The 64109-nt window shown below is 48.3% G+C and overlaps 1 protein-coding gene across 1 annotated transcript; it reads left to right on the forward strand.

The window, feature by feature from the left end:
• The first annotated feature begins 33372 nt into the window (after positions 1 to 33372).
• RNF180 (ring finger protein 180) lies at positions 33373 to 57991 on the forward strand. The gene is made up of 8 exons (XM_078599824.1): positions 33373 to 33929; positions 42779 to 42898; positions 43334 to 43438; positions 44182 to 45114; positions 46632 to 46718; positions 49498 to 49723; positions 50578 to 50715; positions 53451 to 57991. The coding sequence occupies exons 2-8, from the start codon at positions 42794 to 42796 to the stop codon at positions 53642 to 53644; spliced, it is 1788 nt and encodes a 595-aa protein (XP_078455950.1). The 5' UTR covers positions 33373 to 33929; positions 42779 to 42793; the 3' UTR covers positions 53645 to 57991.
• Positions 57992 to 64109: the final 6118 nt, after the last annotated feature.

Here is a 64109-nt window from a genome sequence, read left to right on the forward strand (position 1 = left end):
CGCAGCCTAATTCATACCCGTTGCAAGATGCATCTCAATAGGCAAGCTCAATCATATCAGCATGTTGGACATGAATTATCACTTCATCAGCATATGGACAGTCATTGTGAAATAACATGCACATTCTGACTCGTGCGCCAGGCTCATTGTTAAAGAAACAATGTCGCCTAATCATTCAAATTAAGCTGTCATTCAACTCCATTTAATATCAAGTCAAAGTCATATTTACATTTCACCCGGTGCCGAATTATCCTTGTAGCAAAAGTAGCTACATATGCTACGGGCCCCGCACTTTAAAGGGCCCCGCGCTAAATGCTTTCAAGCTATCAATTCCGGTTCAGTGATTCTGCACTTGCTCTATTACTACAGTACTATACCGCCGTCAACTTTTATGAACGACTGGGTGTTTAAGGTTAGCGATTTGTCGTATCATCTGGCTGTATAGCAAATGCAAAAAATACAATTACATTACTATGCAAGTTAAAAATATGTGTGTTTAATATTAACGTGTTGTTTTATATTTAGGGCCCCTTTATAACATATGCTCCAGGCCCGCACGAGCTTAATCCGGCACTGATTTCACCCGGGCGCTCGGATGGCGCGCAACCGCTGAGTGGAGGTTTTGCTCAACTCCCAAAGCGATCTAATTTTCCATGTGACCAGGAGGTGGTTCGTGAACTCGTATGTACGGATCTCTGACGCGTTTCTGGACATCTGTGAAGACTGGACGTCGGTGAAAGAGAGCTTTATAGCTCATCGGATTCCTCCAGTATAGATATTCGGATTCTGATTCCGTTATCCCCTCGAATGCGTGGTGGGTTTATCCAGGTACTGTACTCCGGTTTCCTCCCAAAAAACCCGAAATAACTCCTTATTTAATTTGGCCAACCATAGAAATATATGGAGCCATCCATGAAAAAAAATGCGGCTCATTAAGAATGCCCTAGATAAATATACAACCAGTTAAAAGCCTCGCGAGATTTGTAATGACTGCTGTTTGTAAAACCTGTGCAACCGTGCACAATTAGGATTTGAAAATGAGTTACAATAAAGTCCGATCATTCTCAACCTACCAGGCGATGCCCATCGTGGGGAGCGGTAGTGTAGTAGAGGGGGGGGGGGGTTGGGGGGGTTATATCGCGTAAATATATAAATGTTGTGTCGTTAAAACCCGCCACCACCCGACACAGCCAACTAGTAAGGGTTGTCACGTCAACAGAACGTGGCCAATTCGTCAGCACACCGATGTGTTGGAGAGCCAAGCCACGACATTTACAATCTGAGTACGACGTTTCGCCAGTAATTACAACTAGCTTCATCAGGCGACAGACATATTTTGCGGGTTTTAACGACACATTTAAGCGATCTAACCCCCAAAAACCTCCATTGTGGATGATATTGATCACGAAAGCCTACGTGTTAAACCGGTAGTGTAGTGTTAACGCACTGCGCAACAAACCTGGCGACCCGAGTTCGATTACCTTTCGAAACCAATATCCGTGACGAATATCTGTACCGGTTTTGAACCTCCGCAAGGTCAACTCATTCTTAATTGAGTACCTGGAGCGATGTTTAAAACATCAGCACTTGTTTGCCGGGCATGGTGTGGGCCACCCACCCCCTCGTGTACCGTTCCGGTCTTAATAGGTGCTCGCTAACTGCCCTTGTCTCAGCAGGGATCTTTGCATTTCACCATACGTCACCACGCAGATCAGTGTGAGTTGCTGAAACGTGGGGAATGAAATTCATTGACGTCAATTAAATTCTGATATCGCTTACCACCGATGCTAGCCATGGCTAAGAATCAAATTTGGGTGACGGGATTCGACAGCGCAGCGCGCTCGCATCTGTCCCGCGGCTCCTCCTCCTCCGCAAACGAGTTCCTGGTAAATAATTAACATTGTGGATTTAGGTGCTGAAAAACAGCGCCACACAATGGGCCCGCGCTTGTGAACGATGCCACGGGCGCCTCGAACGACCACATTCCAGGCATCCGGCGCGCTCATGGTGCTCGATGCCCAGGCTCCCGTAGCCGGAGTCGAACCTCAACATTCGCTCGCTTAGTTGGTGAGTCGCGAACAGCGCCTGTCGTCGGGTCGACTCGACCGCCGCTGATCAGAGCAATCAGCGACTCGGCTGTGCAAAGGCGCTTGATGGTAAGGGCCGGGGACACTTTGAGAATTAATCATAAGAAATGCATTGGGGAGGCCGAGTCAACCCCACTATTGCCTTTGCTCGCGACGACACGACGCGGTGATTGTTTTGCGCGTGTAAGCGAGCACGTGTGTGTGTGCGCGTGTGTGTGTGTCGATGTGTGCGGAGCGGTGGCGCAGCGGTTAGCGCACTGGACAACGAACCCGGCGACCCGAGTTCGATTCCCGCTTCACGAGCAACAACGGTGGCGAACGCCTTAACCGGTCTTGGGCCTCCCCTAGGTCGACTCAACCTTAAATGAGTACTTGGTGCGGTGTGTAAACATCGCCACCAGAGAGACAAAGGCGGCCGGACGTGGTGATGCTCACACCACCCTTCTCGTTCGCTGTACTGGCCTTAATAGCTGCTCGCTAACACCACTCCGCAAGAGTCCGTGGAGGCTACGCAAGAGAGTCGTGTAATGAATTAAAATGCAATGTCGAGACTACGTCATCGTAATCATCGCTATCGATTCTCCAGGGTTGGAATAAGTCAACATTGACTTGGCCCAAGAATGGAGATGAGTAATGGGAAACTTGGACGTCATGTATGTAATGTACTGTACAGCCATTCGTCACTCTGCTGCTGGATGAAGGCCTCGCCGTCCCGCCCCCCCACCCCCCCGTATCCCACCTTTCAGTCATGGGGGTTGCTCGGGCCATACTTCACCACGAGGGTGAATGCGAGTTGGTGATGGGAGTTCCCAACAAGAGTTCACGTATCGCTCGCCATTGATGTGACCGGCGGTGGGGAATGCAGCTCATTCTCGCTCGGTTTAATAGCTACACGTATGCCGGGCTTAATGTGAGCTTGGTCTGTCCGGGTCAGGCCCGGCACACCACATCCAGTATACACAGGGCCGGATTAAGATTTTGTAGCTCCCTGGGCTACAGGCAGTGTGAGGCCACCAGTAATCTTTTCAAAAGAAAAACAAAGTTATAGAGAATTAAAATTGCACTTTTTACGAGGCTAACAACAAATACAATTCAGCATTCACAAGTGAAATCACTTTTCACTTAATCTCTGGAGGCCCTCCAGCTGGCTGGGGCCCCTTGGCTGCAAGCCCCTAAAGCCCCCGTGCCTTAATCGGGCCCTGAGTATATCTCTCGCTACGGCTGCGGCTAATTTTTCCCACAAGCCTAGTGCAGTCTGCCAGCGGCCCGAGAAGAAGAAAAAAATGTTCAGTTAGAAATGTAGCCAAGTACACTAAAGCGTGTGCATTCATACTTTAATTAGACGGATGTACGTGTACATATACCGCCTGCTGTAAGGGATGACGTACGCCTCCTTAAAGATGAAAATGAGTGGATAAGTCTCATCCATGTTGTGCTGAACGCACTTTGGGAACGCCGTGGATCGCGAAATGAGCGGCGCGCGCATTCCTCGTGAACCCATAAACCTGTCTCTCGTGCCTCGGAGTATTTCGGGATCTTACGGATGCGACCATTGAGGTGAAAGCGTGTACGCACGGGAGAGGCGGGGGAGGGGGTGTTAAGCCTGTGCTTGTGAGAACGCCACCGTATTGTACGGACTATAAGACGCTTCGGAAGTCAGAAACCCCCCCACCCCTACACCCCCTCCCCGGATGACACGGTGGCGTTTTTTTCAGTGGACACCGAGGGGAGTGTCATGGCACACTCGCACGGGTTTGGTGGTGTGGCCATCACCACGCCAGGCTGTCTTCGTCACTCCCAGTGCTAAATAATGTTCCACGCCACGAGTTACGCGGTTTTTCTTTTTTACTCATTTAAGACGAAGTCAACCGAGAGCAGGACATGGATACGTTCAGACACCGCTTTTCGTATCATGTGGATGATGAGGTGGCCGGGATGCGAGTGCCCTGCGCTAAACACTGGGATTTGCTCACCAAAATCGAACTAACGAATCAGCCAGCAGCTTGCATTGTCCCTTCGACTGCCCATGACCGCAGATCACTGGCCAACGAGCATGACAAGCCACTCGCACTACCCATCCTTCAACCCTACCTACAGGGTGCTCCGTCTTTTATTTTTGCCCCTTCCACATTTACAATCAACATCACGCATTTAGAGTATTTGGCTGCTATGCATTTGCACGTGATAAGCCACTTCGTTGAGCTATCATTTGTGGCCAAGTCGCTTCTGAAAAAGAGCGACATAGCTCAGTGGGGCTTACCTAGTAAAATAAAATTAGTAGTAGTAGCCAATCAGCCACTAGCACGCTCTATCCCCTAACCCTCACCAACCAGCCACTCACACGGCCCATCCTCTAACCCTATAACCATCCAGTCAGCGCCATGACCAACAACGCAGGTTGGCAGATTTGTTGTACCATTCAAGAACCATAGCGACAACAATCGCCGTTTGCCACTTAAGTGCCGAAGTTACCACGCGGCCTGTACCAAGCTAGGTGCACCTTGAGGCCACGTGACAGACCAGGAGCTCTATGGCTTCAACGACTGAGATGACTGGCAAATGCACCACCTGTGATTCGCACTGTGCCAGCTTGCTGCGTATTAGCCGCCCGGCGCTCTGCAAAGACAAAGATCCCCCGTGTATAGCCTCAACAGATTGTTGGCGCAAGTGCTGCTAGCGAGCACCTATGAAGGCCAGAACGACCTTCATTGATGCTCGCTAACAGCACCACGCCCGGCCGCCTGTGTCTCCCTCGTGGCGATGTTTACACACTGCACCAGGTACTCATTTTAGACTGCGTCGACCTACGGGACACCCAGGACCGGTTCAGATAATCGCCACTGGTGTTGCAATGAGCGGGGAATCGAACTCGGGTCGCCGGGTTCGTAGCGCAGCGCGCTAACCACTACACAACCAAAGATCCCACGTATAGCCTTAACAGACTGTAGGGGCAAGTGCTGTTAGCGAGCACCTATGAAGACCGAAACGGTACACGAGGGGGTGGGTGACCAGCACCACGCCCGACCGCCTTTGTCTCCCCAGTGGCGATGTTTACACACGGCATCAGGTCTTCATTTTAGGCTGAGTCGACCTAGGGGAGGCCCAGGACCGGTTCAGATAATCGTCACTGGGTGTTGGTCGTGAGCGGGAATCTAACCCGGGTCGCCAGGTTCGTAGCGCAGCGTAGCGCTAACCGCTGCACCACCGCTCCCCACACTACACAACCGCACACGCATCCACAGGCATGACGTAACAGCCGATGTTTTTGAAACAGCTGGCTCACATATAATTACGTCTGAGCTTTTGGTGATTAAAGTTTGATTATCACTTCAAACCAGCACACATGCCTAGCTGGGGTTTTTTTTTTGCCAAAACCAAAACTCTGTCATCCAACGTGAAAATGTATTCTGTCTGTATGTATATGTAATGCGGGCGTAAACGACCTTCCGGATGTGACGTCATGAGGGGAGGAGTTACGTCACGTGGGGGAGAGGGTTCAGGTCTATAAGGGGAGAAACCGGAAGAGGAGGGGAAGTGATTGGAGACTGGGAAAGAGTGAGGCCACGCAGGGCGGAGAGTGAGTGATGTGGCGAGATCGCCACATACACGGAGAACGAGGTTCGGCACCGTCGGCTAACGGTGACCGACCCCGGAGCAGCAGGAGCAGCGAGGAGGCTGCAGGGAGCAGCGGGTCTGCAAGGGGAGTTCGGCAGCGGGAGTCTGCACACAGAGTTCAGCAGCGGGTCTGCAAGGAGAGGAAGGAGGCTACAATAGTGACAGCAGCCTGGGGCTGCAAGCAGAGGGTCTCTAGGGGAGTGCCGTGAGTGAGTGGCCGTGAGGGAAGAAAACATTGCGAGGTGTGTTCGACGAAATGGCAGACGCTTACGAGCCACCGGATGATGCCCATCGCCGGTTTGTTCAACGACAACGAGCACCCGAGGAGTCACCGGTGGCATATAGGGGCGCGGTGCTGGAGCTGGCTATGGCCGCTTACCCGGAGACGGAGCCTGACCTGCTGGAACCTCTCATCCTGGGGAAGATGCTGGAGTTGTCCCGGGATCTCGGCATTCCTATGCCGGTGTGTGGTCATGAGAAGCTCACATCCCGGGCTGCGGCTAAATGTCTGGACGCTCAGTTTAACCTTCGCCGCTGGAAACAAGTTACGGCGTGGACGGGTGGGCCCATCGTCGAGGGGGGAGCCTTGGGTTGGGACCCCAAGAAGGCAGTGTACGTGCCTGACGAGAGCAGCCCGCAGGAGCTGTCAGCCGCCTCTCCTCCGTGGCCGGCCCGTGGTGGGCCGGGGCCGCGGGCTGCGCCGCCGATACGGCCGCGTCGGGACGGGGTGCCCGCCGCGCGCCGCAACGACATCGATTGTTTCCGCTGTGGGCGTAAGGGCCATTACGCCAGGGACTGCTGGGCCCGCGTTCCTGGTCCGCCCCAGCAGGAGGCCTTGACAGCGGACGCTCCAAGGAAGGATTCTCCAGCACAAGCAAGTCGGTGCGCACCAGACACCCGGCAAGGCTTGACACCTCACTCATCGCCGTTGTCATGCGATCCGGGTGTTGTTAATAACGGGAGGCCATTGACTGCGCCTTGTCGCTCGGTAACGCAGTGGCGCAAGTTGGCTCGGCTGGTTGTCGCGGCCGCTACCGGTTCGTCCACTGTACCTGGGTCGATCCAAGGGGTAGACGTACGTATTTTGGTGGATTCCGGTGCGTCTGCGACCATTTTTTCGGATGTAATATTCCATCTTTTGAACATTCCACCAGGGGCCGTGAGTCCGGCTTACGCTTCCTGCGTCGCTGTGAACGGGGGTAGCATGGGCATTGTGGGCCAGGTGCACGCTAACATATCTATTGGGGGAGTGTCGGCCTCGGGAATTGTGTTAATTTCGAGGTCCCTTGTGGTTCCTTGTTTGTTGGGAACTGATTTTCTGGCCAAAATGCCCATTCTAATTCGAATTAATGAAAACTGCATTGAATTACCGGAGGGCCGTAAAATTGCATTTCTACCGTCGGCCTGGGGGTGACCTGCTCCTGTCGCCCAGGTGCAGGCGTTGTCCGAAGTATCTGTTGATATTCCACCTGGCTCACAGATGCTCATTCCCTTACGATATCGGAAGCCGGTGCCTGGTCGTCAAGGAGCTATTGGGGTTTTGTTGTCGCCGTCCGCCACTATTACGGGCGGATCGGCGCTGGTTGGGGCGCAAACTATTGTCCGGCCAGATCAGCAGCCGTTTTTGCAGGTGCTTAACGCGAGTACCGAAAGCGTGTGTGTGCTGGCCGGTACCGTTGTGGCACATGCCACTACGGCGTTTACGGCTCATGATGATCCGTCCAGCCAGGGTGTTGTTGGAGGTGTTTCACACGCTGGAGCTGCAGATGATCGCTGGATCGCTGAATTGTGTGGGGAGAATTCTGCCCTTTCCGGCAAACAACGTTGTGCGATTCGTAAATTATTATCGAGTTATTCTGATGTGTTTAGCTCCGACGATTTGGACTTGGGACGCACCTCGTTGCTGTATCATCATATCGACACAGGGGACGCTGCCCCTATTCGGTTAAACTCGCATCGGATGAGTCCGGCTGAGCGAGAGCATGTTCGAGGGGCAGTGGATGACATGTTGGCTGCGGACATAATATCTCCGTCTAACAGCCCATGGGGCGCGCCTGTTGTTTTGGTTAAAAAGAAGGATGGCAAATTGCGATTTTGTGTAGATTTTCGTAAATTAAATAAAGTATCGGTAGCAGATGCGTACCCCCTGCCGCGTATGGACGATTCTCTCGATGCCTTGTCGGGGGCGAAGTTCTTTTCAACGCTAGATCTCTCTTCGGGCTTTTGGCAGCTTCCCCTTGACGAGTCTTCACGGGAGAAGACTGCTTTCCGTACGCCGCAGGGGTTATTCCAATTTAACTGTCTCCCGATGGGGTTGAATGCGGCCCCTGCCACTTTTCAGAGGTTGATGGAGTTGGTATTAACGGGGTTGCAGTAGGAGACATGTCTGATATATTTTGACGATATTATCGTCTTCAGCCGCACATTTGACGAGCATTTACTGCGGTTGGAGGCTGTATTCACCAGGATGCGTTCTGCTAACTTGAAATTCAAGCCAAAAAAATGTCACCTACTACAACACTCCGTACGATACTTGGGGCACATTGTTAGTGCGGACGGGGTGGCCACGGATCCGGAAAAAACAGCGTGCGTCCGTGACTGGCCAACCCCGGCCACGGTGGGGGATGTGCGTCGGTTTTTGGGGTTCACCTCATATTATCGGAGGTTTGTTCCAAATTTTGCTACGATCGCGAGGCCTTTGCATCTCCTTACGGGAAAAGAACACAAATTTGCTTGGGGACCGCCAGAGGAGGCGGCGTTTCGAAGCCTGCGCGATCTATTGGCTGCGGCACCGACGTTGGATTATCCGGATTTTGAACATCCCTTCATTCTGGATATGGATGCGAGTGACACTGGCATTGGGGCGGTGTTGTCTCAGTCAAAAGGTGGTGTGGAACGCGTGGTGGCGTATGGTAGTCGGGTTTTGTCTCCCGCTGAAACCCGCTACTGCGTCACTCGCAGGGAACTTTTGGCTATTGTTTTTTTTCTCCGCCAATTTCGACCGTATCTGTACGGTCGGTCGTTTATTGTTCACACGGATCATGCGGCCTTGCAGTATGCTCTTAAGATGGACCAACCATCCGGCCAGTTGGCGCAGTGGTTGGACACGCTGCAAGAATTTTCCTTCCAAATTCACAATCGGAAGGGTGTGCGTCACGCTAATGCGGACGCGCTTTCCAGGTTGCCGCAGCGATCCCCTTGCGCGTGTGCGATGGCTACGGCCAAAGCCCAGGCCCGGAACGAGCGGTGTGCTTGACGTTCAAAGGGGGAGTGCCCCTGGAAAACGGGGGACCTGGCCTGGCTCCATTGCCCACAGGTGCGGCCAGGTACCTCTCCTAAATTACATAAACCATGGCAAGGGCCGGTTCGCCTCATCGAGGTTCCCAACCCACAGTCGGCGCGTGTTCGGGTTGGATCTCGGCGTTGGTTCGTACACACATCTCGGTTGAAACCATACGTGGCCCCTCGACCTGATGCGTCATCTCCTGAGGTTGCCTTGCCGGGGTCTGTTGCTGCCGACTCGCCCTTGCCTGTGCCTGCTGACCTTGCAAGAGCGCCTGTCGTACCCTTTACAGACAAGCCGGCCGTGACGCCGCAGGAGGGAGGAGGCTTCGCTTGGGGGGTGCCTACCACGGCTGCGGAATCTCCGAGACCTGCAGCCCTTCCTACCCCGCCGCGGACGCGATTGCGGGACACCTCTGACGCTGGGCCGTCAGGAATACGGGACCAGGACGGTGGCAGGCCTCCAATAGCGACAGATGAACTTTATCCTGTCGCTCTCAAAACCCTGCCACGTTCCCGCTCGGCGGGAGGGCCGCCGACCGTCCGGGACGGCCCGGCGACCCGCACTCGCTCGAAATCCCTCACATTTCGTTAACTTTTGTGTTGTGTTCTTGTTTCTGTATTGTTGTTGTATGCTTCGTGTCCTTTAACGTATTCGGTCTTTTTCACTCGCATTACTTGTTGGAGTTGTTGTTCAGCCGAGGTCGGCTGGATTTTCTCTACGGGGGAGGGTGGTGTAATGCGGGCGTAAACGACCTTCCGGATGTGACGTCATGAGGGGAGGAGTTACGTCACGTGGGGGAGAGGGTTCAGGTCTATAAGGGGAGAAACCGGAAGAGGAGGGGAAGTGATTGGAGACTGGGAAAGAGTGAGGCCACGCAGGACGGAGAGTGAGTGAGTGGCGAGATCGCCACATACATGGAGAACGAGGTTCGGCACCGTCGGCCAACGGTGACCGACCCCGGAGCAGCAGGAGCAGCGAGGAGGCTGCAGGGAGCAGCGGGTCTGCAAGGGGAGTTCGGCAGCGGGAGTCTGCACACAGAGTTCAGCAGCGGGTCTGCAAGGAGAGGAAGGAGGCTACAATAGTGACAGCAGCCTGGGGCTGCAAGCAGAGGGTCTCTAGGGGAGTGCCATGAGGGAGTGCCATGAGGGAAAAGCTGAGAACCCAAATAAAGGACACGGAGTCAGAGAGAAGCGTCCGAGTCTTTTATTACATATATATCAGAAATCAATTATGGGTGTACTTCTATTGAGGGAGCTAATGGACTAATTATTGCTAAAACCCAGGAAGTGTTGTGCACATCCGTCGGTCTGATGACACTTGTGTTTTCATGAAAATTCAGATCCCATAAAGCAATTGCTAACGAATTTCTTGCACACAACTCACGAATACCACGGCCCAGATGTCTGTCGCCTTTTATGGCCAATATTGTCAAACTAAATACATTTTTCAAAGCTGTTTTAGTCTTTTAAAATGTAACGATGTAGTGCGTGGTAATGCGATGAACTTAAGAGATTGGTGTGCCGGCTTGTACCGTGGTGCCATTGGCGTGGCTTAGTATGTTAATGAATAATAACTGATGTGGACGTATCCCCCCATGCGTGCAAGTGCATATCTCGTCTGTGTGGCTGGTCGTCTAACTGCATGAGCTGGAAATAATATTTAAAAGTATTTGCGATGAAACATTAAAAAATGTACGCTACAAAAGTAAAAAGTCAACCCGAAAACAGTTTTAAAGCCATTCTATTTTATTCCTTGCGTATGGCAAAATGTCCAGGGGCTAAATGCCATTGTGGAGGTCTGCTGGTCACGACGAGAGGGCTTCAGGAGAGAACGTAGTTTTTTCTCTTCCTCCTTGAAGGAGCGCAGACTTCAGTGATTTACGGTACGGTCCAATGTTTGGGTTGAATGGCCGCAACCGAACCATGGGTCTCGATGCATCTCTACGTGTCTCTCTGTGTGTATGTCTCTCTATGGGTTTACTGCATGGTTCGTAGTTTGGGTTGTATGGCCATGATCGCACACAGCTGTGGGTTCTGCCTTTAATTTTCCATTCACGAAGGAGATGTGCGCATCAGCCTGTTCTAGTTTTTATCGGGTTGCAACCATTAAAAACCCAGCGACAGGCCAAATTTAACAACAAAGCTGTGATGTAGGAGCCGTACACCGAGGCTGTACACCTAACTTTGTCTGACACTAGTTTGAAGTTTCCAACAGACATACAATTCTACAAGGGGCATTCGCGATGTGATTGGAGTGACGTATATCATAAAACATTTGACAATGACGCTACTGGAACGTCATATTATATGCTGAACTTTAAAACGTGTTTTTTATTCTCATTAGCCAAGCGTCACACCCTGGGCCGTTTGTTTTTTTGGACCCGTGTTTTTTTTTTTCTTTTGATGTTCATAACCAATGTTCGTTTCGTGTGAGAAAGTTTATAAGGAACAGTTTGTACGGCTCCGTGGGTTCATGCCTATGCTTGACATTCAGACATATGAACGCATTCATATTTCCTGATTCGTATGTATAATTAGGTTTTGTTTTTTATCAAAAAAGATGACTAGATAGGTCACTTTCTTATAAGTGAGTCTGTGAATGTGTCCTGGCTTGTGTGAGAAGTTGGGAGTGTGGTCTGGGATGTTGAGACTTAATTAACTCATTTCTCTCTTGTGAACTTTTTTTGGTTTTGTGCCTTGTTTTTGGTGATATTTATTTTGTTAATTAAAAAAAAAATCTGAGAAGTTTTCTTGCTTTCGTAGTAGCTCCATATAGGATTTGCCCCCCTTCTAAAATAAATACAGCAATGAGGTCCTAGATGCTCGACTTGAGGGAATGTACAGCATTGTGGGATGCAATTAGCAGGAATGACGCTATATACAATGAAATTATGGGGACCATCATGAAAGAAATTGGCATGTATGGCCAATTGTATTGCTCAGAGTTTGCCTGCATGTGGGAGGAAACTGGACCACGGAGAACACCCCACGAGGCATATGAGAGGTGACATTCAAAGCACCACGCGCATATTTTCAAGAGTCCACTGCCGTACTTGCTATCTCCGAACAACACCGCTCATCCCAAGCCTACAATCGCCTGTCGTTATTCCCAGGCAGTCTCCTATCCAAGTCCCGACTAAGGCTCCAGCCCGCTTAGCTTCCGAGACGTGACGAGAAACGGGGGCATTCCGCACCTCCGATGGGCACGGTTGGCTCCGTGCGGTATGTACATAGATACGTTCAGGGTGACATTGTTCCAGGCACTGAGTTTGCTAGGATCCATGGTGGTCCAGGATGCTGGACTTGAGGTTGGGAAGGTGCCCCTGCCCCCTTGTAAAGTTATTTAGTCCGGGCACTGCGACCCTACCAACATTGAGGAATTAAATACTTTAATTTACAGTGCAGTTATTGATAAACAAATCTATCTCCGTCTCTCTCCATATCTCTCCCTGACTCCCTGTCTCTCCATTTTTATCTGTCTCTCTGCATGCCTCTCCGTGTCTGTGCGTGTCTCGAACTCCTCGTTTCTCTCCACGCCTCTCTGTATTGATCTCCTTGTCTCTGTCTGCCGGTCAGCTTGTTTCTTGGCACATCCCTCCACGTCTGTTCTTTGTCTCTTTGTCCCTCTGTGTTTGTCCCTCTCTCTCCCTGTTGGTGTTGTGGCATTTCCGTCCCCCACGTTTAATCCGCACCGATCTTTATGAACTCTCTCTCTGCGTATGTATCTCTCCTTGTCTCTCTGCATGGCTGACTCTCTCCATATTTATGTCTCTAGAGCCTTCGCCCATCTCTCTGCACAGACGAAGGTTCTGCAGGGACCCCTCTCTCTCTCTCGACATCCTAACCTCCCCCCACCTCCAAAATAAAAAAAATCCCAATATCTCTCCCAACATCTCTAAGCAATGACTCTCGTCTATCAAACGTGCATACCCGTCTGCTGAAGAGGGCCTCCATGGAGTTGTTTTGCGAAAGGCACTTCAATGACAAGACACAGCTCACGCGGCACTCGCCTTGCGTGAAATACCGCTGGGGGGACGAGCGCACGTAGGCACATTGGAACGCCGTGCCGAGTTAAGATGTTTTTGGAGAACGTTCTTAACGCGTGTAAAGAATTCCCCTTAGACCAGGAAAGCCTCTCTCGAGTCTCGCAACTCCTTTTGCAAGAGAGTTACTCTGCCGCATTGGAGCTGATTGACCAATTCCGCGTTAATGTTTCGTTTCGTACGAGAGGGGCTCACGGTCAAAAAAGCTCTGCACGGTAAGATTCGAGAATCCATTGCTGCAGTGCTGCCATGTCCTAGCCCTCTTGCAGGATTATATATATATAGGCCTCAGTGCATAGTTCTACAATGGTATGTGCCAAAATGTCATAACATTTACATGTACAGTAATGTAAACCTTAATGAAATAAAAAACAATAATCTGGTCATTTTTATTGAAACAGTTTTGTTACGTTTTTCATGCATGGCCGATGGTGTCTAATTCCCATGTTTTATTGAATGTATCTCTGTTGATTTGTCTCTGCAATGCGTGGGGAGCGGTAGTGTTGCGGCGAGCGCGCTGCGCTACGAACCAGGCGACCCGAGTTCAATCCCCGCTCACGGCCAACAACACCGGTAGCGATTTATCAGAACCGGTCGACTCGGTTTCAAATGAGTACCTGGTGCGGTGTGTAAAAACATCCCCACTGGGGAGACAAAGTTAGGAGGGCGTGGTGCTGGCCACCCACCTCCTCGTGTACCATGTCAGCCTTCATTGTTGCTCACTAACAGCACTTGCCCTAACAGTCTGTTAAGGCTACACGAGGGATCTTTGTCTTTGATCTGCAATGCACCACACCGCTGGCCACGTACAAAAGAGACTGATTTTCCAAATGGCTTCTCACCTGGATAACAAACAACAACAAAAAGTCTACTACTACTTTTATTGTTAATGGGAGAGAGCAGTTGGTTGCAGAGGTTAAAAGCAGTGTGATGCTATATGATGACCAGTAAGCCGAGTTTGATTACTGTCCATGGCTAACATCAGTGACGAATCGATATTCGAACCCGTCCACGGCCCCGACACCCCTACCCCCTTCATTCTACACCAACTGGCACGGTGAGGTTGGGTCAGAAAACTCCCATGACTAACATGGCGTGGGGAGTCCTTGATCCAAGATTCGATTTACACAGGGCTGTAAACTATGGATAATTATCGCATTAAATTAAGCTAATTTTATTATTTCATAAACATATATATATATACTATAATGTTTGACGATTCTATCGATTAATCGATTCCATTTATCGGCTCATCGGATAGCAATTTGTTTTAATTCTAGATTTGAAGCTTTCGTGACTGCAAGGTTTTTTCTTAGGTTTTTTCGGTAAAGTCACGTAGAAAGTAAAATAAAATAAAAACAAAAATCACGACGTTTCGGAGGCAACACAAGTCTCCGTCATCAGGTGGGACCGTCACAGCCAGATTAGCTGTATCAAGTGAGGCAATGATTCAAGATGTAATCCCTTAAAAGCGAGTTGAGGGGGGAGGGAGAGGGAGGGGGGAGCTCATCAGACTATGGTAGCCAATGAAAGGAACGTATCGGGAGGGAGGGGGGGCGAGGCCAAAAGGGTGGGCGATGGACGTGGAAGCGCTTGTGCGCAAGCGGCCAATTACTGCACACGCCAACACAATGGAGCGATTGTGCGCAAGCGGCCAGCCACTGCACCCGCCAACACAATGGGCAGAGAGGAGGAGGGGAGGTCTAATACACATGATAGACAAAAGAACGAAAATGATGATGGGTACAAACTTAGGGGGAGCTCATCAGACTATGGTAGCCAATGAATGGAACGTATCGGGAGGGAGGGGGGGGGCGGGGGGGGGGGGCGAGGCCAAAAGGGTGGGCGACGGACGTGGAAGCGCTTGTGCGCAAGCGGCCAATTACTGCACACGCCAACACAATGGAGAGAGAGGGGGAGGGGGGGTCTGATACACATGATAGACAAAAGAACGAAAATGCCCATGTTTATACCAATGCTGGCTGAACAATGAAGAGAGTACTGTTAAAATAACTGGGGATGTTAACACTCGGTAAAGTACAGTAAAATAGTGCCTGTCAGATAAGATGGTCCAAAAAATTTGTGATTAAGTCTTTTTTGCGTGGTTGATAACATCTTTCCCATGATTACTAAGTTTGTACCCATCATCACGGTTGAAATTATGTCTGTGTTTGTATATTTGTATGGCTTCGTGTACAAACCTTTGATGGTAGCCGGGAGGTTTGCAGAGAACCTTGGTCTCGGAAAAGACAATTTCATGAGAGCCCACCGAGTTGTAGCAATGATCGGCCACGGCAGACACGATCAGAAACGTCATGTTTCTGATCGTGTCCGCGAGCACAAGTCAGATCTGAAACACGGCAGAACTGATTCTTCTGCCGTGGCCGATCATTGCTACAACTCGGTGGGCTCTCATGAAATTGTCTTTTCCGAGACCAAGGTTCTCTGCAAACCTCCCGGCTACCATCAAAGGTTTGTACACGAAGCCATACAAATATACAAACACAGACATAATTTCAACCGTGATGATGGGTACAAACTTAGTAATCATTGCAAAGATGTTATCAACCACGCAAAAAAGACTTAATCACAAATTTTTTGGACCATCTTATCTGACAGGCACTATTTTACTGTACTTTACCGAGTGTTAACATCCCCAGTTATTTTAACAGTACTCTCTTCATTGTTCAGCCAGCATTGGTATAAACATGGGCATTTTCGTTCTTTTGTCTATCATGTGTATCAGACCCCCCCTCCCCCTCTCTCTCCATTGTGTTGGCGTGTGCAGTAATTGGCCGCTTGCGCACAAGCGCTTCCACGTCCGTCGCCCACCCTTTTGGCCTCGCCCCCCCCCCCGCCCCCCCTCCCTCCCGATACGTTCCATTCATTGGCTACCATAGTCTGATGAGCTCCCCCTAAGTTTGTACCCATCATCATTTTCGTTCTTTTGTCTATCATGTGTATTAGACCTCCCCTCCTCCTCTCTGCCCATTGTGTTGGCGGGTGCAGTGGCTGGCCGCTTGCGCACAATCGCTCCATTGTGATGGCGTGTGCAGTAATTGGCCGCTTGCGCACAAGCGCTTCCACGTCCATCGCCCACCCTTTTGGCCTCGCCCCCCCTCCCTCCCGATACGTTCCTTTCATTGGCTACCATAGTCTGATGAGCTCCCCCCTCCCTCTCCCTCCCCCCTCAACTCGCTTTTAAGGGATTACATCTTGAATCATTGCCTCACTTGATACAGCTAATCTGGCTGTGACGGTCCCACCTGATGACGGAGACTTGTGTTGCCTCCGAAACGTCGTGATTTTTGTTTTTATTTTATTTTACTTTCTACGTGACTTTACCGAAAAAACCTAAGAAAATGAATTTGTTTTAAGTCTTGCCTGTTCCCGCGTGTGGTGCTGGACTGGAGGTGATGGGCAGGGCTTGATGACGTTATTGGCATCGTCCGTGACACACTGGGAGTGGCTTGTTGGAGGTTTCCCACCTTCAATGAGGCAGCAGATTGGGTCCGCTGAACTAGGGCTGCACAATTAATCGATTTCAAATCGAAATCGGAATATGAAACAATGCAATTAGCAAATCGCAAAGGCTGCGATTTTTTTCGATTTAAAAAGTCCTATTACTTTCTTATTAGAATTGTTTTATTTTTTATTATACAGTAACTTTATTTATTTAACTTAACAATTGTTATATGTTTGATTGTTCCATTTCAATTAAAACATTTTAATAAATACATGTTGGAAGCAATTCATATATTTTAAGTGCTCATCCTTGCATTAGAATATATAGAGCAGCTCATATTTCGATGGTATCATGTGGTAATGCTCCATCACATGTTTTAAATCTATTACACAGTGAATATTGAACTGAAGCTTGACTTTAAAAAATGTAATCGCAAATCAAATCGCATTATCTGTCAGAAAAATCGCAATTAGATATTTTCCCTAAATCGTTCAGCCCTACCGCTGACATTTTAGCGAATCTCGTGTAATCAATAAGAACCAAAAATAGTCAATTACGACAATTAAACTATTATAATCGACGAACTGCCTCTGATATAAATAGAATGCAGATATGTATGGCAAAACATTGATTTATATTCTATATATTTATTTTATACAAGTCAATTAAACAAAGGAACTATTTTTTTCCCAGGAAAAGCCCACTGACTGCTATAGCTCTCTTTCAGAAGTGGCCTGGCCACAAATGGCAGCTCAATTAAGTGGCTTAGGGGCCGTCCATAAATGACGTCACGCACCTAGGGGGAGGGGGGGGTTCAGACATTTGTGACGATGTGTGACGAGGGAGGTGGAGGTTTGAAATGTGTGACGTCACATTAAAATGCGCAACTTAAAAAATATATAGACAACACGTTCTACGTAATTTTGATAAATGTTTTCTCCTACAACATCAGAGTGCAACGGCACATTAAATACGCACTACAATGACAATAGTTTAAAGCGATTTGAAGCATGTTTTATTTTGGGGGGGAGCATAGCTTTGTAACGTCATATTTGAGGGGGGGTCTGACTTTTTGTGACGCCGTGTGACGAGGGGGGGGGGGTCAAAAATCGTCCAAAATCGCGTGACGTCATTTATAGACGGCCCCTTATGCGGAAATTTATAGCATCTAAATATACTAAACACATGTTTCTAAATGTCGAAGGAAAAACCAGAGTACCCGGAGAAAAATCAACACGACCATGGGGGGAGAAACATGGAAACTCCAAATATACAGCAGGTGTCAGAGTCGGGATGGAACCCACGACCGCCTGTATACCAGGCGAGGTTCTTAACATCTCGCCAGCATGGCAGCCCAGGTTTAGACAGTCGGGTCTAAAACAATACATTATTGTGGTGTATTGTAAAACGTAATTATACAAGATGAGTGGAAAAACAGAAACCATGTTTTTCCCTTCCAAAGCGCAAACGTCTCTGATTAATTATTCAGCATGCAATGCGCCCAAAATAAGCAATCTTCCATGTATGGTGAGAACGAAAAAGTGTAATAAAAAACTATAATAATGTTAAACCAAAAAAAACACCACTCGTGACATTTTATTAGGCTAAGCAGACCCAGCTTCTAAAATTGAGTCATTTCCTTCATTTATCATTCACGCCCGCGCAATACAACACTATGCACAACACACGATACATACGGCGAGTGAGTATGCTAGAGGTACATAACCCCCCCCCCCCCCCACGGAGTGTGTCTCGCTCCAAGATTGACACATAATAATACAGTATTGCATTATCCACCCTGCCGTTTGGCTTTGCGGTCTCTCAGGGAGGTTTCATTTTCGTACAGGAATTCCAGGCATCTCCCTCCCCGCCCACTCACCCATTAACCCACCAACTGCTGCCACCACCGCCACTACCAACCACCACCTTGCGTTTTATCAATGAAGGCCTTGATAGTGCAGTTCGTGATGTTCAGTGTATGTATATAGTCTTTAAACGATTACGTAAATCGTCATGAATGCGCCCCCGATGTTGTCGGGATTTCAGAAGTTGTGTGGAATTGTGTGCTTGGTTTATATTTATGTTAGTGCCCACTAAGGCTTGCCAGGTGTTGTAGGTGTGGGGCTGCAAGTTGTTCTGTCTCCGTGTCTCCACGTGTGTGTCTCTGTGTTTCTGTCATCGTCTCCATGTGGCTGTGTCTGTCTCCGTATCTCTGTTTCTGCATGTCTCTCTCCGTTTGTCTCCTTTTAAAGAGACCTGGGAAAATGAGATCCATGCAGAGGTTCCGAAACGGTCATGGGTTTTCTTGCTTCAATAATTTGTGATACGTGACATTATGTCCGTTTGAAAGGCCGATTACGCTGATGAAAATATGTGTTTATAAGAATCAGATGCTTCATTTACATCAGAGGAATCCGATGAGATGTAAAGCTCTTTTCATAGATGTCCAGCAGAGGCGGGTTAGAAAGTTACAACAAAAAATGCAAAAACACGATAGGAGTGCAAAGTCTAGGAAAGGTAAGCAAATCACAAACAAAACTAGTTTTTTTTTTATCTTACCAGGTAAAGCCCACTGAGCTGTATTGCATTTTTTCGATTTAAAGCTTTCGTGACTGCAGGGACTAATATTCTTGGTTCTTTCGGTAAAGTCACGTAGAAGGGCAATAATAAAACAATAAAAAAATATTATATAATAAAATAAAAGCAGGCTGCTTGCGTTGTGGCCGAAACGTCGTGAGAATTGTATTTTATTATGTTTTATTTTTATTGTTTCATTATTTCCCTTCTACCTGACTTTACCGAAAGAACCAAGAATATGTATAGCTCTTTTTCAGAAGCGACCTGGCCACAAATGATAGCTACGAAGTGGCTTATCATGTGGAAATGTATAGCAGCCAAATAATAAAAAAAAATCTCATTTGTGTTTTGTGCAGGTGAAAATCTCCGTCTGTGACTGGATTTTTGTGACGCTATTTGATTTTAAGTATTATTTATTGTTTATCCGGCTTGCAGGAAGTTGTGTTATGCAGCTCGTGTAAATAATTTGTAGTTGTTTTAGCTCTTGTGAACTTTCACTCTTCCCACCCTGCGATGACCTTTGACTTGTCGCCACTGTCAGCGGTTCTTGGGTTGTGGTCGTCCAGGTAATACAGTTGCTTAGCCCAATGGAGACCTTTCCAGTCCCAATAAAGATTCGGAAGTTATTATTTAACTTTAGCAAATATATATATTTTCATATATATATAAATATATATTTTTATATATATTTGCAAAGACGGCCACTGCATCGTGCGCTTTCAGATGTGCTTTTGCGGCCGTCTGGAACGCTCTTCCTTCTGATATTAGTGTAGTGGTGGTATTGACGTGCGCCGACTGTGACAGTGATGGATCACGGGGCGGCGCGGGGTGCGGGGTTGGGCACGCGTTGTGGGCGTGGTGTGGACGCGCGCGCCGGGAGTGACAGATGACGGGGCGGCGCGGAGTGAGTGGTGAGGCACGATGAGATGTGGGAAAAGAGGATCGTAGCCAGCGCCCGGCGATTGGTCGAATAAGTGGGTGCTCGCAGCGACGTCCGCAGGTGGGGTATAAAGGGGGACGCGCGAGAGCACTCGGGGAGAGTTACCCAGTTGAAGACCCGAAGACGGAGCTGAAGACTTAGTCGCCGAGTAGCTAAGTGGATGTTGGTCATCCGAGTAGCTCAGTGGCGTTAGTCGCCGAGTAGCTAAGTGGATGTTGGTCATCCGAGTAGCTCAGTGGCGTTAGTCGCCGAGTAGCTAAGTGGATGTTGGTCATCCGAGTAGCTCAGTGGCGTTAGTCGCCGAGTAGCTAAGTGGATGTTGGTCATCCGAGTAGCTCAGTGGGCGTTAGTCGCCAAGTAGCTAAGTGGGTGGTTGTCACCCGAGTACTAAGTGGATGTTGGTCATCCGAGTAGCTCAGTGGCGTTAGTCGCCGAGTAGCTAAGTGGATGTTGGTCATCCGAGTAGCTCAGTGGGCGTTAGTCGCCAAGTAGCTAAGTGGGTGTTTGTCACCCGAGTACTAAGTGGATGTTGGTCATCCGAGTAGCTCAGTGGGCGTTAGTCGCCAAGTAGCTAAGTGGGTGTTTGTCACCCGAGATACAAAGTAGGTGTTAGTTACCTGTAAACGAGTTTGATAAAATAAAGAGTGTGTTACCCGTGAAGTCGTCTCCCGCCGAGTTACTACATAACAACTGGCGTCAGAAGTAAACCTGTCTTCAAGAAGTATGGACACAAGGAAGACTACCCGTACCCACGAGCGAGGTCGGGATGACGACGGCGTACCGGGGACACCGACCTCGGGAGTAGAGGACGAGGAGTTGCCGCCGATGCAGCACTTCGCGGTGATGGCCGACGCTCCGCTTGCCTCCGACACCAGCCTCCAGGACGCGCACTCCCGGTTGGCGGAGTTGCTACTCGCCGCCGCCGCTGTCTTGGCCGACATCTCCGTTCCGGCGAGCGGAAAAACGGCTGCGGGGGTCGTGGAGGAAGCGACGTTGGAGGATTCCCGCCAAAAGGCGCTTCGCGCCAAAAGTCTGGAAGTTGCCGCCGTTTTTGGGGGGCCGCCACCGATTGGCGGGAAAGACGGACGCCACGTGGCCGGACACCTCCGCGCAGCGCAGCCCACGTCATCGGCGCGCGCCGGAGCCCTCCATTTTGCGCCTGACAACCGAGCCGACATTTTACACAACTCCAGCGGAGCGCGGGAAAATCTCTCCGACGTCGACGACGATCGGGTCCTCCAGCAAAGATTGCCCGCGCTGTCGGCGTTCAAGGCGGATGGGGGCGACTGGGGAGCCTTCCAACGAAGGTTCCTCGCTCATCAGGAGATGTCGGGGTGGTCCGACACCACTGCCCTGCGTGCGTTGCCAGCGATGCTTGACGACGACGCGCTTGCAGCCTTCACATCTGCTGCAAGGTCGTCCCGCTCTACGCTCCAGGCCGCACTACACCTGATGGCGAAGGTGTTCGGGCCGCCCTCCACGTGTCGCCACCAGTTCTACGATCGGCGGAAGGTGGCTGGGGAAACGACGCTAGCCTACCGCACGGCACTACTCGCCTTGGCGGACGCAGCTTTTCCCCGCATGGATAAGGAGGGGAAGGACGCCATGGTGACGGAGCAGCTGCTGGTGTTGGCCCACGAGTTGGGGGTCCCCATCAACGTGGCAGACGAGATGGAGATCTGCTCCCTGGCGATCGCCACGAGCATTCACGCGTACGAGGTCCTCAAACGCAAGCCGGGGGTCGTCTGCAAATGGCCGGGGAACGCGGCACTGGCCGCCACGATCGCCGAACCTCAGCCAGCTGCGGTGCAGGAGCAGGCCTTCGCTGCATCGCGTCCGGGGGAGTGGAGAACGGGAGGTCGTTCGCCCACACGTTCGCCCCGCAAGCTGGAGCAACCGAAACCTACGACGTCCGTCGTCTGCTACAACTGCGGCCTTCGGGGTCACGTCGCAGCCGGGTGCCGGGCCCCGCGTCAGCGCGCCGCAGGACCACGTCGGGACGACGACCAGGGCCACAAGTCATCCCAACAAAACCCGGCAAGTCGCGGCACCTCACACGTTCGGTCCACAAACACGGCACATTCGGGTCGCCGCTTCGCGGTGGGGGGTTCGCGGCTGGGTGCCGGGGGTTCAATTCGGCGAGGGGGGTCCGTACGCGGCCCGCAAGCAGTCGAGTGGTCCGAATTGGCCCACAGGATCGTGGCTGCGTCAGCCGGGTCGTCCGTGGTAACGGGGTTCATTGACGGGGTTGAGGTCCGGGTGCTTGTTGACACGGGTGCGTCGGCCACCATCATCTCGGACCTTATTTATAACATTCTTCCCGTCCAAAGTAGACCCCTTCTGCCAGTAGACGTGCCATTTTATGCGGCGAATGGGGGATCCCTGGGGATCATCGGCCAGATTCGGGCGACTATTTGCATTGGTGACATTAAATTAGCGGGCCCTATTTTTGTATCATCATCGCTGGCCGTTCCCTGTTTGCTAGGTACGGACTTTTTGTCAAAAATGCCCATCAAAATTCTTATAGATCAGGCCTGCATAGAGCTTCCGTCAGGTCGGCGGGTTGCCTTCTTGTCGAGCCCTACCAAAGTGCGCACGGTTTGTGCGACGGTGCAGGCGCTGGCGACTCACACTGTACGGGTGCCCCCGGGATCGCAAATGTTAGTGCCCCTTCGGTTCAGGAAGCCACTCGAGGTGGGTGCGGAGGCACAGGGGGTGCTGTTGGGGCCGTCAAACAGAGCCAGTAAGGGCCTCGACTTAGCGGTTGCTCAAACCATGGTGAGAGGGGACAGTGAGCCGTTCGTAATGGTCCTGAATACGGGGTCGCGGCCGGCCGTAATTGCGCAGGGAACGGTGCTGGCTCACGCCGCGCCGCTACCCGTTGAGGAACGGCTCGTGGCTCAAGCAGATTTCACTGTCGAGTCGCATCCTCAAAGTGATGAGGGGACTGAGTGGTTGGACTCGCTGTGTGCGGGTTCTGCTAACTTGTCCGGGGTGCAATTGGGAGCATTGAGGGGTTTGCTCATCGAGTTTGCTGACGTGTTCAGCAAACATAAGTACGATATCGGCTGCACTGACCTGTTGCGCCACCACATAGCTACAGGGGACGCGGCCCCTATTCGTCAGAATCCCTTCCGGCTCAGCCCGGCCGAAAAGGAACATGTGCAATCGGCGGTTAATGATATGTTGGCGGCCGATATCATTTCGCCCTCTTCTAGTCCGTGGGGTGCTCCTATTGTCCTAGTAAAGAAACAGGACGGGTCCTTGCGGTTTTGTGTCGATTTCCGCCGCTTAAACAAAATCTCGATGGCGGATGCGTATCCGCTCCCCAGGATGGATGAGTCGCTGGATGCCTTGGCGGGAGCGCAGTTTTTTTCCACACTCGATCTGCTTTCTGGATTTTGGCAATTGCCACTCGATAACGAGTCTAAACCTAAAACTGCTTTCCGGACACCTGGGGGCCTATTTGAATTCAACCGTTTGCCCATGGGCTTACATTCCGCTCCCGCCACGTTCCAGAGACTCATGGAATTGGTTTTGTCGGGCCTCCAATGGGATACCTGTTTGATTTATCTTGACGATATTATCGTCTTTAGTCGGACTTTCGAGGAGCACCTCCAGCGACTGAGAGCGGTGTTCCTCAGGATGCGTTCCGCTAAGCTTAAATTTAAACCGGCTAAATGTTTTCTGCTTCGGGAATCGGTCAGGTATTTGGGCCATATCGTGAGTCGTTCAGGGATCTCGACGGACCCTGCTAAGACGCATTGCGTCAGCTCATGGCCAACGCCAACCTCGGTCACGGAGGTTCGTAGTTTCATTGGTTTTGCCTCCTATTACCGTCGTTTTGTCAAGCAATTTGCCACCATAGCCAAGCCCCTGCACGCTTTGACGGCTAAGGGTGTGAGGTTTCACTGGGGGGCGGAAGAGGAGGCTGCGTTCTGCTCCCTCCGTGACGCTTTGGTGCAGGCTCCCCCCTTGTGTTACCCCGATTTCACACAACCGTTTTTGCTTGACACGGACGCCAGCAATACGGGTATCGGGGGGGTGCTCTCACAGGTGGTCGGGGGGGTTGAACGGGTGGTCGCCTACGGTAGTAGGGTTCTTTCCCCCGCAGAACAACGCTATTGCGTAACTCGTCGTGAATTGTTAGCCATTGTGTTTTTTACACAGCAATTCAGGCCGTATCTTTACGGCCGTCATTTTACGGTCCGGACGGACCATGCGGCTCTACAATACGCTATGCGCGTGGCACAGCCATCGGGCCAATTGTCCCGATGGTTGGAGGTCCTTCAAGACTACCAATTCACGACGATTTACCGCAAGGGGTTGCGGCACTCAAACGCGGACGCCTTGTCGCGGTTGCCGCCGTGCACGGACTGCACATGTTTGTTGGGATCAGCGCGGTGCAAACCCCCGGTCGCCGGCACCCCGGGAGTTGCGCTCGCCGCCACTGACACCCCGGGAGAGGACGCCCCCACGGGGAGGGATTCGCTGTTGTCGTTGCCCCTCATTGAGTGGGGCCGCCTCCAGATGTCCGACAGCTCCCTACTTACGCTGCGTCGGAAAGTTGGCGCTCCCGAAGAAGGGGAGGCGCGGGTCGGTTCCTGGGTGTGCAGACAGGGCCTTTTGATGAGGTGGGACAACATGTCCCGGCGTCACGTGCTCGTTGTGCCTGTTGCTATGCGGGGTAGGGTTGTTCTGGCAGCTCATGAACGGCTCATGCATCTGGGTTTTCACAAAACGCTCGCCCTAATCCAGCGAGACTATTATTGGCCGGGGATGGGTAACGACGTGGCGAATATTTCTAAGGGATGCGTAGGGTGCGCCAAAAGGAAACCGCCACCATTGGCAGCTAATCCACCGCTGCAATCCATTCAGGTTTCGCGTATAAACGAATTGGTAGCGTTGGACATCTTGGGGCCCTTTCCGGTTACACCAAGGGGAAATAGGTTCCTGCTGGTTGGCGTGGAATACTTCACCCGATGGCCTATGGCATGGCCGCTCGCCAACCAGTCGGCTGCGGCGGTGGCGGACGCCTTTGTCCAGGGTTATGTGTTGGACAAGGGCGCCCCCGAACGCTTGCTGACGGATCAAGGGAAGAATTTTTCGAGCGTTTTGTTGCGCGAGGTGTGCGACCTGTTGGGTACAAAGAAAGTGCCTACTTCCCCCTACCACCCGCAGACTGACGGGATGGTTGAGCGTCTGAACAGGACGATTACGTCTATGTTGTGCCAACAGGTCTGCGACGATCAGGTTGATTGGGACTTACAGGTGCCGGGGGTACTCGCGGCCTATCGAATGGCCCCTCATGCGGCGACGGGGTTTTCCCCATTTTTTCTTATGTATGGGCGGGAGGCCGATCCGGCCATGGACGTCCAACTGGGGATTTCCCAGCCACGTGCAAAATCTAAATTGGCAGACCACATCAAATTTAATATCGCCAAATTGACTGAAGCGCGGGAGGCGGCAAGGTTGAATTCGCGGTCGCGGCAAATTGCAAACGAGAAATTGCATGAGCGGAGGGTGCATACGCATGATTGGAAACCAGGCGATAAGGCCTGGCTGCATTGTCCACATGCACCGTTGGCTACGTCCCCCAAGTTGTTGAGACCTTGGAGGGGACCGGTGGAAATTGTGCGGGTTGCACGACCCCAGAGTATACAGATTAAATGGGGGAAACGCCGTTGGTATGTGCACCCCTCCCGACTGAAGCCCTATGCGGCACCGTGTGACCCCGTTCTGTGCCGTGACGACCGGGCGTGTGATGTGACCGTCGACTCGGGGAGGGAGGTGTCGCAGGCTGATCCTCACGTGTCTCCACCTGACCCACCCCCAGGTGCCTCGGGCTTGACGGCTGCTGACCGTCGAGAGCCTGAACCCCGGGGCACGCACGAGTCCTCGATGCCTGGCCGATGTCTTCCTGAACCGCCGGCACCACCGGACGTTCAACCGCGTCTGGTGCCGTACGACGGACCGGCAAGGCGGACTCGGGCTAGGTCTCAACAATTTTCATGAAGACGTTTTTTGCTCTACACCGAGCTCGCCCGGTGTTCCCCTCTGCCGGGGTAATGTCCCGTTGTAGGGACGCTCGGAAGAAAAGGGGACACTGCACGAGTCGAAAGAAAAAAAAAAAATTTCCATTTATTTTCTTTTTTTTGCATACACATTGCTATTGTCACTCGCCGGTTTGTATATATTGTTCTATTGTCGCGGTGGCATTGGTTGAGGGTTGCGGATGGTAGTGTTCGCGTCGTGTTGTGTTGTTAGCTTAGTTGTTGTTCTTGTTGTTGTGTTGTGTTACGGGGCACACAGGGGGGGTTTGTATATTTTTATAGCAGCCGGGGCGGCTGCGAGCTATGTGGTAGGGGGTGATGTAGTGGTGGTATTGACGTGCGCCGACTGTGACAGTGATGGATCACGGGGCGGCGCGGGGTGCGGGGTTGGGCACGCGTTGTGGGCGTGGTGTGGACGCGCGCGCCGGGAGTGACAGATGACGGGGCGGCGCGGAGTGAGTGGTGAGGCACGATGAGATGTGGGAAAAGAGGATCGTAGCCAGCGCCCGGCGATTGGTCGAATAAGTGGGTGCTCGCAGCGACGTCCGCAGGTGGGGTATAAAGGGGGACGCGCGAGAGCACTCGGGGAGAGTTACCCAGTTGAAGACCCGAAGACGGAGCTGAAGACTTAGTCGCCGAGTAGCTAAGTGGATGTTGGTCATCCGAGTAGCTCAGTGGCGTTAGTCGCCGAGTAGCTAAGTGGATGTTGGTCATCCGAGTAGCTCAGTGGCGTTAGTCGCCGAGTAGCTAAGTGGATGTTGGTCATCCGAGTAGCTCAGTGGCGTTAGTCGCCGAGTAGCTAAGTGGATGTTGGTCATCCGAGTAGCTCAGTGGGCGTTAGTCGCCAAGTAGCTAAGTGGGTGGTTGTCACCCGAGTACTAAGTGGATGTTGGTCATCCGAGTTGCTCAGTGGCGTTAGTCGCCGAGTAGCTAAGTGGATGTTGGTCATCCGAGTAGCTCAGTGGGCGTTAGTCGCCAAGTAGCTAAGTGGGTGTTTGTCACCCGAGTACTAAGTGGATGTTGGTCATCCGAGTAGCTCAGTGGGCGTTAGTCGCCAAGTAGCTAAGTGGGTGTTTGTCACCCGAGATACAAAGTAGGTGTTAGTCACCTGTAAACGAGTTTGATAAAATAAAGAGTGTGTTACCCGTGAAGTCGTCTCCCGCCGAGTTACTACATAACATTAGGAAGCCACTGGAACTATGCATTTTAATATGTACATTGAAAATGTTTCTCTTTAGAACTGCTTTTTGTGTTTAGTTTTGCTGTCCTTCCCCCCGCACCTACGATGAGCACGCTTGACTACGTAATGTGCGAAAGAAGTTCAACACAGGTACGTATGTACGTAGACGTAATTCTCACCTGCTTACAAGTACAGTGATTTAATTGGACGATTGATTCCCACTCGTTAAATATTTTACGTATCGTTAAAATCGATGTTCACAACGATGTGGCAGTGTTCGTTTGTGATGATGTACTCTGAGCCAGACGTCACCATGGAATATTGATTGAAACCTGTAAACATCACAGGCAACGTACTGCTATTAGCTTACATATGGAAGGTATAGTAGACATTGTATGACTGTAATTTAGTGTCATTCTGTTTGCAATATTTCACATGCTAATGACGTTTACCATACATTAATAAAAATGTGTTCTTATTAAGTTCCATTTTGCGTGCTATATTGCATTAAAGAGCTTCGGTATAATGCGTGAGCTTACTGCCTATTCATAATCCCGGTTCGATTATACTGACAAAGTCATACCGATCTCATGCCACCCTTATTTTGATGCACCATCAGTCATGGTGTACTAATCATAGAGTGGAATAAGTGCAATGCATTATTTCGTAAATGCATTGACGTGAGGGCTGGACGAATGTATTGCAAACCAAATGTATGCGTGTATGTACTCGCAATCAGTAACAGACGTCACCTGCTCGCTCTCTCTCTCTCTTGGTGTTAGTCACACTCTTCTCAAAAATACCTTGAAATGTGAGTCGTCAGATGTTACATTTGGATTCAGCACCAAAGAATCATACAGGCATGGTATTTCGTTGTTCATAGGTTCAAAAGTAAAATAATAAAAGTCCAATATTTCAGTCCCAAATTTTTTATTTGAGGTTTTGGAATTTGTCTATATATAATCATAGACTGGACAATATTTCAACATGCATACTATTCCGTCACTCACACGCCATACTATTAGATAGATGTCTAATATATCCAGGTATATAAGGCACATGTGAAAACAATTATATGTATCCTATCTATATTCCAAACAACTTTGGTTAATGAAGGGCATTTGTTTGAATATAAATGTGAACTTGAAAGCTGATATACATGTTCATAGCACAGTATGCTCATGACTGTGATGATGCAATAATGTGTGTGTCACTGCCCTATAAACCCAGTGAGTGATCTGAGTTTGATTTAGGACTGGGACTGAGTCGTGGGCATCTGTTCACCAACCTGCACTGACCAGCTTGGTGAAGTATGGTCAAACAACCCCCATGAACGACACACACCGGCGAAGCCTACATCTCGGAGTGGATTAATCATGTGCTATAATACTGGTAGGAACCACCTGGTTCCACCAGCCCACAAGGGATTATTGTTTCCGTCCATCCGTCGTGCATCCAAAAATGGGAGGGGTGGGGCTGGGTGAAGAGGGGAGGGGCTGGGTGGGGAGGGTGGGGAGGGGCTGAGTGGGGAGGGTGGGGCTGGGTAGGGGGTGGGAGGGGTGGGGCTGGGTGGGGAGGGGCTGGTCACCCCGTGGTGCCCTTATAAAACTCAACGTTTAACCTACTCACGCTGGCTTGTGCCCGCCCTCACAGTCGGGCATATTTACGGAATACACCATGCCGCCGTTGACCCTGGCCATTGACCGAGCAACCCAACGTTCTTACCAGCTCCCTCCGCAGGAATGTATTTTACTATGTTTATTGCATGGTGCTTGCATTTTCGTGCGTAACCATGCATGTATCTATCATGCAGCCGCCCTACTTACTCTATGCTTTTAGTTTCATCCATTTTTTCTTTTGTTGGGAGTATGAACGACATACTCTTATTGATTGGCCCAACTGTGACAAGCAAAGGTCAATGCGTTTGCTTATCATGTCGGCAATGTAGGGCATCAATGACATTGCATGGTGTGAGTCACTCCTGCTCAATCTGCCCAACGCGTACCTTCAAATAAATGTTGGTTTATCATTTGATGTTGCTGTCTGTAATGTGCTGTGTGTGGTTGCCCTGCACATCATTTTGATATTCTTTCAGTATTCGGTCACAATACAAATTACATTATTATCAGCAGCATTCACATGATGTGATTAAACAACGTTAGTTAAGGCTTGGTGGGGGAGGGGGGGGGGGGTCTGTCGCTTGTTGTAATGTGCCCGTGGCATGACATGCTTCGTTCGTCTGTGTTGTCAATGTTCAGAAGCCAACTTGCTCCTCTTTACGTCCTCTTGCAAGACCCAAGCGACCTTAACTTGTCAGCAATGATGAACGGGAATTGATTCCAAGTAGTGTACGTGTATGTGTATATATAGAGGGAGACGGAGTGAAGAATCGATTTCTGAATCGATTACAGCTGCCAAGAATAGTGCGCCGTGCACAGCAAGGCTGACAACATGAATGAATGAATGTGGGAGAAATTTAACGATAACGACACGCACGGGTATATAGTGGATAATTTGTCTCAGGGTTTAAACGGGTCTAATCTGGCTGGCCTTGGCAGTAACAATCACGCCAGCTATAATTAAGCTTATTCCTCTGTTTGGCAGCTTAAACGAATCACTGTGCTTCTTATGCTACCCAAACACACGAGGGCTCGACAGCGTCCTGCAAGTGACTGATGTAACCTGTACTATTAAGTCGGGGTTTCTTAAGACCCAAGTCCTCATGACCCACCACATCACGCCGTTGTTCCATGTTTACCAATCTGTCCTTGTTCAACACACACACACATTAAGTCGGTACACAATACTCAATACGCCTGGTGATTGCTAAACACGTCCCACGCGTTACTTAGAGAGTGCCGATTCAAAATTGAGACTGACATTCTGCTGTGTCGCGTGGATCACACACAATACATATCTGTCAATGTAAAATTAGTGCCCTTATGTGTCACGTGGAAAATACACGTATACACATTTAAACTAAAAATATTACTACTATAATGAGCCAAGAACGTCTGTTTGTGTGTAACGCACGTGACGTTCCTCCATATGCCGCACCCCCCCCCCCCCCGTCATTAATATTCATGAGCGGGTGGATTTTTACACTCAGGCAGAAGAAGGTCGAGCGGAAATATTTTTTTTCGCAAATTCGCTTTAAGTTTGACGTTTCTTTATTGAAAGTTAATCTAATGAATAATTATACGCGACAACAAAGTGGATTTGATGTCTTTATTTATTTCTTCAGCACTTGAGACAAAAGGCAAGTCTAATTTATGCTTCGACATTATGGTAAAATAGAAATTTATCGGCGATTTTCCAGATATTGTATCGAATTCCAATTTATTTCAACCCCAGCGACCGAAAGCAGAAGAGAATAAAGTATCAGAGCAGTGAATTTGAACAAATTGAAGGTCAGTTATATACAGTGCTACAGTGAACTGCAGTGAAGTGTTTGATTACTTACTTTTATGCACGCTTCACTGCCATTAAATTTACACAAGATACGATTATACTCTGCTACATTTTTTCGTAAATATTACAGCTTCCGTCCTAGGACGGGCAAACAAGCTAGTATATGTAAATTACCAGGTAAGACCCACTGAGCTATGTATCTCTTTTTCAGAAATGATCTGGTCACGATTGATAGCTCAACGAAGTGGCTTATCATGTTGAAATGTATGGCAGCCAAATACTCTCTAAACGCGTGATGTTGATTCTAAACGTGCAGGGATAAACCGGAGGACCCGGAGAAAAATCCACGTGACACGCGAGGAGAGAGAGAGAGAGACGCAAACTCCAAGCATATAGGCGTCAGGTTCGGACTCGAACCCACGACCTCCTGTATACCAGGCGAGGTCGTTACACCACGTGGGAGACACAAGACAGAGTTCCCCCAATATAGCCTTTTTGGGGGGGGGGAGTTCTGCCCGCAAATACGTAGCTATAATGTCCTGTACGGCGCACAAAGGGGTTGGTGGTGTGGCCAGGACCAACGACAAAGGGATGCCGCGGTGGCGAGATGTTAACTTCCTCGCCTCGTATACAGGAAGTCCTGGGTTCTATCCCGACCCTGACACCTATATATTTGCATGTTTCTCTCCTCATGGTCGTGTAGATTTTTCTCCGGGTCCAGACGGCCGCAGAAGCGCATCTGAGAGTGCACGATGCAGTGGCCGTCTTTGTTCGATGGCTAGCCAAAATGTTGCAAATATATATTTGTTGCAAATACATATATATATAAAATAAATAACCTCCGAATCTTTATTGAGACTGGAAAGATCTCCATTGAGCTAAGCAGCTGTATTACCTGGATGACCACAACCCAAGAACCGCTGACAGTGGCGGCAGTCAAAGGTCATCGCAGGGTGGGAAGAGTGAAAGTTCACAAGAGCTAAAACAACAACAAATTATTTACACGAGCTGCATAACACAACTTCCTGCAAGCTGGATAAACAAGAAATAATGCTTAAAATCAAATAGCGTCACAAAAATCCAGTCACAGACGGAGATTTTCACCTGCACAAAACACAAATTACATTATTTAAATTATTTGGCTGCTATAAATTTCCACACGATAAGCCACTTAATGAAGCTGTCACGATAAGCCACTTAATTAAACTCAGAGCTTGCATGGCTTTATCCGCACGGTCGCGTGGAATTTTCTCCCAGTCCTCGGGGTTTTTATGTCCACATTTAGAATCAACATCACGCGTTTAGAGAAATTGGCTGCGATACATTTACACGTAATAAGCCAATTCGTTGCGCCATCATTCGTGGCCAACTCACTTCAGGAAAAGAGCAATACAGCTCAGTGGGCCTAACCTAGTAACATAAAACAAAATAGTTTAATTTATTTGGTATAGCCCTGTGAGCCATTCGGCTCTTGAATCGGGTGCAACCGCAACAAACAAAAACATAAACAAGAAAACATCTCAAAGTGACTATGTGACTATGTGCAAACAGAAAATCCAAGAAAAGACAGCAAAATATTGCAGAAAAAGTACCGTACACCAACGCTCTGTGCAAAAATCCCAGTGGGATCCAAGTCAAACAACAACAACCACAAGACAACTTAGATTAAGGCCATCAGTCTAACTCCGTACTACAACAAACAAATATGGCCAAACCAAAAACACGTTTTCGAAATCACCAAAATAAAGCCATAAAAGCAATGTAACAGCGATCATAGGAACTGTGACCGTAAAGCCTTGAAACAGCCTCTTGGTGCAAGTGTTCACTATAAAGGTGGGTGACCAATACCACACCCGGACGCCTTTGTCTCCCCAGTGATGATGTTTACACACCGCACCCGATACTCATTTAAAAGGTGAGTCAACCTGCAACCCGTTCAGATATTTTTTCGCCAGCGATGTTGTTTGTGGGCTGTGAATGGAACCCCGGTGGACGGGTTCGTGGCGCAATTTGCGCTTGGCACGACAACACTGGCCAACACCACAGACACAAAATCACACACGCTCACAATCTCACTATTAATTTGAAGAAGCCATCTGTCACGTAGCACGTGATAAGCAATAATTAGGGGTGCAAAGCAATCATTTATGGTTGTACATATAAGATGAGTAAAGTATAGAAAGACAAAGTCACGTGGAAGGGAAATAATAAAATAATAAAAATATCAAACAATAAAATGCTCACGACGTTTCGACTGCAACTCAAGCAATCATCATCTGATGATGATTTGCTGTGGATTTCACACCTGATGATAATTGCTTGTGTTGCAGTCGAAACGTGACAATTTTATTATTTTATTATTTCCCTTCTACGTGGCTTTACCGAAAGAACCAAGAATATGAATCCCTGCAGTCACGAAAGCTTTCAATCAAAATTTATAGAAAGGCACTGTAGTTTGCCATTCCCCTGCCGATGGTGACAGTGGCATTGGTGATGTGTTTAATGTGGCTTCTCCGTCCACTACAATGGTCTTAGTTGCAGATGATACCTCCCTTAGTAATGCCAAACACCGTGTAAAATAGCCTGGGCAAACTGGTTAAACGGGATCACCTGTGTAACAAAATGAACTCAAAACTCATGATGTCAGGATGATGGTATTTACAAATTGCAAGGTCCGAAGCCATCATTACAAATGCCCACTAGGAGCGCATTTGTTTACATGTACAGTCCTCTGTGAAAATAATCTAGTTTATCACGATAAATAGTTTATCTCTTCTAAATTGCTGCTTATTAATTGCGTTAATTAAATGTTAATGTAAAGAGTTGTTGCCAAGTTTTTTTTTCATCCACAATATATTAACCTCGAGTATGAAACTTTACATCATAATACACACTTTAAAGTCCTCGATTTTTTTCTCTCTCTAAAAAAAACTATATTAGATTTACGTCAAGTCAATTTCAACTGTAAAACGATGTGTTTGTAATGTAAAAAAATCGAGGACGTTAATATAAAAACGCTGTAATTATATGCGAGGGTGCAGGAGTGGCTGTGATGGCACGGGGCTGATCTGAGCGCGTATACCGCTCGCTCGCATTCCTCGCTTGAGCCGAGATGTGCGATCCTTGTCTCGTCTAAGTTAATAATTAAGCGATCTAAAGCTGCTAGTTATTGACATTTCAAATTAAACGTACACGCACCCGTGTCAATAGTGAGCCCAGGTCGCGATACATCGCTTCAACTTTCTGCTCCCATCGTCATCCGTCCGATCACGGTCAGTGTTTTGTTATACTGTAATCATAAATTATGTTGCTTTCCGTAATAGCAACACGTCTCTGGTGCAGTTCATGCTCTTGCCGTGTGCGTGTTATCTTTGGTCTCGTGATTAACGCGCTGATAGTTTGCTGTATTTTGCATGCGGTGAAAGGTAGTCGAAAGGGTCGGGGCCTAGCGGGCCTCGGTCAGCCTCGGTCTCGCTTGCAATACCTGCCGGGCAACCTCCCTCGCAGGTCCCGGTCGAGTGTGCGGTGTTGAACGTCAATGTCTCGGCCTCCTTTACCGAGAACTCGCAGTGACCACGAATGTGGAGATATCCAGAGGAGACATGACAACAACTTGTAAGGGGCCCTTTGAAATCTCTTATTTTATGGCAATTATTTGCATCTCCATGGGAACCAGCTACAGTTATACGCGGCAGTGGATGATTTTTTTACCAATGTTGACAATTGGGATTTGGTTTTTTGTTGTTAAATTGACCCTTATGGCGCGTACAGTCGGTTAATCTCCAAATGCCACGGCGTGCGTGGAAGGTAATCGCAGCCACAGTAACTCGGTGTCTCAATGCTGGGTTGTGCTTTGTGTGGAGAAACTAAACGGCGATCATTTCCCCTTTTTGCCGGCTGCTCTCACGCCGCCACTCGTCAATCTCACGGCCACGCGAACTGACCGCCCTGGCACATGAAGAACAAACATCTTCACTGCTTTGCACGAGGCCGCCTCTCCGCCGAGGTTGCCACCACCGTGTCTGCGTGGCAGGAATTGGTCTGCACAGAGATCTGTTAACCGGCATTGTTGTTGTTGGACTTTGTTGCGAGTATGGAGCATAGATTTGAGTGACCATAGGCGAACTGAGCTATTTTTCTGCTCTGGTATGTGAAAAAAAACCGGGGTCGTGGAGTATATTTGGCAGCGTGGACATAAGTCCATACTCAGTACGGTAGGACAATGGATTTCCTTGCACTTCGCTGCCCACAGCAGCCTATAACTCCTATTGTAGGTGTAGCGTTTTCCCAAACAAGTGTAATAAAACGGGTCGACGACAAGGGACTGTGTCTCCGTCTCTTTATTTCTTCATTATGGACAGCTCGCGTTCAGCTCTCCCGGTCACTCCGCGGCACGTCGCAGAACTTACGTCCCACTCCCGCGCCGCTCTCGCGCTTCCCCCCCGCTCCCGCGCACCGCTGGCAGACGGCGCGCTGGGTGCCGTCTCCGCGTCGCCACGTGGCCGATGGCTCGCGGAGACTCCCGACGTGGCCCAGCTTCCAGCTCCCACCAACTGACCCTGAGCCCCTTCCGGCTCCCCCTTATATCCCCTTTCCACGTCACCCAGACTCCGCCCCCCGGCTCCGCCCTTAGACCCTGCCGACGATGCTTCGTGGCGCCTGATTGGCTTAGGGGCTGGGGCGGCGAAACCCTACAAACGCTCGCATTACATCACCCCCCCCCCCCCCCCCGGTGTAAAAGACTAGCCGTCCCGGCTAAATCAAGACGAGACGAGACAACAATGCGAGCGACAGTAACACCGTAACGGACAATCAGAATAAAGAACAACGCACAACAATAAAAACGGTAGCAATCAACGGAAGGGAAGGGACTTTGATCTAGTACGGGACGCCAGTCCATCCTTCACGAGAATAGGGGCCCTCGCCGACTGCAATCCCGGCGGGGTTGGAAGAGCGGTGGGATCGACATCCATCGCCGCTGGTGGAGGCCCGTCCGGTGCAGGATCCCCTGCGTCAGGTTGGCTCAAGGTCGCCGAACCTTTTGGAGGCACAACAGGCACCTTCGGAGGTTGAACAGGCAAGAGGGGCGGCACGCCGGACATATCAGACACCGGCAAGGCAACTTTTGGGGATGACGAACCGACGCAAGGGGCAAAGAAGGGCTTCAACCGGGAAGCGTGGACATACCAATGGCGCGACCCCACCCGGATGCGTGCGCACTGGGGACTAGGAACCTCAATCAATTCCACCGGACCTTTCCAAGGTCTGTGCAGCTTAGGAGAGGTCCCCACCGGCACCTGTGGGCAATGGAGCCAGGCCCAGTCCCCCACATGCCATGGCGATGCGCGTTGGGAACGCCGAGCACACCCCTCATTATGGGCCTAGGTTTTAGACGTGGCGCCGCATCCCGCGCCTCCGTGACGCGGCGAACCGTGTCGCGAATGTATTCGGGGAGAGTCAGCGCGGGCTCCTTTGCGCACACACCCAACTGCACACACCCAACTGCACATCAACAGGCGGCACGTTCTCACGCCCGTACATGAGAAAAAACGGTGAATACCCAGTGGACGTGTGCGGTGCCATCCGGTAGGCAGAGAGCACCCCAGGGATGTGCAGATCCCAATCGGCCTGCTTTTCGCTAACCATATGGCACAGCATAGCCGACAGGGTCCGGTTCAACCGCTCCACCATCCCATCCGTTTGCGGGTGGTAGGGCGAAGTACGTATTTTCTTGGTGCCCAATGCGTCACACACATTACGCAACAGCTTAGATGAGAAGTTGCGGCCCTGGTCCGTAAGCAGCCATTCGGGCGCTCCCTTGTCCATCACGTACTCCGTGATGGACGACGCCGACTGATCGGGCAAGGGCCAAGCCATCGGCCACCACAAGAAATATTCCACCCCTACCAACAGGAATTTGTTACCCCGGGCGGATGGGGGAAAGGGCCCAAGGATGTCTAGGGCCACCAGCTCGTTAACACGCGTTACCTGGATCTATTGCAAGGGAGGAACATAACGCTGTCTCGGTGGCTTCCGTCGAGCGCACTCGGGACAGGCTTGAATGTCCTTGGCGACGTCAGCCATCATGCCGTGCCAAAAATAGTCTCGCTGTAACATGAGCAAGGTTTTCTGCACGCCAAGATGTAACAACTTCTCGGCGTGCAGTACCCGAACCAATTCATTCCGCTGCGTGACCGGGACCACAAGGAGCCAACGGCCCAGCAAATCATCCCTCCACATGAGCAACCCGTCCCGGAGGGCCACTCTCGGAAAAGTGTCCGTAGACGAGTACCCCTGCGGCTTGCCCGCCTGACTCCGCAACGAGGTGAGTGATTCGTCCAACAGCTGCTCGCGGACCCACACCGAACGCGGGAAGTTCAACACCCCGTGAGCCGGCCCCGGACAGGTCGGGTCCGGGGAATCCGCCATCGCGGACATGACTGGCCGAAGGGGCTGAGGGGGGCGTGTGCACCGATTAGTACCCGAGGCGCACGCGCAAGAGGATACCTGCGGCAGGCGGGAGAGCGCGTCCGCGTTACCATGACGAGAACCTTTACGGTACTAAATGTCAAACGAGAATTCCTGCAGCGTCTCCAACCATCGCAACAGCTGGCCAGAGGGCTGTTCGATTTTCAAAGAATATTGCAAGGCGGCATTTTCCCTGCGTACCATGAATTTCCTACCGTATAGGTACGGCTGAGCCAAAACCGTGCCGGCCGCAACCAACACGCCCTCCGCCCCCCCCATTCAAAACTTGCAAAAACGGGGCTGACCCGGCCGAACAATTGTCTGGGCCCCAACCAGCGCTAGCCCCTTGCTAGCGGTGTTAGACGGGGACAGCAGCACGCCCACCGCCGCGTCTATCCCGCGAAATTGTTTACGATACCGCAACAGGACGAGCATTTATGAGCCCGGAGGAATTTCCACCGAGACATCAGCAAGCGCCTTCACCGAAACGTCCGGCGCGGAACGGGTCAACGGAGATGGCGAAAAAAAATATCTTACGTCCCGCAGGCAGCTCAATGCAGCCCTGATCCACGAGGATCTTAACCGGCATTCGACCGAGAAAATCGGTACCCAACAGATAAGGCACTGCCAGTGACCTGGAAATCAAGACCGTCCCCGAAGCCGCCATGTTCCCAATTGAAATATGCGCTTCGACCTGACCCACAATGTCCATACTACCCCCGTTAGCAGCAATACACGCATCGAAAGCCGGCCGCACGCGCAAAGCGGGGATGGACAGGAGGTGGAATATGACATCGGAGATGATAGTGGCCGATGCGCCCGTATCCACCAATATCTGCACGTCCACCCCTTGAATAGAGCCCGGCACCGTAGAAGACCCCGTCGTGGCTGCTATCACGCGACGAGCTAACTTTCTCCTTTAGGTAACCGTACGAGGCGAACTGCCGACGGCCCCATTGGAGGCACGGACATACGAATTATGCGCGGTCGAAGATGCATGAGGTGACAGAGCTTGCCGGGTGTCTGATGCATACCGACTTGCCTGGCTAGGGTCACAACTCGACGACGATGGCGGCTGCAGCGGCGGGATTCGCGCGAAGTGGCCCAGCCGGCCACATCGGAAGCACGCCATACTGGCCCGCCGGTCGGCCCCCCAGACGTCCCTGAGCGGCGCCGACGAAGCATCCTAACGCACCGCAGTCCCCCTCCTCGGAACCCAGTGGCCCGCCACGGCCACGAGGTCGTCAGTCCCCACGTCGTCCGGAGCGCGGACGACCCGTGATGGCGCCCATCCCGTAGGGTTGCCGTCCACGGCAGGGTCGCCCATCCAAGCGGCCATCTGCGCCCAACGGCGCAAGTTAAACTGGGCGTCGAGGCACTTGGCGGCCAACCGGGAAGTAAGCGGCTCGTGGCCACACACCAGCATCGGGATGGCGAGGTCCTTAGACAACTCCAACATCTTGCCGAGTATAAGTGGTTCGAGCATATCGAGCTTGGCGTCCGGGTAGGCAGCCATCGCAAGCGCCACCAGGGCGCCACGGTAGGCGATGGGAGATTCCTCCGGCCCACGCTGCCGCTGCACGAACTTTCGGTGAGTATCGGACAGAGGCTCGTACACTTAGGCTATTTCGACAAACGCCTCCCATAGCGTCGCCTTCTCAGCAGGAATGGAGCGGAACACCGCGAGAGAAACATCGTCGAGGAGCGTAGGCAAGGCCTCCAACGCCTCCCCCTCCGTCCACCGAACGGAGCGAAAAGCGGACTGAAAGCGCCACGCGTAAGCGCTCCAGTCCCCTCCTGCGCTGAACTCTTTCAAGTTCAGCAGACGATGGCTGCGCCCCGCGCCGCTGCCCCCATCAGGTCCAACCCCCCGCGCTGGCATATCATGCGGTGCCATCAAAATGGCGGCTTCCCGCCGCAGGACGACGATGGCGTCGTCCTGCCGCGTGGCCGCAATGGCGGGAAGCCCAGCAGAGGCCGCAATGGCGACAGATTCCTGCCCGAGTTAATCTTCCCCACTCAGCAGCGTGCCATGCGGACGTCCCGGCGCTGTCGTTGGCGCGATGAGCATCCCCAAGTTGAGCAGTACGGCACGCAGCGAGTCGATTTGCTCCTCCACGTGCCGCCAGCCGTCGTCAGCGTCCGGGGAAGAAGACGGCCTGGCCCCGGCGACCACCTCTTGCGCCCTAGCAGAGCCGCCCATAGCCGCCCCGTCCGGGCCCCCCGCTCCCGGGACCGCCAGGTCCTGGGTGAGCTCGTCGTCGGAAGACGGCGTAGGCGGAATTTTTTTCTTGAGATGCTTGGACATGTCAAGAACCACTTCTGACCCCAATTGTAATAAAACGGGTCGACGACAAGGGACTGTGTCACCATCTCTTTATTTCTTCGTTATGGACAGCTCGCATTCCGCTCTCCCAGTCACTCCGCAGCACGCCGTAGAACTGACGTCCCGCTCCCGCGCCGCTCTCGCGCTTCCCTCCCGCTCCCGCGCACCACTGGCAGAAGGCGTGCTGGGAGCCGTCTCTGCGTCGCCACGTGGCCTATGGCTCGCGGAGACTCCCGACGTGGCCCAGCTTCCAGCTCCCACCAACTGACCCTGAGCCCCTTCCGGCTCCCCCTTATATCCCCTTTCCACGTCACCCAGACTCCGCCCTTCGCCACACCCCTTAAGAACCTTCCAGATAATACCCCTCCCTTAACACCCCCCGGCTCCGCCCTTAGACCCTGCCCCCGATGCTTTGTGGTGCCTGATTGGCTTAGGGGCTGGGGCGGCGAACCCACATACGCTCGCATTACACAAGCACTATCCAAGCGCAGCCCTGCTCATCTACCAAGACCGGACAAATTCCGGAAAATTTGGCCATACGCTCGACTGTTTACTTAACTATTCAGCACTTTGGAGGTAAGGTTTGGTGGATTGCATTGCGATGTGCGAAATACTCACACACCCGCTGTTGCAAAGTGGCCAGGAGAATGCGTTCCAATGGTTTCCTGAACCTGTCTGTGCAGAGTGAGGACTCTTAAAATCTATGCCCACATATGTGTGGTGGATGTTCTCAGGGTATTCAGGCTTCCTCTCATATGCAAATTATAGAAATATAACCCCCCCCCCCCCCAAACGTGCTCTTGCATAAAACTGCTGAAAATTGCTTTAAGACTAAGTGAGGCTTTTCAAGATTAGCATTTTTATAAGTGTTATGTAACAGCTTCATATTTTAACATTCAACACAATTTGAGAGGACATATGCTTGTTTACACGAAAGCTTATTCAATGGTGTTAACAGATCCACATACTCCCTTGAAGTTGCCTTCACCCCTTTGCCAGCTGTCACATGTTAAAAGGTAGCTGTGCAGTGATAGATGTGAAAGGCTTTTTGGAATTCTACCCTTTGGAATGTGCATTCCTCTGTAGGCATTTGACACACATGTAAGCTGCCTCTGGTGGTTTAAACGCAGTGATTTGGCGATAAACAATACAATTTGGGTTTACATATGCAGTTTATCTCAAAACCTTCAACTGGAATCTATCAAGACATGGCTAAGACAGAGTGTGTGTCTGGCTGTACATGCATACACGTTTTGTTTCTAATCTCAGTAGTTTATTTAATAGGTTTTGTCGTTCAGCATAATGTGGATAAGATTGAAGTTGGAATCTGAATATTTAAATGTTTACATGTTCATGATTACAAATGCATACTTTGTGTCGGTGATCTTCTAGGAGGTTAGGGGCTCTCTGTAATAGCCGTAGCCTGAATGTTCACTATTTTGGATGGTGTAGCCATCCACAAACCTGCAATGTTGAAAATTAACTGCTTTCAATCATAAGGGTTGTCTGGAGCTTGCCTACAACTCCGTGCTTACCTCTCCTCTGTCGACTTACCTGTTTGTGCGTAGCCAAAAGTTAAATTTGCTCTTGCTGAATAACCTCTCTGTAATGGATTTTGAAAACGTTATTTTTATTCCCTTTATAAAGCACTGGCTTTGTTTCCATGGGGAGTGTTTGATAAATGTGCTTCAATAAACATGCAAAAATGCCACAATAGTCTACAAAAGCTTTGAATTATGCTGTACCTTTCGTGCATTTCGAAAGCTGCAATTTGCAATCATTTGCCATCTATTCGTATGCAATGAAATAGATTGCAAATGATTGCAAATGATTTGCAATCTATTTTCATTAGATAGATTGCAAATGATTGCAATCTATCAAATGAAAATGGGGTTTTATGTACACAAAGCAACCATATCCAAGTAAACATGAAATGTTGGGCCAATACTGAGTCATTGTTAGTCCAATGGTTTTAACCACATGCCAACATTACCCATGCATTTTGTCAAATAACTTGTTGATTTTTACATGCGTATAACAGCTAATTTGAATCGACATTTTAATGGCAACAGTGTGATACAGCTTCGGTAATATAGTGGTCAGTGTGGATGCCTATGTGACAGCTTAAATGGGATCAGGGTTCAATCCTTTTGACACTGGCTCATGTTTCGGGTTTATTGCCAAACACTGATGCACAGGATTTGTTATATCTTATAGCAAACATCAGTAATTTAAAGGTCGATTTCTACTAAATAATATACGTATTACCATAATATTGGTCAATGTACGGTGACCTAGAGATTTATTTCAAAAGATTTCTTGTGTATTTTGTCGGCTCTTACCTTGTCTTGAGTAAAGAAAATTGGGTTCGATTGAGCAATCTTTGCATGTTAATGTAATGTGTTAATTGCTTTTAACATATAGAGTGTTGAACGTCATTTTTTTTGGTACCTTGAAATGTAATTATGAGGGTTGTACATTGAAGTAACACATTCTTGAAATGTGCCAGACACATGTCAAGTGCTTAGGATAGGTCCCTGTGATCGAGTTAACTTTGCACTATCAAGGCCTGTGGATTCATATCTGTCATTTAACTTTACTTCATCTCAAATTAGTACTATTGTCGGTGTAATTGTTTTTAGAGCAAAAAAAATCCCCTGAGTGAAGGCATCGTATATTGGTTTAGTTTGCACTCCATTTTGGCAAAAAAAGTGGTCATTGACGGTTATAAATGGAATTAATTTGCCATTTTGCAACTTTAATGAGACCAGTAAATACTGCCAGATTAAGTATTGAATATAACCATGGAAACTGTTATGCATGTGCCTTACAGACATCGTACTCTGACTGAAATTCAGAATTATGCTTGTTTTCACATTTGGTCTCATATAATATTGATGTAGGTAATGTAAACACGATCTTTAAATAAACAGTTTTCCCGTCTTGTTTATTCTGCAAATGCCATATGCCCTTGGGACTTTGTCTCTGTCCTAATTTTGACATGTGACTTCAAGGAGGACAATTCGGGGCAGCTTGTATGTACTAAGACATCCATGTGTCACCTGTGATTTAGTATGTGCGGCTCCTAAATGAATCCCAGAACAGAAAATGCAATTTTAGAATGTGTAAATCTTGTGATGGTGAAATTGTCCGGTGCTGTGTTGCAATTGTTATGCTACAACATCTCAACAGCATCAACATCTATTGGGCTTAATAAAAAAAGAAACTGCGCGATACATAAAATGATGCAGGTTTGTGTAACTCTTCCTGCCTGCCATATGTTCTTTGCCCTGTACAATATGTTATTTATCAGTGTGTTCTCTACAGTTGATCATTCAGGACATGAGAAGGCACCCTGTGGTTCAGACAGCAATTCTTCGCTGTTGGAAATGCCGACGGCCACTAATGGACTCAAGCAACTTGCTGAGCTCGCATGGAGAACAGCTGGTAACGACCACATGTATCCTAAAACCATGGTCCACAGTTGCATGTAAATACTGGCCAAGGCTATGGCCAAATCACAGTTACCGCATACTCTTCTTAGGTTTTTTCGGTAAAGTCACGTAGAAAGTAAAATAAAATAAAAATAAAATAAAAAAATATATAAACAAAAATCAAAAATCAAAAATAAAAACAAAAATAAAATATTTTATTTTATTTATTTTATTTTACTTTCTACGTGACTTTACCGAAAAAACCTAAGAAGATGATTCCTTGCAGTCACGAAAGCTTCAAATCTAGAATTACCGCATACTGATGTTTTAATGTTTGCCGGTTTCTAAAAATCTATGAACCATTCATTGTGCCAGATGATTTTACTTGGCAGTGTTTGTATTGAAACCGGCGCAAGGTCAGTTTTACCTCATTGGCAAATCTTTACAGAACCCCCGTGATTGTGAAGGCAAGTGCGAGAGAGAGGACGAGAGCTCCATCTGGTACATCAACCAAGAGAACGTCCCCTCCTGGCTGACGACAGAAATGGACAGGGTATCTACGCTTTATTCAAACTTTACACACTTTAGGAAAGTAACCATATTTGCTAGATATGCGCTTACATTACAAAAACATGTTAGTAAAGTCTTTTAATATAATCCAACAAAACTCTAACTCGAATAGACCACATTTTAATAAAGACCTTTAAGGGATATCTCTTTGTACTGATTGTTTTTATTTATATAATGTACTCACATGTGGCTTTCAAAAATATTCTATTTTAGATATTTGTTATGAAGCAAACAATACCTTTGTCAACAAACCACGATGAATCATTTATGCACTTCCCCAGTGTTTTTCACAACAAGCGTGCTGTATTCGCGGATAATGAAAATGCTGATTTGCGTTTTCATAACACTCACCGTGTTTACGTGATAGAGGCAGCACTTAAACCATCGTTTCTGTGCTTCTGCATAGAGCAAAATGTTCTGGTATTCCTCAGTAACATGATGAAATTGTATGGGGGAAAAGTTATTGAAATGTAAATATTATGCACATATCTCATACCTGCACATGTGCACTTCTGTTGAACACATACTGAATATGTGTTTTTTTTAAGTTGATGACCATCCTTTTTGTACATTACAGTCATAACTCACATGACCTCTGCGGCTGATGGTGGCAATTTTCAAAAGCTGCAGTGCGTTATGGAACAAGCGTTCGTGTACGAGAATAGCAGAGCCCTGCTGACAATTTATGCATTGTGACTATTTGTTTTCCATTCTGCCGGCTTGCAGGGTCAGTGGACAAAGGGTAAGCTTCATTGCCCACACTGCGGTGGCCGTTTGGGATCATTCAATTTTGTAATTCCCTCCAGATGCCTATGCGGTGAGTACATGGTCCCCGCTGTGCAAATCTGCAAGAGCCGAGTGGACTACGAAGTGACTTCCCCACCAAACTTAATCGACGTGCAGTCGAAGCCCGATTTCATTCGGAGGGGCCTGTGCCCGGCTGTGAAGGACCCCTTAACCGAGCCACCGCAGTCACTTCCCAGCAAAACGAGCTTGGAAGCCTGTTTACAGCGTTCTCTGTGCATGCCGCAGACTGAGCAGGGCAAGGCTGAGAGGTGCACAATCGAGAAGATTCTTCAGGCGTCGGTCCCGGCAACAGGACCTCCTCCCACACATGTCGTCAGAAGGCACAGGAAATGCTTCAGCTTGGACCTGAGAAACAGTGGCGGGAGTCCTCCTGCCGTTTACTCTCCCCTTGCTTACAGGCGGTCGCGGAGCGCGACGGCGGTCTGGGGTAAGAGGGAAATTGGGAGCTCTCCCTGCATGTCCAGCTTGCTGGCTCACTTTCACAGGGAGCCTGCTGATGGTGAACGATCGGCCATTCTGGAAGATGATCAGGAAAACACGCACACTCGGCGGACTCTGTCCTGCTCCGCCATGTGTGGCGTGACCGGCTCTCTCCGGAATCGGGCGCGGAACGATGACGATGACGGGATGACGCTCAGGAGGTCGGACGGAGCGGACGGGACTGTTGGGTCGGCATCAGGAGTGGCAGCACGGATGTTGTTCAGCGACAGCAGCAGTGGCTCTGGCAGCGAGTCTGATTGTGAAGATGAAGCACAGCCTTCTGTTGCCCTTGAGCGGCCACGGTTGCCCTTGGAGTTTCAACGGAATCGTGAATTCCTGGAGGCTGACGCGGAGGAACGTGTGCAGTCCGAGGTATTTGTTTTATCCTCTTGGAACGTTGTGCTTGTTCAGTGTTCACCCATGTAAAAACGATTCTGCTTGCGTTAACGAAAAATGTTAGCGTAATTTAATTAATGTAATGTGATTTATGTAGCTATAAATTTAGATGTAATACATTTTTATGACGTATTATTGAAAGTAACTAATGGGTAGTTCCACAAATTGGGCAAATACAATCTCACATACAGTAACATTTAAAAAATAATACATACAGATTGCTATGTAAATCATCTGTAGTTTTCGAAAATATGGATTATTTATGGGCTAAATCAATGGTCGCTTGGTATTTTTAATGCGTTGATGAAGTCAATTTGTCCGAGTATGGCAAACACCGTTGCATTTTTTCCTAAACATTTTTCCCTGATCCGAAACACGCCAAGTGTCTCTCAATTCCGTGGCCTGTGCACGACTCATCTATTCAGACTCGCCTTGCCATAAAATCAAAAATTTTAAATGAAAAAAATTGTTCCTTTACTTTTGAATACTTTTTATTCGCCACACACCTTTCTGATACTATTCATTGCGCACGGTTGCACTTTATTTTCCTCCGTCAGTGTTAGCCGCTGGGGTCATGACGGGCTTCTGTTTTCATTCCTGTTGCTGTATGCCCCCCTGTACCGTTCCCGTTCTGTTGTAATGTGCACTGATGCCCTCTTTATTGAGGGCGATATTGGAACGTAAATAAAGATGTATTGATTAATTAAACATGCTATACACCAGTAACAAAGCTGATTCATGATTACACTCATGATACCCCACACTTTTAAAGTGGTTTAAATGTGCATCTGAAATAGTGGATCTCCACTGAGGACATGGCTGTAAATTACATGTGCTTTGCTGCCAGTTTGGTTGAGAATAGAGCAAAAACTACGTGAATGTGATAATAGGTTTTTCCCCTTTTTTCTGGCTACAACACAGGTGCTGAGATGTTAAAACACCAAAACTAAAACCTTTTACAAGGAATCATGTCTGCATTAACCACAATGCTTGTGGTCAGAATGCAAGCAAAAAACATACTCTGACAGTATGTGCATTGTCCTTGAAACTGATTGGTCCACACCAGAGACGGCTTTCTTTTGAGCCTCGTCTCATTGTTAGACCAAAAGTATGCCTTTTGGCATCCTCTGGTCTAACACCGTTTGAGATGAGGCTCACAAGAAAGCTGTCTCTGGTGTGGACCAATCAGTTTCAAGGACAATGCATATATTATCAGAGTATTTTTTTTTTGCATTCTGACCACAATTATTGTGGTTAATGCAGACATGATTCCTCGTAAAAGGTTTCAGTTTGGTGTTTTAACATGTTAACACCTGTTTTGTAGCCAGAAAAAAGGGGGAAAATCTATTATCATATTTTGGTACTGGCAAAGGAGGTCCCATGATCTACGTGAATGTTGTTGGGGGATAACTACTTACAGTGTAGGCACGGCATTAGAATATACGGCACATGGCACTGAGGGGGCATTGCCATATGTTACATGTTCCATGCAGGAGAGAAGTCGCATGAAGAGAGTTGGAAGAAATCGGCGCAAAGGAGATCGATGGTTGCAGAAAAAGCAGGATACGGACAGAGGAAAGGTCAGATTCCTACACGGCTCGGTGGGATTACAGCTCATGGTTAGGCATGTAACGATCTGTCCATTCATTGATTCATCGTTTGAAACATATTTTCACGTTCACTGTACGTGTGTCAAGTTGTGAGTTTAAGATTCGTATATTTACGGGCACATACAAATATTCCCTTGGTACGAATGAAACATGTCTAACAAAGCAATTAAAGCAGACAATACAATCAAGACAAACATTCTCGAATCAATTTGCGACGTTGCATTGCCGTTTTGGTGGAGGGTGAATCATCAATGCATGCCCAATGGCTATAGTCCTTTGAATTAAAGCAGTACAACTCTTGAATGAATTCATCAGGAGGATGTTTTAACTTTCACAAAGGTGGATGTGAAAACACAAAGTACTGCAAATCCACTGTTAGATGTCACATGGTGCGATATCTCTTAAGCAATGATAATTGAGAATAGGGCAGCTAAAACGATAACGCTTGACCTGCAGACGTGTACACTGAGCAGTGCAGCGTGAACTAACTTGCTGTTTTAAGTGTGGCCTAAAGCTGTGTACATAATGGTGCCATTCAAGTCGCCATGAATTGGTTTTATAATTGTCCACCCCAAGATAAATTGAAAGTGGATTCAGGATAATTGATTTCTTATCTAACTGTAGCCTTAGTGGCTGTAACCATCATGACCTTTCAGGTCGCGGCTGAAAATCACTGGCATTGCATGCGCTCGGTAGCACAGTGGTGTCCGTGCGTTAGCGAGAGAGTGATCCGAAGTGTTTTCTCTAAAGCATTATTGTGATCAATATAATATGATGGCAATCCATGCAAAGTAGTTCTCAAATTTTGCGCGCTTGAGTCGGCGCTCTAAATGTCACGTCCACTTGCTGGGGGAAACTATTGACAAGTGTCGTGGCTTCGCTGCCACATATGGAGGGGAGCTCTCAGTTGCTACCTCAGTCTGCTTGATGTGAGGATTCATTGCCAAGCAGTTAGCTCGATGGGTTAACCCTGCACTCGAAGAATGCAGTCCAGTCATTCTCGCCATTGTTTGTTTATTTCCTTGTCTCTCTTTTACTGCAGCTACCACAGTCATTGTTCTCATTAATCTAACCCCTCTATACGTCTGCCGATATCAACGACTCTTCCGACTAAATTGAATGTTTTTTCTCGTCCGCACACACCATGTTAATTTGCCATATCGTCGGACGTAACAATTCTCTTCCTACTTCTTTCCGCGTGCCGCTGGACTATTGAACGTACTCCCGTCAACTATTTCCCCACGTTGCAATAACCACGCTCAATGTGTTTGTTTTCTGCCACGCTATCACAAGTACTCATTCTTGCCGACCTTTGGACCTCTGCTCAGCAACTGCGATGAACGAAACCAGTTTGCTTATATCTTAATGCACTAATGGGGGGGGGCACGTTTCACTCTCAAGGACTTGATTGATTGAATGGCCTTAATGGGAGTAGGCAGCAGCGCTGAACTGGATAGGCTTTGTCAGCTGTTGTGCTGACTCGATTTGAAACCTAAATGGAAGCAGTCATGATTAATCCACATCGTATGTACATTAACATGTGTTGATAAGCACACCACTAATGTGCAAAACACACATGTTCAGCATTACATTATACATATTGTGCAACATGGAAGAATGTAATGTTATACTGCTTGAACTTAGGTAGCATTATAATATGGACATATCTAAAAACAGTGTGCTTTTAGTTGATATTCTTTTATAGTAATAGTGGGGCGGTGGCGCTTTGGTTAGCTCACTGCGCTGTGAAACCGATAACCACGCTGGTCAGTGTGGGTTGGTGTTGAGAGCACTCAAGACCAGGTCTGATATCACTCGCTACTGATGGTAGCTGTGACTAGAAATCAAACTGGAGTTTAGTGTGCTAACCAGCGCGTTACCACTCCACTGCACTATCAATTAACAAATATGTATAACATAAACATGATTAAGTGGATAACATGTCTCCTTCGTATATCCGTCTCTCCGCATAACAAATAAAAAAATATCTTATACAACCCATCAGCCGCACGGCCTTCTGGAAGTGCATAATATCAGCATCGTTGTTTCAAATACAAGCAATATGCTGGACCATTTTCGACATGCATTGTCTCATGAGCAGTCAGGTTTGCTTGAATAAATGCAATTAAACGGCCGATCTTACAAGCAAGGGCCCTTTTTTACGATGTGGTTCCTATTTTTATGCAACATTATATAATACAGTAAATAACTAAAAATAATTGTGAGCGTCGTGGAATATATAAATAACATAAATTAGCAGACAATATATGTCCCTTTCATACGTCTGTCTCTCCACTTAAATATTTAAAGGATTCTTTATGTGACCCATCAGACACACAGCCTTTTGGAAGTGCATAATTTCAGCAGCACAAGGTGATCGATTATTGATACCCCTCTCATCCATAATGCACCTCTTACTTCTAAACACGGAATTGATATTGTGAAAGTGATGGCTGCATACCTTGCATAGGAGAGTGGTAAAATATTTAATGATTGTATTGGGATTTATGGGAGACGTGTGGAGTCTGAAATAAGATGCTGTTTTCCATTTAATTTCTCCCTAATATTTTGATCCGAGGTACATTCAAGCAGCATAGCATTACGTTTCTTCGACACTTCATAAGCTATAAAATGTAATGTAATGTTGTCATTCACCACTGGCTTTCGAGCCACCTTGCCCAGGCGTGTCCCTACGTGTCGCGCAATGACCGCCGCGCCCGCTGCACGCACGGCGCTTCCCGTCTCCCAGCGTGCCCATCGCGACGGGGACACGGCGGAGGAGAGCGAAGGCAACGCCGAGATGGAGGGTCACACGTGCGCCGTCTGCCTGGACGTCTACTGCAGCCCCTACCTGTGCCACCCGTGCCGCCACGTGTTCTGCGAGACGTGCCTCCGCAGCCTGGCGCGCGACAACCCGGGCAGCACGCCGTGCCCACTCTGCCGCGTCCTCATCCGCCGCGTCACCTACCAGCCGGGTAACGGCGACCATAGGGACAGCTTGATTTGCCCTCTGGGCGATTCGATGCGTCGTCACGATTCGAGGTCGTGAACCTCAATGGTAGATTGTGTCCGGAGATTTTGCATCCTTTGTGTATGCGGACACAGCAGTGCTTGACGTACTCCACTGTAGATGCTTGCTAGCTGCATTTTCCCCAACAGCTGTTACGGCTGTATATGGCTGAAAGTTGGCACAGTGGGAAGCACAGTTGGTGCATCTGCCAGTCATCCAAGTCAATCCTTGGCATCTGGGTCTGTTCCTTGACCTCTTGCCAGCGGGCCTTCGGCACTTCACGTGGTCTCAAAGTGCACCTAGCATGGCACAAGTGTCGTGGTGACGTCACTGCCACTTAGTGGTTAACGTTGGTTGTTGTATGTCTATATGCATGCCTATCTATGTATTATATATAGTCAGTTTGATGAAGATGGTAGTTTTTCATGCTGACCTCCATAGATCCTTGCTAACAGCTCTTTTTCTGTGAGGCTAATCAGGGGCTGTTGTTGTGCGTGTGTGTGGTCCGTGCGATAGTGTAGCGGTGGGCGCACTGCGCTACAAACCCAGGGACCCGAGTTTGATTGCTGCTCACGATCAACACCAGCGACGATTATCTGAACCGGTCCTGGGCCTTCCCTAGGTTGGCTCAGCCTCATATGAGCACCTGGTGTGGTGTATAAACATCGCAACTCTGGAGACAAAGGCGGCCGGGCGTGGTGCTGGCCACCCACCCTCTCGTGTGCTGCCCCGGCCTTCATAAGTGCTGGCTAATGGCACTTTTCCCACCAGTCTGTTGAGGCTACATGGGGGATCTTTGTCTTTGTGTGGTCTGTGCAGCCCTTGACGATGCGGCAAAGCTACTGTTCCCACGAGCGTATGTGGCACGCAAGCGCTCCGACCTAAGGCTGCACGGGCCGGACTGGCCCCTCCCGGGAAGGCAGGGGGGACTGCGCACGATCATGGCCTCCCTGAGAGGTACGGCACTGTCGCACAGCCCACGCCAGCCTTGTGCGATGGATCTGCACACATCACACAGGGCATGCGGTGGTTCTGTAGTTAAGATTTCAGCCCACGAGAGGGGCAGATAGAGAGCTAAATGACGCAGTGGATGAGCCCTTGTTGGCACCTCACAGTTGTTTGTTCAGTGAATAAATTATCAGTCGTAGTTTTGGAAGATGTTCGCGGATTGAAGGTTCCATATTTATTAGGCATGTAACACTGCCTTGATTCTTATGCTCACGATACGTCATTCAAATCATGTGTGAGAGAACGAAGCAGCACCGACAAAATCGAATGCATGGAACTGGCTAATACTGGAGAGGACATCATTCTTCAAACGAAACAGAACAATTTGAGAGTGCAAACTAAACAGTACCAATGATTTATAAAGTAGTACATTATTGATTCGAATTGTGACCCCGCACAGTGAGAATTCTATTAATATTTCTCTGACCATAAAGACTTGAGCAACAGTGGTTACCTTGGGACAGATACAGATTGTTTTTATTTGCTGTTTAATTTTAGGGAATTTTCCAATCTTGAGATTTTCATTACGGGACACAAGCAGTGCCACTGTACGTGTATTTCTGCATATTTTACGTGAGACACAACTCGTAATATCAAAGCTGAATTTGAGTCTCTCCTCCACGCATTACATCCGACAGGTCCTCGTGCACGATTATGCGCTCGTCCACGTGTGTGCGAGATGTGTCCTGTCGATTTGACGACAAAGCTTACCTTTGTTTACCGATGGAAATTTTCCGTTTCAAAAAGCAATTATGTATGAATTTACTTCAAAGCTTCGACTAAACTCTTTCATTCAGCTCGACTGAATGGAAATATTTATAGCATACTAAGGCCGAGGTAGAACTGAGCTCGGTGTAAGCGCATAAACTAGTAGAACATAGCTTTGCGCATTACAGGTAATTTTGGCATACTTTTACAAATGATTTAAAAAACGCCCACCCTGATAATTACTGCCCGTGGGTTGTGTGCGTCAATATTTGCATTATTTTTCAATAGTGTTGCATTCGAAGAGAAATACATTACCTCCTATCCATGTCATATGAGATCCTATTTCCCAGCAGTTACTTTTGCTTTGATCTGTATAGTGGGGCATGCATACGCCAGGCAAAATGAGCTTTCTAATGGAACATTGGTTCACTTAATTGTTAGATTCGCCTTTAATAGACGTACACCATCCTGCATATATTCCCTTGAACGAAGGTCTGTGTCTTGTGGACTGCAGTAATTTCATACTCGCCATTTTGATCATGTAGTTCATTACAGCATTTTGCAGCAGAGCGTTCAGTCCCGTTGTAATTATAACCAGTGCTTTGTTGCACCGCAGCATAGGAGTGTAATGTGCATCAGCTTTTAGCATTCGCAGTGCAATGTCAAGTGAAAGCGACAGATCTAACCTAACATTGCACAACGTTGTTTGTGTAATTGCTTAGCTAATGAACAGACTCGCGGAACTACTAAATGGCGAGTGGCTCAGACGCTAACGTTATTACTTGTGTGCGCAATAGCCCAGAGCATGACAGTAATAGATTCGGAGTAACAATCTAATCTCGTTTGCAAAAGTTTTTAGCAGTCACCTGTAAACGCCTATAATTTAAATGTCGAAGACTATGGATGGTTTTATTAAGTTATCACTACTTGTCATTGCTGTGATACGGATGTGAAAATGCTGGAACGAAACTGCCGCTGTCCTGGGTCACTGTCTCAAACCAGGCGGTGTCTGAATGAATTAGTTAGCCCGAAAACAACAGGGTGAGACGTGGCAAGACACGGCAGTGGTGCCAACTACTGTGAGAGCTCATCTTGTCGGCTAGGAGCATTAGCCTCCTGACTTGCGATTTTCTCGTCACGGGGAAACCGAGAGAGAATCTTACCGTGACCCTTATTCCTGAGTGGCATTTTTCATCCGGAATGGAGATTATAGCGGGAAAAACGATTGCGCTGCAAACGGATTATCGTGATCCTGGGCGTAAATCTCAATAAATGACAGGGCAATGAACGGAGCACACGCTGTAATACTGTGTTTTGTGTTTTTTTGCGTGCGTTTTAAAGATCCAAAGCTGCCATTAAGAAACAGCCGACATGGGCTTTTCTGATTTTGTGTGATTCCGGTTCGTTGATTAAAGAACGCTGCGAACCCCAAGCAACAAGCAGCTCTATGTTGCACGCAGAAAAGTATGTAAATGTTTTGCAACCCCTCGTGATTTGATAAATGATTGCGATTCATGGTCAGTTTTGAAATTCATATTGCGATATACCCAAAGGGTACTGAAAAACAATGCAAAACAAACAAATACAAATGATCGTTTCTGACATGCATGCGGCATTAGCATAAAACGTGTGCAGATCCTTAGCATAAATGTTGCATTAGCATATCATTTGCACAAATCATAAATAATTGATGCTCTTACGCATCATTCGGTGCATGTCATGAGTGTAAGAATAAGCTTTAGTCTATGAATTGATCCGTGGGGTACATGTCTTATGCAAACGAGACGAAAAAAAATAAATACATTCTAGAATGGAATTGTGACCCCGAATCGTGACGGTTCATCAAATCGCGCAAGGCAGGAATTGTTTCCGCGCCTCTCGTGGAGGCAGCTCGGGGGGACACCCCACAGCGCCACAACGCCGCCCGTGTGCCACCGCCTGACAGCGCTAATCGTGGACAACCTTCCGAGTTGCAGGAGCTAGCGGGCGTCCCGGCACGCAGCTGCGCTGGCACCTCCCGCACGCCTTCCGCCTGGACGAGGATGAGGAGCAGAGCCGAGGCTGGCTGGACATGGACCGCATCATCATCTACGTCTATTCCATCAATTGGCTCATTGGCTTCGTCACCTTCTGCTGCTTTTGCTACCTGCTCTTCACCTCCATATTCTAGGGTCAGGCAACGGTGGGGGCGGGGGCGGGGGGGGACCCCTTGTCACCCCCCCACCCAACCGTGGGCCGTACCCACCCCCCAGGTTTATTTTGTGCGGCTACGTGAGACCTAATACTTTGAAACGGCCCCGAAAACAATGATTGTCGTCTTGCAAGCATCTTGGCCGCACAAATCGGGTACTAAAAGAGGGAATATATTATTCGACCTGGAAACACTGTGTTTCTGATTTTAGCACGTATCGACAGTCGGTCGACACGCACACTATTTTAACGCATCTTTATGAGATAACGCTAAGGTGTGCGGTCGCGTGCGGCCCGCCAAAAATATTTCGAAAGTCCTACATCGCTTCCTGCATTGAGTAAACGGTTTTCCATGCCGGTTTTTCGGGGTGGATCTTGGCGGCCGGTTCTGGGCGCGTTTGCGACTCGTGTACCTGTGGCAGGTAGGAGCTTCGTGGCCTTAATTTCTGAGGGAGCATTGCCGGGAGGCTTGCGTGAGTCATGGGCATTCATGGTTTCGGGTGGTTGAAGATGACAGCCTTCTCGTGGCCTACCCCGTTTTGTGGAGTAATGGTCATGCCGCTGCAGTATTCTTCCCGTGGGTTTTAGCTGGAAGCTTTTGCTAATTTTAATATGATTTTGCTTGAGCCTATTCAAATGAAATTTAAACAAACAAAAAAACATTATCTCAAACTGAACTATTTTTCTAATTTACCAGGTAAAGCCCACTCGGCTATACAGCTCTTTTTCAACATCGACTTGTCCACAACTGATAGCTGAACGAACTGGCTTATATCATGTGGACATTTATAGGAGCCAAATACTCTAGATGCGTGTTTCTAAATATGGAGGGAAAAACCGGAAGACCTGGAGAAAATCCACGCGACCACGGGGAAAAAATGCAAATTCCAAATATACAGGCATCAGGGTCGGGATCGAATGCACGACCTCTTTCATACCAGGCGAGGTAGTTAATATCTCACCATCGTGGCACCATGATCTTGTAGATACATTTCAAGGCGATGTCCCAGGCTTGCAAACACTTCACTCACCGGTGACTTTTGAGTGTGCAGCTTCATTCATGAGAAAAAATACAAATGTTCAAGATCATTACAATAGATAGCACTCTGCTGATGTGGCTGTTTTAACATTGAATTAAAATTGAAGACTGGTATAAGTCCCATAATGGCACACGTGACCTTAGCTTTAAAGTCTATTTTCTCATTAATGAAGTTCAAAAGTCGTGCTGGACACCCCAGAACACACAGCCTAGGTACATATCTACAAGATATTTGTTAATTGGATTACGTAAAGGACTACGTGATACAACCGTGCAGTTTTGGTGAAGCATATTAGCTGTTTACCGCCTTATTTACAAATATAAACATAGTGATTACTTATGCGGTAGGCTTTTATTATTAAGATAGGGCTTATGCGCACAGCATGTCTGAAGGGTGGTTGGGATTTGTCCGTGACACACGCAGTCCCTGCATCTGTGTAAGCATGGATTGTCCCCGAGAAAAATCATACAGAGCACATTCAGACGTCGAGTTCTCCAGTCCACAGCACAATGTTTGCTATGTGACCTCTTGTTTACAAAACACAGGGAGTGAAGTCTGCAGTCACAATTTCAACTTATATGTGCATGGATATGGTGGCAGTTGTTGAGTTGCATTGTTTAACCCAGCCATGGGATGTTTTGTACTTTGGCTTGCAGTTTAGTTGCAATATATTGAAATGTATATTTTTTTATGTTTAGTTCGTATTGAGGGTGAATATAAATATATACACAGTAAAATAGACTTATTTTACAATTATTTGCTGCAGAATGCCCTAATGATAAACCTTTGCTTGCTCAGCAGTTGTCCACCACACAAAGTGTGCAACGAACAATTATGATCCGCGTAATTTCTTAATTCCCAAATTGCAGGTGGTTTCCAAATTTAATAGGTTAAGCGTCCAATTTATGGAAGATTTAAGTACATAGATAACGCCCTTCAATTGGAACCTCTGATTCCATGAAATCTATCGCAGGAATTATATTTGGTTCAATAAGCCCTTTGGACCACACTGAGACGGGGAATATGTAAGGGTGGCTGCTGATGCGGTTGTCTGGCCTGACCACCTGAATGTGAAATTGTAGTCGTTGCTCGGCATCTACGTCATCAGCCATTCCAGATGTCGGCGACTCGAATAACAAGTAGAGTCATTTCGAATTTGGTAAGAAAAATTCTATATTTCAAGAGGCCGCAATGCACGTGAATCCGAGACAACCCCGAATAAATATCGTTACGAAGCAGTGCGTAATAAGCCGCGGGTTGCGACCCCTGCCCATGATAAACTGGGCTTTCCATGGTAAACTGGACTCTCATGGTCAGGCATGGGCAACCAAAATAACAAGAAGAGACATTTTGTTCGAATTCGGGATGTATAACAAACAAAAAACTCGTTATTTCAAGAGCCGCAATGCGGTCCTTAAAGAGCCGCATGTTGCCAACCCCTGAGCCATACGAAAGAAGAAGGGGGTGGCCAAAACTGTCTGTTGAAAACAACTCCTGCAATGAGCCCGCACAGGAGGGCCCTCTCTTGGCGATGCCACACAACAAAAGTGTAAGGAAAGGCAAGTTGGGGAAAGATGGACAAACAAGGTGGATAGATGCAGCGGTACAAGTTCAAGAAGAGAAAAGGATTGAGAGTGAACGAATCGTTGATGCTGGCTAAAGAAAGAATAATGGCAATTTGTTTGGCCCCATCATTGCTAATGAGCTGAAGGAAGGGACAGATATTTGTGGTTTATATATAAAATGCCTCAAATAACGAAACGAAGCGGACATGCCTTGCAAGTGTATACAACAGAGCTGATAGTACCCTTTATTTTTTAGTGGACTTGGAACGGCCTGCGAATGAATAGCTGATTATAACGAGCTCATAATGGAAATAGACGCTTCGAAGTCCTGTTATGTTTTTTTGTGTGTTTACACACTCCAGATAGATAATCCACCCATGTGGGTCAACTGCATCATCTCAATATAGCCCTGCATAGGCAGCATTGGGTACGTCAACAAGGCAACGTGGTGCGTAGCTTGTGTGTTTAAGTGTGCGTAGCGGGTAGGACAGGCTCGTGGAGGACGCTGCTACTGGGCAGATGGAGGCAGTCGTCCTCCAGCAACAACGGAGGGCAGAGGAGTGACGCTCACAACGGGCGGAGCGCCGGGCGACTAAAACACAGCAAGTTGGCACAGTTGGGGGCACAGGTGGTGCATCTGCCATCGTCAAACCATGAGATACGGCGACAGCTTTGGGAGAGATCTTCATGCAACAGTTAATAGCTTACGGCTGCTGATGATGATGTTGAGACGCATTGTTTTGTCGAAGCAACCTCTGGTGATTTTTTCTTCTCTTTTTCTGAATGTCATCAGCAAGTTAAACAAATGCTGCCGAGTTGCGGACACTTGTCTGTTATTTTATGACTTGCAAACCACCGTGACGCCACGTAATTATTTTACGCGTATATTGATTTTGATATATTCGGTAGAGGGTCTGGCAGCAGTTGCAAAGAGTGCTTTAGTACCATTAGGTTGCGTGTATGGTTTACTTTCAGTAAGTACATAAGTGTTTTATGGCACCATTTTAGTCGGCGTGTAATGATTTAACCAGCCTCAAAATTTGATGAATTGGTATAATTTGGGAGCATCATTCAGTCCGTGGATCGATTATTATTTTTCTATCGTTTTATTTTGCCTCATCTCGACTGTCATGTGTTTTGTGTATTATCAGTTCATAAAGGTAACATTGCATACATTTCGGCATAAATGCTACATTATTCTTGCGTACACATTTCAATAAATGTACGGTATCTTTTAAAAGTAGGAATATATTTTTAAGTGATTGAATTGTCCACGTTTACCATTGACACTACACAGGTTATCCAGTGTTTGTTGCTACGATTCGATGTTTACTGCAATCAGCTACGCACATTTATTCCGTGCCATCATGCCACCGTTATCGGATAATTTAATCTCGTGAAAGCTTTCACGGCAAATTCATGTTGCCAGTACCAAATTTCTATTGTGAATACGCGCCATTTCCAGAAATGTTCGACTATTATTTCTGCTGTAAAGGCAGCGCTAATGATGAACGTCGTAGCCATTATTGTTTCTGGTTTGGGCTGTGTGCGCCAATGCTAACACCAGTCCCGTATTTGTTTTTTTGTCCCCATAGTATTACGCCTTGGGCAGTACATATACACATGTCGTTTTCTTAGTAATACGTTTACAAAACTGCCACCCTTTGCAAACAACTTGGAGTTGCATGATATAGTAAAATAAACACTTTGCTTTCAAAACAACACGTCTAAGTGTGACGTTTTTGGCCGCTTTGGGAAATTAAGGAACCCCCCCCCCACGCTAAAGTGTGGTGCTGTACCTTAAGCGACCTCCATTCGCTTTCATAGAGACCAATTAAAGGAAGACCATTCACTTTAATTGAGGTCTATTTAGATGATATCCCACGGGTTCTATCGCAATGAAGCGTCCTCCACTGCATTACGCTCGGCATTGCGTTAACCCTTTGCCTAGCTTCAAGGTTTGGGTCGTTGCAGTTTTATTACGAAAGGTGCAACAGAAAAAAAAACCCAATACGGAGCGATAGCACTGCTGTGTAAGATGTCATTAGTTTGATTTACGTGTTAAACATATTGGTTGTTAACGTGAGCACTGACAAACTGGTGGGGGGGGCTGATAAGTGGGCAAGTACACGTGGAGAGATCGATGCTTGGAATTACGCAGAGGACAAGGGGAGAAAGAAGCACGTGGCTCGTGGAGCGCTGCTTTCGGCGTCATGTCGACTGTTAAGGGAGCTAAAGTGGCTTTTGGCAGGAACCGTTATGGTCAGCAGGCATGATGACCGATAGGCGAGACTTGTTGACGGAAGCCAAAGGAGATGGCACCGGAGAAGGCAACCAGTGTGGAGGTGGGAGCGATGCAAGGCCGTAGCCATGGAGTCAACATTGGCGGGGACCAAATCTTCCAGGGGGTCTGGGTATCACCCCCAGAAAAAAAATCTAAATTAGAAAAATAATTTACTGCTTAAAATGTTTTTAAAATTCACTAACACATAGGACGGGTTTTACTTATTTATTTATTACAATAATATCTAATAGTGTATTGTATTACATTGCTCTGTTTTTTCTTTTTTAACCTCCAATATTTAAATATTGGGGGGGGGGGGGGGTGTGTGTGTGTGTGTCCCCAATATATATTATAATTACGTCCTTGGAGCGATGAGATGATGATGATGAGGCGCCGCGGGTGCGAGATCTCACCATGCCTGGAGGGTGCGTGGATTCGATACCGACCCTGACGATGCCTGTTGTGTATTCGGGGTGTGCATGTTCTTCTCCGTGGGCGCGTGGTGTTGCCCTCCACATGTTTAGAAATTACATGCGTTGAGATGATTCAGCTGCTACTGTAAATTCCCACGTGTGATGGTATAATGTAAGTCACCTCGGTGAGCTATCATCACGGTATGGCCAGGTCGCCTCTGAAAAATAGCTGACAGCTCAGTGGGGCTTGATCTGGTCAAATGAAATCGTTTCTAGAGATGAGTCCATGTGCAGACGTGAGACGGACTGTGCCATCGCACAACCATCAGAGATGGTGACCACGTGGATAGAGCTTGTGGCTCGCGATGATGTAATGCGGTATTAGCTGGGCTATGGGGTGTGTGTGTTTATCTAGTGTTGGCTACGCACCCTCTTGTGTGCCCTGCCGGCCTGTATAGACGCTCGCTAACAGCACTTGCCCCAACATTCTGTTAAGGTTATACGTTGGATCTTTGTATGTGCATCGATGCCGACTGTTGATGTATCCAAGAGCGTTAATCGCTACCTGAGATTTGGGCAGATAACTGCGTGGTGTGCGTGGATCCTTGAACGGTAGCTATGAACCCACGACGGACCAGATATTTCACTCGTTGGTTTCGCCAGAAGTGGGCATAACTTTAGCGGTTCCAGATTCTTTATAAACTATAAGCTCTTTTTTTATTTTACCAGGTAAGGCCCGCTGAGCTATGTAGCTCTTTTTAAGAAGCGACCTGGCCACAAATGATGGCTCAACGAAGTGGCTTATCATGTGGAAATGTATAGCAGCCAAATGCTGTAAACGCGTGTTTCTAAATATGGAGGTAATAAAACCGGAGGATTTGGAGAAAAATCCACACGACCACGTGAAGAACATGCAAATTCCAAATATACAGGCATCGTCAGGGTTGGGATCGAACCCACGACCTCCTGTACAGCAGGCGAGTTGGTTAAGATCTCCCCACCGTGGTGCCAAGGATGGGGTGGGGAAGTGAAACTCCCATCACCTGACCGCCACGCCACGGTTAGCATGCATTATGTGGCCAACAACAGGGTATTACGCGAAAACCACCTGAAATCAGTGGGGTTACGTAATTCACCTGTATCGGCCATATAAATACATCGGTATTACAAAAGTTCCACGACCTTAGGTGGTACCGATTTCCGCTCTGGCTGGTGGACGACACGGCGGGGAGAGAAGACGCTCACCAATGAATGTTTTCAGGGAGGGAGGACAAACAGACGCAACCACTAATAGCCCACAAACCTCTGCCTGAACATATGGCACGGGTCCCTCGTCAGGGTAGCTGGGTGTCTGTTAAAAGCACCGGATGATACTCTCTTTCAAAACGGGTAGCTGCGTTTCTAATTTGAATCGGAAGACGTTGCTTCCTCCAGGTGGGCATCGAATGGTTGTGCACGAACGGATTCCTGAATCTATGCATATGGAGCATTGGGTGTTTTCTCTTGGTGTTCCCGTTTCCTCCCATCTAAATTAAATACATTAATTGATTATAATGCAATATATTCCAATGTACCTCATTTCATACTGTGTTATTAAAAAAAAAGTAACATGTTTTGCTGGCTTTGCTGGTGGGAGAGACGGATGGACGTGCGCATTGCTGGTCAAATACGAATTAAGTAATTCTAGATTTGAAGCTTTCGTGACTGCAAGGATTCATACTCTTAATTTTTGACTTTACCGAAAAAACTACGAGTACGAATTAAGTAGTTGTGCGCGCTTGATGATCGCTAAACACGTGCCACGTGACGCACACGTCACGATGGAGATTGTGTGCGTCCGTGTTTCCCCCCACGTGACGTAGAGAGCCCGCTCGCGTGCGTCCCGCGTGGCCTGTTCAACAACCATCAGGCGCATGCGGCGTGTCACGACTTAATCGTGATCGCAACACAAGCGGTCTTGTGTTGCGATCGAAACGTCGTGGCTTTTTTGCTTTTATTTTTAAAAAAACTAATTCTACGTGACTTTACCGAAAGAACCAAGAATTTTAATTCCTGCAGTCACAAAAGTTTTAAGTCAAACATTGTGTCAGCAGAGGTCTCAAGGTTTTGCAAACTCGTAAAGAGACGCCGTGGTGGGTCGCGAGGAATCGAATAGAGGGAACACGGAGGCAGTGAACCGTGGCAATGCAGTCGCAATGCTTTTGCCTCCCGCACCACAGCGATGTGAAATTCCCATCGCCGGCTCAGGGCCCATCAGCGGAAACGAGCCGTCGACAATAAAGCAAGCACGGCGTGAGTTACACACGTGACGACGGCAGTTCATAAATTTATGGATGCTAAGCCACTTGTATCATGGAATTTGGTGTAAGGATCGCGAATGCACACTCATCCGTTCGCTGTCGGGGATGCCTCCAGTTAATTCCCTAAAACAGATGACGCACGCGCAGACATCAAACGGCTGATAATGTATAGAATCATTTTTCATAACTGGAATGTCGGCAGCCTGCGACCGCCTTACTCTAGCTCCTGCCTACAAAACGAATCAGGACTCTTGTATGTAGGGTGTGTAGGCATATATGCCTACAAAATTAAAATAACAAATTTGGGGAGGTGGAGTGACATTTTGTTTTGGTGGGGGCTGGTCGACAATTTTGGGAAACTTGTTGGATCAATCTTAATTTTGGAGCTTGGATCAACTTTTTACCCCTATATATGGGGGGGGGGGGTGGTCCACTTTCTATATTTTTTTTGATTCAGGCCTTCTGAAAGGCTCTTATAATTTAGTTGACGGGCAAACGGACGTACGGACAAACGGAACGCCGGGCTTTTATAATAGACTAGCTTGACTACCCGGCTTCGCCCGGGACTTTGATTCACCACGCCCGGCCGCCTTTGTCTCCCCAATGGCAATGTTTACACACCACACCAGTTTCTCTTTTGAGGCTGAGTCGACCTAGGGGAGGCCCAGGACCGGTTAAAATAATCGTGCATTATTGAGCCCCCCCCCCCCCCCCGCCGCAAAAAAGTGTATTTTTTATTTTTGCGTGGTGTACAGTCTGGAAAGTACCCACATGGCAGATTTCAAGTTTCTTGCATGTCGGGAAGTACGCTAAACATTTTGAACAAACACACAATCACAACTTTGCCTTTTATATATATGGAGTTGACAATCAAAACTGTTAACAATCACGGCCAAGAACACTGCAGCGACGTCACCGCAGTGGCGTTATATTAACCGAGGACGACAAAATAATGCTGCAACACGCGCGTGGAATTTGGAATGCTTTCCACAACGTGCTTAATGGAGTGCTCAATAGGCGACAAGAACGTTGCCAGGTGACTGCAAGGGGTACACAACGCCATCGCCTTGGGCGCCACGGTGAATCCTTTTAGCGCTGGTTTTATCCCAAAGTTTTGGGGGCGGTGGTGGGGGCGGTGCAGAAACCCTTTGTTTAACTTGGCCGATTTTCTCCAGGGTAAATGCCATAATAGCAATGCAACTATATACTACAAATAATTATTATAGTGCATCATCTTTACAAGTAGTATTGCCGTAGTCGCACGTGTACATTGACAGGCGGGGGAGGGAGGGGGGGGCAGCTAATGCATTCAGGCTTTTGAACGGTAGTCGGAACACGTTGAGAGGTGTACGAGAGTGACTCCCAGACCTAGCGTGTGCCAATTGTTGAGCGTGGTGAGAGTGGCTACGGCTGTAATGGGGGTCCAACGTTGACCGCTGTAACACGAGCCGCCGTTACTTAATGCATTACTTTCATTCTGCATTATTAATGCAACTGGCGGCGCGAGGTTGTCGATGCCGCGTGGGCCGAAATAACTACGTCGCTCCGTTGTCCGACGGGATATGAATGATCACATGCCATGACATTCCCCCCCCCAAAAGTAGACTTGTAGTTCACAAGATTGCTTTTGTGTTTCGATGATTTCATCGCTGTTATAATGTATTAAATCCAGGGATCACCGATTCACAATGAGTTTCCTTTGGCTTAGACCGTGTAGGTATTATGTACAATTGTTCCTGTGATCAAATCAATTCTAGATTTGAAGCTTTCGTGACTGCAAGGATTCATACTCTTAGGTTTTTTCGGTAAAGTCACGTAGATAAAAAATCAAATTAAAATTAATAAAAGTAATAATATAAATAAAATAATAATAAAAATCACGACGTTTCGGAGCAACACAAGTCTCCGTCATCAGGTGGGACCGTCACAGCTAGATTTACTGTATCAAATGAGGCAGAGATTCCGAGATACAAGTTCTTAAACACAAGTTAAGGGGGAGGAGGGGGGGGGGGGAGCTTATCAGAATGTGGTAGCCAATGAATGGAACGTATTGGGAGGTGGGGCGGGGCTAAAAGAGAACAAGAGGTGTACGTGGACTTGTTTGTACGCAAGCACCTGTTGGTGCACATGATAGAAGAGAACGAAAATGCCCATGTTGTTTTTTACCCAGTGTTGGCTGACAATCAAATACAAAAAAGGAGAGTACTGTTAGACGATGGGGATGTTAACACTCGGTAAAGTAAAATAGTGCCTGTCAAATAAGATGGTCCAACAATGTGTAGTTAACTCTTTTTTGCGTGGTTAATAACATCTTTCCAATGATTACTAAGTTTGTACCCATCATCACGGTTGAAATTATGTCTGTGTTTGTATATCTGAATGGCTTCGTGTACAAACCTTTGATGGTAGCCAAAGGGTTTGCAGAGCACCTTGGTCTCGGAAAAAAACAATATCATGAGAGCCCACAGCGTTGTAGCAAAAAACCTAAGAGTATGATCAAATCGAGTTATCGCGTGGGCGAATATTCCGATTCAGAATTAAAATTATAATCTTTATTTACATTGGAGGAATCCGATGAGCTATGAGGCTTTTCTTTACAGATGTCCAGTAAGGGCGGGACAAATGGATTTGGTTTATCAGCAGAACCAAAGGAGGAATGTCGAAAAGCGGGCACATTTTTGACAATTTTGTCCGAAGTTTCACTCGAGATTACAACGAGCACCATCATGAATGCAACCAGCATCATCATCATGATGATGAGTGTCAGCATTGGTGCTACAGACATCAGCAATGGTCCCCCCTAGTGTACTCCGTAACCGAGTACTGCGCAGCAAGGCCGTAAT

The sequence above is a fragment of the Lampetra planeri genome, chromosome 13 (genome assembly GCF_965212315.1).
Source record: "Lampetra planeri chromosome 13, kcLamPlan1.2.h2, whole genome shotgun sequence".
In the NCBI taxonomy this organism is placed as follows: Eukaryota; Metazoa; Chordata; class Hyperoartia; order Petromyzontiformes; family Petromyzontidae; genus Lampetra; species Lampetra planeri.

Excerpts from the sequence above, each read along its gene's own strand:
- RNF180 (XM_078599824.1), top strand. The coding sequence starts at position 42,794 with ATGAGAAGGCACCCTGTGGTTCAGACAGCAATTCTTCGCTGTTGGAAA. Across the intron at positions 42,899-43,333 it reads GCTCGCATGGAGAACAGCTG|AACCCCCGTGATTGTGAAGG; the intron begins GTAACGACCACA and ends AAATCTTTACAG. Across the intron at positions 50,716-53,450 it reads GATCATGGCCTCCCTGAGAG|GAGCTAGCGGGCGTCCCGGC; the intron begins GTACGGCACTGT and ends TCCGAGTTGCAG.